We start from the raw sequence: 70,875 nt of genomic DNA, 5'->3' as shown, positions 1-70,875 counted from the left end.
GCAGGCAACACTATGAGTCATGTTCTTTGACTTTTCCAGTGCTGTCAACACCATTCAACGTGACTTGTGCAGGAGTAAGCTACTGGACATGCGTGTGGATGCTCCACTAGTGGCCTGGACTACAGGCTACCCCCCAGTACGTAAGGCTTCAGAAGATCATGTCTGACACGATCATAAGCAGCATGGGGGCACCACAGGGGACTGTCCTGGCTCCCTTACTACTCACACTCTGCGCCTCCGACTTCAGCTTCTACTCATAGGCAACGCTCTCACCCCTTGTATGGTGTACTGAAGTCCCACCAAAGCACCTTCGGCCGTAGACTGACACCTCCGAGAAGCACCACAGAATGCAACAGGTCTTTCTTACCTGTGGCCATCAAACTTTATGACTCCTCCCCTTTCTGCAAGAAGGAAACCTGACAGCAATAAAATAATATCATGTTTCAAGTGAATGGATTTAATGTTGGAGCCTTCCAGCAAAGAATTTCCTTTGGGATTAATACACTTCTATTCTATTCTATTCTATTCTACTTGATCATACCAATGTCTTAGTTGGTATGATCTTCTGCATGATCTTATGCATGATCTCACGAAAAGTTACGCAGAAATGAACAAGGACGGAAAGAAGGCTTTTCTATTGTCTTTAAAACTACTTAGCTACTTGATCGTGTAACATTTTAGCAGCATATTTTTTTCTGTTAGTATAGACAACCAAGGAGACTAAGGGCTAACTTATGCTTTAGCTACATAAACAGGTACATCCCGTTTAGATGTTGTCAAGCGTCACATACTTCCCATGCATACATCATGCTAACCTGGCTGATGAGCAATACATCCAGTAAGGGGCAGGGTTGAGTTCCTTGTTTGCTTCCAAGTTCCAAATTCCGTTTCAGATAATAACAAACATGGCTACGGCGAAGGAGCTGAAGAAACAATCAGCGACGCCATGTTGTCTTCTTCTTCTCTTTTCCTTTCGCTGAACACACTTGAGCATAGGACGCATTACCGTCCCCCCACGACTTCTGGAGCTACTGAGCCGTATGCTGCGTTTGGCTACATTTGTACGCAAGCTCCCCAAAAACTTACAGGATTACACAGGAAATGAACGCAGAGGACAGGCAGACGGCTCAGTCCGTATGCAGATTTAACGTCGAGCATGAACGAGTCCTTCGGGAACGCGCTTGATTGACGGCTAATCAAACACTGGACAAATGAGGCAAACTCGCTTTTGTTTGCCGGGTGAGTAGAAATCTCCCCACCGTTCTCTTCCACCGCCGTTTGGTTTCTTTCTGACCTTGGGCTGCTCTGCCACCGCGCTCTCTCTCTCTCTCTCTGGGACGTACGAGCACGTTTAATCAATAGCGGTGCACAGATCCGGCCTTAGAACGCAGCAAAGTCACACATTTGCGGCTCACACCAAAAAGCCTCCACATCTGAGAGCAATTAAACGTCTGGTTTCCATGAGAGGCTGATTTGCCAGTTGACAGTTGCAGTGTGTGCGGGGTGGGGGGGGGGGGGGGGGGGGGTTGATGACGGGGGTAAAAGGAAAGGGGGGGGTGGGTCTAACCCTCATGAATTGCCCCACTGCCTGCACCAAATCACACCACCAGACAATGTGCGCTAACAGCGAGGCCTATGCAAGTTAAAACAAAATAATAAGCGCGCTGCCAAAGCAAACAGTGTCGAAATTGAAGGCAACAACACTGCAAATAGTCAGGTCCCCGAGGCGCGTTCGCACGCCGCCCGCGGCGTCGCCTCCACGCTCTTTGTTCCGGAGTCTTGACGTGGTGAGGGCTGGGATAAGTGCGCGCCGTTGCGTTTGATAAGGTCTGCTCTGCGCGGGAACCTTGCTAATGTACCCTGAAGTTTCAAATAGACGGCGGTTACTCGCAGACGCATGGGACGGAGGTTGTGAGAAAGAGTTCCCCAGGTCCGGGTAATAATGTTCACTTTTTCACACGTCAGCACTGCAGATTTAATCTCGCGTTCTTTTTGTTTGTGCAATTGTGTAATGCGACATGTCGACCTGCAGTACCACAACATTGCAAGATGGCTGCCGGTTGTTTAGGGTGAGGAGAGTTGGTCCCAACAACTACTTGGTTAAGGCTGCTTGGCTAAATAAAGGGTAAATAGGACTCGAATACGCATCTCCCGCCAGCGGTATGCTTGGTGACCCCCAGCCACCCGACACCCCTGCTTGTTTAAGGCTCAGCAAACACTTTGGCAGAAAATGGGAATCGCTGTCTCTTCTTGTTCAGCGGAAACTGGGGTTTGTTAGTAACCACCTGCCCGACCGGATGTGTTTCACACTGCTGCCTTCAGGGTGTGGACAGAGATTTGAGTGTCCGTCAGGACAAGGAATCCTTGATGCCACTTTACTGGCAGTTTGTCCAGCAAAATAAACAATTAAACAAACGAATGTGGTTCTTTTGTCCCCAGGGAAGGCAAGTGATTGGGTCCTGGCTCAAGAGGCCAGTGATATTTACAAATTGAAAGAGTCTTCTTTTTGGGGGTCACCACAACCCCAATCATTGGATTCTTCTCACTAAAGCCATCTCACTTCATGTCCTCTTCCCCTCCATCCATAAACCTCTTCTCTGGTCTTCCTCTGGACCTCCTGCTCGGCAGTTCCAACATCCTTCTACCCAAATTGTCACTGTACATTTCCAAACCATCTCAGCTTGACTTTCTAAAAGCTCCATCCTTGTCACTCCCAAAAAGAACTTCCAAAGTCAAAGTCGGTCTTTTGCTTTTTAGTATCCTGCTGCTATTTGCTTATGATTTTGAGTCATTGACCCGAACCAATTCTGGAAAATATTCTGAACAATAGATAGAGAATGTTACTTAGAACAAAAATCTTTGCTCCTCCATTGGTATTATATATTTTCTTACCATTTCTTCTATTCTCACTTTCCAATCTTCAGTTCTTGGCTATTCCCTTCAGGGGTCGCCACCATGATTGGAAAGCCTCCATCAAGCCCTATCCACTTCTCTTACACAAACTGCCTTCATGCCCTTTTTCAGTCAATCTAGAAATGTCCTCTTTGGCTTTTCTCTAAGCCCCATGCTTGGCAATCCCAACATCAGGCATCTTTATCAATATATCATCAATGTATTCAATATTCCTCCCCTGAAACATCCAAACAATCTCAGTCTGGCCTCTCTGATCTTATCTCCAATACAACGATTAACATTAAATTTGTTAATTATTTCCTCAAAATATAGCTTTATGTGGCACCATTGCATTTGATGGAAATGCAAAGAAATTAATACATGTTTGCAAGGGAGAAAGTCATCTCAATGAATGATCAGCAAAATTAGAGCAGATTATATACTTTTACTGTAAGGAATTGTTAAAACAGTTTTTTAATTGGAGTTCAGATTCAAAAGTCAAAATCAGCTTTAATGTTAATTTCTCCGCATGTATTGGACATACAGGGTAATAGGGAAGAGGTTTCTCAATCTCACAGTGACGTGAAATGAACAAAATAATAATAATAATAATAATACTAGAGTGCCAATTTGCAGTTGAGTGCACTGTTACATTAAACTACGAGGTGTAAAGTATAAAATGCCGGTAGGAAAAATGACAGACATCTTCATCTCTGCTTTCTAAACATGCAGCATCGCCGGTCTCATTGCTGTCTTGTACAACTTACCTCTCATTCTGGCTAATACACAACATTTTTATGACCTACAAGAGCAACCGGCAGTGTCCAAATTGTGCATGATACTCCAAAGTGGGGCAAAGCAAGCCAAACCAGCTAGCCAAAGGTAGTTGATCATTGGCCTCCCCCCCGGTTTTATTTGAGCGTTGTTGAGATCGACGCCACGTAGTACCTTGAGGAAAATTTGTCTGACGTGAATGAAGGCATCACCCTCACACACCCTTTCTGAATTTCTGAACCGACTCCTCAGAGAAGAACAGGAAGTCTCCCGAAGAAGTCTCGCGACGATTAGTCCTGTTTTTGTTTTGCAGCCCGAATGAAGGGCAATTAGAAGTAATTTTAATTACATGATTAATGAGCTCATCGCACAAGTGTTACAAAATAAACACACGCACGCACTGTGATGGACACGTGGATTGGATAGGATAGAAAGGCTCGGGTTAGTAGGTGTTGCCATTTTCTAGCCGGCGGAACTGGTGCCAAGGACTAACCTCCCCCGCTGCTCTTCATCCTTGAGTAGGACTAATCTTGGAACATTTCGTGTCGACAATCACGCGCTAAATAGCGAGTGGTGGGGCACAGGAGAGGAGAAAATAAAGACCGGAAAACTGAGAGATTATAAGAAACAGATTGTTAAACATAAACACCAATCAGTTGACAGGAGCAGAAACAGGAAATTAGATTCCCAGGAGCTGGAAAATGCATCCGCGAGAGAAAACGAAGATCAATGATTCATTGTGTTTCGACATTTGGAAGTGGTCGGAGGGGGGCGGAGGAGGGGAGGGCGCGACAAACAGAATAAGAATACAGAGGGAGTTCGGGTAAAAGTGTGAAAAATTGTCCACGACTCTCCCCTGGTCTGTCAAATAAAAGGACGAGCGCATCTCTTGTTTACTCTCCCCTGATTGTGGTGGCTGCTCCGCCCAGATGTGACTCGCACCTGCGCCGTCAGGGGTTAGTCCGGGTCGGGACCCACGGAGAGTTCCGGATCGGAAACCGATGCTCTACGTCGTGAAGACGCCACGAGATATTTAGCTCGATCCCACACGGGATACGCGGCCGGGCGTCGTCGTTACAAGTCAGCGCTAGCTAGGGGATACTGGGCGTAGCTAGCTGGGGACAGCGGGCTAGCATGGGGGCAAGAAGACTACTACACCAACAAGAGTGACAGCCACCGGTTTGTCGACCATATTTGTTTACTCTCTGAACTGTGGTTCTCCTAGGACATGCTCGCTCTGGGCAGAGTGTGTTGCCCGATGTCCACTAGCCAAAACAAGTTTGTATTCTGGCTTGCTGTCACCCGACTAGCTCTGTCTGGAGCTGACTCGTCCAATGCCGAAATCTGCCGATAACTTGGGAGTCCAATTCCAGATTGAGTAATGTCCTGGCTTTAGCATGTTAGCTTGACCGGCGTTAAACTAGTTTTCTTTGCTTTAAGGTTCCCAGGAGCGTTTGGAACAACATCTCCCTATAGAAGAGTTCTAATAGAATTTGGAATCGTCCAATCACTTCCTTTGTCGCTCCTGACCTTCTGTACCGGGGTGGAGCCCCTACTCGTGGCTATTCATGGAAACTAACCAAACTTTTTTCGGATTACGTCACCAAAAAATGTGATCAAAGGAGTCAGTGGATTTCCTGCTGAGTCACCTGAGACGACGGCGCCACCCAACCGACTTGATGAGTCACAGCATTCTGGCGGGGAAAGAAAAGTCACGACGGGACAGGAATATGACTGGATGCCGAAATGCGCCGGCTTGTCCGTCTGACATCTTACAGAACATTTTTCCACCGATCGTAAAAAAAAAAAGGAGCGGGAAAGTGTTGCCTAAGGTTGGAAAACGTCACCCGAAAGGAATCCGGGGCGACACCTTCAGGTGGCCGACGAGCGTCAACGGTGTCATCCTCAAAAAAAGTGCTTTTCATCCCCACTCCCTCCATCTCACCTCCTGACAGACCAGTGGTTGAACTTGCGCTCCCAGTTTGGCACTCCGAGTCACTTCCACGGTGTTAAAAGTGTAAATTCTCTCCGCGGTCACTGAAAATACCGGAGTCTTTGATCAGGATTTGGGGGAAATATTTGGAAGCGGATCCCGGCGTAATATCCAGCAGACGCGAGTGCGCTGTGGAAACTCGGAGCCTTCGGGGGTCATGAGCACGGAGAGGGAACTTCGCAGTGAGTCATCTTTGTTTCCAATGGTTACAGCGGGCAAAACACAGTTTCCATGAAAACACTGGTATCTCAAATGAATTTATCTAAACAGGAAAAGCAACTGAAGCACAAAGCAAAACTGTCAAGGAGGATGAGAGACTGGAGCTCCTTCCACACTGTAGAAACTTTCTGCAGTTCCTAGAACCTTTTCAGGGCCTCCACCGTTTCTTTGAATTCAGACGGCAGGAACCAGGGACCATTGACCTTCATGGAACCACTCTGGCTCCTGCTCCGAGGCAGGGTCTTCTTACGGTTCCATAGGAACTCACGTGACTTGGAATTCAAGATGCCACATACCTCTTGTGGACTGTGGAGGGACATTTTTAAAAGCTATGTGGCCATTCGCTAGCTGCAAAAAGAACGGAAGCAGCAAGAAATTGACCAACAAAGAGATTCGAGCTCTTCTGGCCAGGGGTTTTACTGGACGTGCAGACAAACATCAACATTTTGGACGGCGAAGCAGCGCAGGGAGAAAAAAAAACACACTTCAAACCATCCGATTGTCCAAGGTTATTATTGTTTGCAGAACACCGGTGGATTTCGCTGTCCATGTTGTCTTTGTCGTCTTCCATTTCTTCTACGCGGTGGTTTGTTTCTGAGTTTGGCGCTTAAGGTGTACATCGAAGACACTACCGTGGTCCCTTACTGCCTGCGGGAGCGCTAAGCTAAAAGGGTCCCCTGGACGGGGATGGTTCCTTGGTACCAGATTGGAGCTGGACACCACTCAGAATGTCCCAAAGCGGCTACTGCATCAACTTAAAGTGCTTTCAGCAGCTCCCAAGAGCATTACACTAGATTGCATTCACGCATGTACTAACACAGATGGCGCTAACCAGGCTATTGGAATGGACTTGGGGGTTCAGTGTCTTGTCCAAGGACACTTCAGCACACAGAGTGTAGCAACTGCCTACCTTGCGGTTAGTGGATTAACCTGCTCTACCAAATGACCTGCATCTGGCCCAAACGTCTAGAGCAGGGGTGAGCAAACTTTTTGGCTCAGGGGCCGCATTGACTTTTAAAATTTGACAGACGGGCCGGGTCAGCACAAGATACGGTACATATAAAAAAAATGCATTTAACGGTATATATAAGACTCGTCTGACATTTGCTTTGAAAATAAAACCAGCTTGGTTTTGAAGGCTCTGACGTTAAAGGCTAAATCACAAAGCTAATCTGTGTCATTCAGCTCAGGGAAATTCTCAAGTAGCTCCAAAAAAAAAAATAGTCTCTTGTTTGAGCTTCCACATTCATTGATCCAATCATTCACATCAAGTATGAATTCTGTACCTGTCTTCAGCGGGCCAGATTAAAAAAACCAATGGGCCGGATGTGGTCCGCCGGCCGTAGTTTGCCCACCCCTGGTCTAGAGCACGGTCCGGATCTGCTCTACATGGAAAATGTCAGACGACATGGTTGGGATTTGGCGTACACATGAAACCAGACTTGACTCTAGGGGGCGCAAAGGCTCAGGTTAGCACCCAACCTGCTGTTGTTTGGGGCCTGACCTCAAAGATCCCTCCTCAGACGCAAGAGGAGAAGCAGGGACCTCGAGCCCGGAGACGAGCGGGACGGTGGGAGGGGGTCAAACTGGCAGGAGTCGCCGTGTTTTGGTGGCAATGAAAAATAATTTCCTCCCGAGATGGGCCCCCGGGGAGCCGGCCCGGCCCAGAACGGAGGAGAGAAAACCGCGCCGGAGGAATCTGGAAGGGGCGGCGACTGATAACATCAGAGGGAAATGTCAAAGACAGACGGCAACGCCGGGGCGGCCGTCCTCCAGCCTCCAAATCCCGATTAGGGAGCGAATGAAACACCCGGCGTGAGTCAAACAACAGCCATTAGGTCAGTGATGTGTGGCGAAGAAATGTCCAGAAGAGGGGGGTGCAGGGGGATTAATACGAAAACCACCACTCCGGAGTGTGTGACGGAGATCGCATAGTTTTCTGCATTCCAAAATACGCCCGATAAAAGGACTCTTTCCTCGGCAGCCAATTAAATCCCAGGTTCTGGACGATGAAGTGCACTCTTTGGTGCGGGGCTAATAGCTCGTCGGCGTGGCGACACTCCTCGGATCACCCGAGGCGGGACTTCACCACAGCTTCAGGTGTTGGTCACATGACCCACACCGGCCCTAAAAGTCTTTCCAACGGGCCGATGAAAGAGGCGGTTGTTGGAATTTAGACCCTGCCCCTCGCTGTGTTTTTGAGTTTTCTTTTAACCCTCACAATGTGACTCATCGGCCTATCTTAATTTGATCAGCTAAGTCTGCTAACGTTCTGAAGAGCCACAAGATTCTGATCGTTGCTGTCAATGTCCAAGTGAACTCAGGGGTGAACCAGATGTTTAAAAACTCAGTGGAGATTTAATCAAGCCTGAAGACTCGGGAGCCACAAAGCCGAAGGTCCCGGGTGGAATTCTGCCCGGCTCAAAACCGCGATCCGGAAACTGCTCTTCTTCTTTGGGCACATCATCTTCCCCCATCGAACCCCTTTTTTTCTGTATCATCTTCTCTCACAACAACTTTCTTCATTCCCTCCATCCACAAATCTCCTCTCTGGTCTTCCTCTAGAACCTCCTGCACGGCAATTCCAACCTCAGCATCCTTCTATTCAGATCTTCACCACCTCTCCTCTGCACACGTCCAAACCATCTCAGTCTGACTTAATGTCCAGAACATCTAACATGTGCTGTCTCTGATGGACTCGTTCCATATCCTCTCCATCCCTATCACTCCCAAAGAGAACCTCAATATCTTCACCTCTACCTTCTATCATTTCCTCACTAAACCATTGCTGATAACGGCCCAGTAGCTGAATAGGATTCCTTCTATCCTCTAGCTAACGTTAGCCCTTTTCACACGGTAGGAACCTTTCTGGGAACAAGGCTGTTTTTTGGTGCACTGAGACATAAAGGTGCCAGGGACCATGGACCTCTTAGAACCAATGTCACTCCCTGGCAAGGTTTGTTTATGGATCGATAGGAACTTGATACTCTGTACTAAGTATCCCGGTCAGCTGTTTTCTTGCGACAAAATGAAAAGAACCGTTGAGAAACGGTGCACCGAAGAGGCCCGATTGAGGAACATCGACATTCCTGCTTAGCTTAGCCTGCACTTGGGGTCATGGGTCTGCTGGAGTTGCTGTAGCCTACCTGGGCAAGAGCTGGGGTTCACACTGGACCAGTCACCAGGCGAGGCCACATGTCGAGACATACATCTACTCATCCTCTCATTCACAGGTCTGGACAATTTAGGGTCTCCAGTGAACCTCCTGCATATTTTTGGACTTTGGGAGGAAAATTGAGAACCTAGAGGAACATGGAGACCCTACAGAGAATGACCTCCCTGTGAGGAGGACCTTCTTGCAAAGAGGCTGAAGTGCTAACCGCTGTCCACAAGTCCACGAGGTAAAGCTGGACCTCCAGCGCTGACAGTGGAAGGATCCCATCTGGGAGGTTTGCGTCACGAGCACCTCTCAAAGAAAAGAAGTGTCACCGGGGGAAATACTTCTTGTTTCTGAGTGGAGAAGACGCGCTGAGCGCCACCTGCTGGTCCGGAGGGGGCATCGCCGCCGAACGCCGATTCCGTGCGGAGGGATACACCGGACATCTGTCTGACTTTCCTGGAATCGCCGTCGACGTTGCGCTCGCCCCTCTGCCAACCGACCGCGTCGACGTCGTTAGAACAAAAGAAAATATCCAAATCGCAGATGTGTGTGTGTTTTTTTTTCCTTTTGTTACATTTTTTTCCTTTTGTTAAACGAACTATTTTAGACCGGGTGACTGCGGTGGACCCTCCCACACCCTCCCGGAAAAAGAGACGGTTTCGGAAAAAAAAAAAAAAAAAAAATTCCATACCCTTTCTTTTGGATGGGACGAAGACGAGCGGCATCCCGAAGTGTCGGGAAGAGCGCCTTGCGTTATATTCGCCATATCATTTTTCTGAGGGGGATGACGACGTGCACAGAAGCTCCTTGCTATGGTTTGGAGGCTTGGACTTCAAAGTGCACTTGAAAAGGTGGAGATCTGGTGAGGCAGCGAGGGGGGGGGCAAGTCTGGTTCACATCATTTGATAAGAATCCAGTTGTTTTTTTCCTCTGAGGTATTTTAATGGCATCGCCGTGGAGTTTTGCCGCAGCGGCGGGGGTCCCAAGATCCCTCACAGAGCGGCGACACCCCTCCTCCCCCAAGCAGAGGATGGGTTTTCCTCTGTCTCAGCTCGCTGGTATTCATTATGTCTTCTTTTGTCCGTTTATTTTTCACTGTCTGGAGATGTCGGCCTCCTCCTCCTCCTCCTCCGTGACTGTACGAGTGTGTGCTGATGGCCGTCGGAGGGGACAGGCTGTGTATTATTTTAGGCGCCGCTGCCTGCCAGCTGTCACGGTCGGCCTTCACCCCAGAGCCCCCTGGGGGCTCCTTGTGGAAACCCAGTGTTAAAGTTTTCTCTCTCTGTCTCAAATCAGCATCAATATCTGTCCATCCCTGATTGTCGGCCACCCAAGAGCCGCCGCCATTAAAGAAGGTCGGGTGATCGGGTGTTTATCAATTAAAATGATCATTCAGCCAAGTCAGCGCAGGGTGTTTGGGGTACCGATGAAAAGAACTACAAAAACGAAGGGATCATTTCGCAAATTCTCGGTGAAATCTTCTCGTCGTGGCAACCGGGCTCGAATTTCTTCACCCGAAGACGTTTCGCCGTCGTCCGAGAGGTCTCGCGATTTGGCGTGACCGCGCTTCGATCTTGAACCGAAGAAGCCTCCGGGAAGAAATACAAGTCCGGTTGCCACGAAGAGAAGATTTCTACAAGAATTCACCACGACCCGGATGGCCGAGAACCTCCGCAGACGAGATCGTTTAGCCAGTTTGACTCCTCTGTGTCGGTGAGGCGGCGGCGCGGGTGGCGGCGGCGGCGGCGCTGGTGGGTGTTCGGGATCATTTCCAGCCATCCCCGGTTCGTCTGCGCCGATGAGTTATGGTGCGCCACCACTGGTTTGCTCCTCCGCAGTGCCCGGGAGGCCTCCCCCGCCTCCCCCGCCCCCCCGACGCACAGCAACTTCTATTGTTCAGGCGCGGCGGTGGTTCTCTGCACCCCGCCGACTCCGACCGACGCCTCCGACCGCGAACCTGCTGATCCCTGCGAATCCCCAAACACCGCCTGGATCCGGCATACGTGTTTTGCTGATTTCGGAGACGCTTGTTCATTGTCTTGACGAGGGGGGGGGGGGGGGGGGGGGGGGTTGTCTCCGTGTTGTGGGTTTCCAACGCAAAACCCTGGTATTTTTTAAATTCTGGAAGCGGGCGAGAACGAAGCGGACGGTAGCGCCCGGCCCTGGCGGCCATCTTTGCCCGGCGCGCCTGGCTATAATTCTACTTTCTTCTTCTTTTGTCAGATAAAATAAAATGAAAAAAAAGGCGAATTCCCAAGCTACAACACGTTGCACGTCCAGGAACACGTGAATTATGAGGATCGACGCGAGGCGATCCAAATGTGCAGTTCGTGCGGAGTGCAGATCCACTCTTTCTTTTCTTTCTTTTTTTTTTTTTTTATTGGAGAGATCTACGTTCCAGCTTTTCGGAGATGAAACACCAGAGGAAGAAGAAGAAGAGGAGGAAGAAGAAAACAGGGTTGAGCTGTTTACCGCAGAGCCCGAACCCCGTGGTGAGAGCGAGTCGGCGATCGGGGAATATTAAAACCCGCTCTGCGGCGGAGACATTCTGAATGAGGGTTGTTCATGAATGAATGTCTCCACTCTTATAGCGCTTTCAAAGAACTTTACGCCCGATATCATTCTCCCGTTCACACACAGATGGCGGCGGAGCGGCCATGCAAGGCGCTGGGGAGCAACTTTGGGGAGGGACAGTACCTTGCCCAAGGGCATACTGGCTTGCGGCTTGGAGAAATGAACCACCAACCTTCCTCCAATTTAGGGGGTGCACGCTTGACCAACCGGCTAAATATGTATATCGTATGTTTGTTTTTCTCCAATGCGAACGACAGCAGGGTTTTGTGCATGTGTGTGCGTGTACACGCATGCGTGCATGTATGTGTTGTTTTTTTTTTTTCCCCAAACCATCAAATGCTACGAGAAAGAAATATCTTATAAGTTTGGGGAGCAGATGATTACAGATGAATGTAAAGATTTGAAAGTGCGTGTGTGTGTGTGTGTTGGGCTCTGAGACCCCTACCCAGCTACGCAGTGATGCTGGAACATGGAAAAACAACACACTTCGTTAAATGCCGATGATTTGGGGCGGCCGTTTCCTTTCAAGCACGGCCAGCAGTTTGTTTTGTGTGGTCTCGTTTGGAAGAGGAAACAGACCCGGCGTTCCTTTGACGGAAGGGGGGGGCAAATGAAGGGCGGGGGGGGTCGGGCATGATCCCCGAGCCGGGGGGACAATCACAGGAATCATAACACCGGGCCGAGCCATCAATCAAACTGTTGCGCGTGCTGCTGACGACCCTCCCCGTGAGATACTGAGCTCCTCCACCTCCACACCCTGTTTCTCCCTTTCTTTCATCCCCCCCCCCCACCCACCCACCCCTTCCACGCGTTGCCCCGTCTGTCTTGACTTTCTTTTGTTTCATGCGAGCGCCGGGTCCAGACGGAACAGATTTGCGGGAATCGCTTTGATCCCGTTGTTATGATTCTTTTATTTGCCTCAGCCACATCCTTCTCCTCGCAGCCGTCGCCCCGAAAGATGCTTTGAATTAAGACGGTTGGGGCTGGGAGGTGCTCAATCCTGTGCTGGAGGGGAACAGTAGGTTCTTGTTTTCTTTTTTTTTTTTTTTTTTTTTACAGGTGAGTGATTCGGCTCATCCAGGCTTCCCCCACCTTCCTTCTGGAAATACTGCCCCTTCACCCCGTTGGGCACTACCAAGTTGTAGGGGCAGGGGGCCGTTTCGGTTAAAACGTGCAACTTGATGTTGACAAAAACTTGTGAATCCAGATCCCAGGATGTTTTCAGACCAGAGAACGCAACGGATTTTGACCCCTTTCGGTGTCCATCAATTGGGAAACGTGTCGCTGCCTTGCTGGCACGAAGGTGACCCAGGGTCACTTTTGGGACATTTGTTAGCCTGGCATCACAAAGTGTCAAAAGCAGCTCCTGTAACATCCAGGGAAGAGGCCTGGACAACGGAAAACTTCCATCTCACACGCCGCAATCTTTACAACACGGCCAACGGGGGCCTGACAACGGGTGGGATGAATACACAACCTCGATTCGGTACATCTACGACACTTTGAATATCAAGACTACACCCTGACAGAAGGGCAGTCAACAAGAAAAGGGTCAACATTTACTGTTTTCAAAGTTCCAAGAACTGTCTAGCTTGAATTCCGTTAGGGGAACTAGCCTCCTCCAGGGTGAGCTTTTAGTATTACGCTACCAAAAGCAGTGACGGACCAAGGTAGGGAACTGTGTGACGAAATTTCTAGGACAGGCACCTTTAGCACCGCACTCTACGAAGAAGAAGAAGAACACAACATGGACAACAGGAAGAGCGAAGCTGCCACAGCGTTTACGTTCTGCATGGCTTGGATAATAACAACAGAACATCAGAGGGGTTGAAGTGTTTTAATCTTCTCCCTGTGCTGCTTCGCCATGTGAGGACCCTACCGTTAGCTAACTCCATATGTATTTGAAAAAGGCGACTGGAGCCCGACATGCATGAGATAACATCAGAACCTCGACACGGTACCTCCGCGTAACTTAAAGTACCAGGACTACACCCTGCTGGAAGGGCTGGAAAGGTTCCAGGAACAGCAGAAGGGTTCCTACAGTGCCAAAGGGGCTACAGGGGTACGGAAGTGCTCAAAGCAGAACGTACCAAAAGCTGTTAGTGAACTTTGACCCCGTTGTAACCATCACTCACCGCTGGGTCGACTTGTTGTACCGACTTCTGTATCACGTCTGCCTCCCGAATCGAGGTTGCGTCTCCAGGTCGGGCATCAGAAGGTGCCTGAAACCTCCACAGGACACGTAGTCTTTCACCTGTCTGCACAGGAAAAATGAAAACAAGGAACGACCATGATGCTAGTCTGTTTCCCTGCTGCTCATACTTAAATCGCTCACGCCCGTAACCTCAAACCGCTGCGGTTGGAAAATTGGTTCGGGATAATTCAGTAAGACGGAACATTTAAAGCGCGACGTGTCCTCTTTAAGCGAAAAAAAAAAAAAAAAAAAATCACCTGCTGAGCCCTGGGTTTCATGAGGGCTTTACGACCCCGTCATGAGCACCGGACCATCCAGCATGTGGGTTCAAGAAGAATTCAGACGGATCAAGAGCGGTTCGGGCTAACGGCTGAAATAGCCCCGGTAAAGGTCACAAATGCATCAGGCAGTCGCCATTTATTTGACGCTAATGCTAGCTGGCGTGAAACGGCTAAATGCTAACTCCACGGCGAGCCGCTCTGAATAAATCCCCTCTGAAAACAAAATAAATACACCTCCCAAGACCCGAAGGTCCCAGAAGACAAAGCAAATCAGATTTTGTGTAAATATAGAGAAACAAAGGAACCATGCGGGGTGGTGCTGCTCAAAGAAAGAAAAGGAAGAAAACTTGAAGACTTAAACGACTGGTCCGTATTAAATAGTGTTTTCTGTTTTTTGTTGTTTTCTTTTTAGGATCTGCACAATAATATAAATAACCACAGAGCAAATTCATGGAATGCAAGATTTGTGAAAAAAAACATCGACTAATAAAAAGCGAATGTCTCGGTATGTGGGAACCGCAGGGGGAGGAAATTAAACACGTTAATATACGATGTGCAACACAGGGCTTACATCTGAAGACTTAAGAATTTAAAAACATTAAAACTCACATCTTAAGCTGATTTTTGCGATATTGCTGAGTCTTTCTATGCTGAGACTGAGATTTGCCCAAGACTTACATCTAAAGACTTTGCAAAGATTTGGAAAAGACTAATGGAAAACTACAATTGCATTCTTTCAGCAATTTTTTGCCACAATGCAATGTTTTCACCAGGTATAGTTTATTGAGTATATTATTATTATTAGTTGAGATTATTATTATTATTATCATTAATACTCTTATTAATTGTAAAGTGAAGTAAGTACAACATCAATAGGGCACCTAAATACAATGAAGTATTATTATTATCGTTATTGTTATTATTATTATCATCATCACTATTATTATTAAAGTGAAATAACACCATACCGCCAACAATTACTGTCTCTGCTGCCAAATCCCGACATGTCGTCAGTCTTTACGATAATGTAGCGCTAAGACTTGCGATAATACCAAATATGTTTGATTTCATCATAAAACCCCAAGAAAAAGGAAAAGACTCGAGTTACAACTGCGTTCATGATACCGTTCAAGATTCCCTGACTGAAATCTGAACACACCGGGACAAATAAAGTCCGGTCCCGTGGCGGGAGACACAAAAACGGACAGCCTGTCATTGGATGAGAGCCGGGAGTCGCCCTGGACCAATCACAGAGCCACTTATAGAGACATACAACCATTCACTCACTCAATAGCATGAGTGAGCGCAATAAATGTCACGTTTAATTCCCGGGTTTCCAACGTTATCTCACATTATTATAAAATGATCTCAAAATAACCACCGGCTTAGATCGGAGGCCACCAACCTTTTTGGAACTGAGGGCTACTTCTTGCAAAGGGCTACCAGTTTGATACACACTTCTGAAATAACAAAAATGCTAAATTTACCTTTAATTATATGTAATTATTAATAATCATTAATAATTAATGATATTCATCTATGTGAAGACACTGATCACAGATTTAACAAGGAAACAGATAAATATCAATATGCAACACTTTATTTCTATACATTTCAAGTATTTATATTTTCAAGTGATCACTTCTACAACACTTTCACTAGCCACTAACAATTTTTAACAAATCACCCATTACGTTGCACCATGTTTGTACAGATAGTCAAGTATTTTACATACAAAACTCAATTTTCATATTTTAGTGAGCAAAACACCAAATCTACAGCATTTTTAACAAAATTATCATAGCTTATATGTAACAAACACATTTGTCATGATTTTTCAATGACTGAATTCAACATTTTGGGAGTTTTTCACCAGCCTCATGAAAAAAGACCGCTGTATGTACAAACCTGCCTTTAACTCGCTAGCTTTTTCCGCTCGTAGTGTGGTGCCCGGCGGACAGTTAGCATGGTAGCTTGCGTGACATGTTTGGAAATGCCTCTCCACATTGCGCCGATTTACCGTCGCCACAATTGCCACGCAAATGTTATACACGCAGGAATCTTTCACAGTGGTAAAAAGGATCTCGTCCTTCCTTTCACTGTAAAAAAATATGTTTTCCGTGTTTTTTCTGCCTTGTCTTCGGGGATTAATCATCTCCTCACCTTCACTGCGCCTGCTAACTAGTCTCTACGGCAACTCTTGCTGTAAAGACCAGCTAGCTCTCATTTAATATGAAAACATTTAAATTAATTTAAACATTCAAATTCACACCAATCAAAGGGTGGTTTAAAAAAGAACAGCTACAAAAAAATTAAGCTCACTGGTAAATAGCGCTATGGTGAGCACTTTATAGCCTTGACTTTGACACTTTATAGTTTTATTTGTATTTCTTATCCTCCCCCTTTTTTTACTGTTTATACAATTTCCTACTATTATTTATTATTGTTATGTTTTACTTGAAACTCTGGCACAACAATTTACTTCGGGATAAATAAAGTTGTTCTTCTTATTCTTATGTTAGAACCGGTTCAATGTTGGTGACCTCTGGCTTAGATATTGCCTTCACAGATTATATAGATTGATCGAACAATCATCAATTCATCAAAGGGAGTGTACAATTGGTATACAATTTCTTCGGTATTCACGCTTATTAGCATGTTTGCTAATTTCTGGAAAATCTGGAAGTCAACATCCATTAGCATGATTAGCAGCCATTAGCCATAAGCTAATGGCTATTACTGGTTATTTTATTTAATATTATGAATGAACTCCTGCGGTCCTGGCATTTACTTGAATAAATTATGAAGAAATGATCATAAATAAATTGCATCTTGCAGGTTCTACGGTAAAACGAGGAAGTCCTGGCTGTCAATCACAGCTGTTACTTGGCGCCAGGAGGCGGGGTTTAACGTCAAAACGTTCATCCTCTCATTCACACCTACAGTCTTAGCTGAACCCGCTGCTCGATGTCGGGCTGCGGGAGGAAGACGGAGAACCCAGAGAACCTTTACAAATCCCTCGTTACAAACGTCTCCACGTGATTGGCTGGGATTTTTAATGAAGTCTGTCGGGGGGGTGACAGGCATCACCAAGAGGAGGGGAAATGTGCCTTGGCTTGAACCAGCGTCCACATGTGGGATGAATTTGAAAGAGCAAGTGCATGCACGCGCACCCACACACACACATATAGGCACACATATATTTATATATGTATATACACACAAACACACACATACACTTGGCAGGACTACTGTCAATCAAACACTGGTAGAAGAAAAAAAGCTTGCCACTTTGTATTTTACACACACACACACACACACACACACACACATACACACACACACACACACACACACGCAAAAGTGCTGGGGGAGTTGTAGTAATACCTTTCTGGGGGAGGAGGTATTACCCCACTTGACCCACCTTGACCCCTGGCTCTTGCACCAACCCTAAGCCATGTCGGACTGTATTACGAGTACACACACACACACACACACACACACACACACACACACACACACACACACACACACACACACAGGATTGCGATTAGAATAAAGGACAAAAAAAGTGATAACAATTAGCCGCAACACAACAGGTAGTATGGCAGGCTGACGATGAAAAGGCCTGTGTGTGTGTGTGTGTGTGTGTGTGTGTGTGTGTGTGTGTTAGTTTTCAAGTCACTTTTTCACTTCATTGCTTTTTTACTTTTTTCTCTCTACATTTATCTACTTATTCTTCTCAAGGTTATTTTATAATTTTTGTCTTATATTTTTTTCTGTCTTATATCTCCAACCCAGAGACGCTGCTATTGTTGTGTGGCGTTTTAAGCTCAGTTTGTGTCTGTTATTGATTACACTGAACCTGAGAGCCGCTATCTCATTTACATGACATTACATCACATTACAGTTATTTGGCAGACACTTTTATCCAAAGTGACTTACAAAAAATCTCTAAATTTCATCGCACTCTGTGTAATGACAATAAAAGATTTAAATCCTTGATCCTTAAATTCGGTCGCGCTTGTGACATCGACCCCCGGTGTTTATTCGGTGAATCTGAGGGAACCGAGGTGAGGAAATGAAGACAGGTTCTCCTGGTGGGATGATAAAAAAGGCACGTGGTGCTAAACGGCTACCTGGTTCTCAGACAGCGGGAGGGGAGGCGGCGATGAGATGGCTCCAGAGGGTGAGGCTGAAGGTGGGGTTGTGGGTGCAGGTGTGACTGCAGTCCCGGCTCCTGGATCCCCCTCGGCCTCTCGGGGCTCCTCGGGGGGGCAGTTTGATTCTGAAAATGAGAAGATGAACTTCAGTCAGCGGGAGTTTGGAAATGATCTGACAATCAGTCTGACTATTGTGGGATTTGTTGTGTGTGTGTGTGTGTGTGTGTGTGTGTGTCTACGAGAGTGACCAGTTCCTGCCACTGTTCCTGCAAAACAAAAGGGAATGTGTGTGTATATGTGAGTGTGTGTGTGTGTGTGTGTGTCTGTGTGTGTGTGTGGGCGTGCGTGCGCGTGAATGCAAGAGTGCAAGAGGGAAACAGACTAATTTCTTCTATCCTTGCATTAGATGTGAGTGTGTGTGTTTTTGTGTGTGTGTGTGTGTGTGTGTGTGTCAGAGCGCAAGAGAGTGAGAGAGGGAGTGACTAGTTTCTTCGACTATCCTTACACAAGTTTGTGTGTATGTGTGTGTGTGTGCATGTATGTGTGTTTGTGTGTGTGTGTGTGTCTGCCAGAGTGACCAGTTCCTTCCACTGTCACTACAAAATGAGTGTGTGTGTGTGTGTGTGTGTGTGTGTGTGTGTGTGAATTCAAGAGAGAAATAGACTAGTTTCTTCTATTCTTGCATAAGATGAGTGTATGTGTATGTTTGTGTGTTTGTGTGTGTGTGTGCAAAAGGTGACCAGTTCCTTCAAGTATCCCTGCAAAAGAAGAATGTGTGAGTGTGTGTGTTGGGGTGGGTTTGTGTGTGTGTGTGACAGAGAGAAAGTGACTAGTGTCTTCTGCCGTCCCTGCAGAAGAAGTGTGTGTGTGTGTGTGTGTGTGTGTGTGTGTGTGAGAGAGAGAGAAAGAAAGAGAGAGAGAGAGAGACAAAAAACTGTCTGAGGCTGCAAATGAAGTCAAACGAAGTCTCTTCAAACAGCTGCTCACTTCCTGCCTCCACTCGCTCAGATTTACTGTCTGAAAAACTGTGTGAAAGACACACACACACACACACCAGACACACACACACACACACGCCTCCATCGTCACACCTTTATCACTTTGCCACCTGCCACCAGCAGCACATCCTGTTCTGTGATTGGCTGGCAGAGACTGCCTGTTTTGGTTTTCCATTTGCACGGATGATTAAAATCAACATGTCACCTGTAACAGTAACATGTGTCGGTGTGTGTGTGTGTGTGTGTGCGCGCTTACCCCAGACGAATGAAGCCGGACATCCCACCCTTCACTCACTCAAACCACTGCCACGTTTGCCCAGTTCAGGGTCCCCATGAACCTCCTGCACGTCTTCGGACAGTGAAAGGAACCCAGAGAACCCGGAGAAACCAAACCAGACACAGTGAGAACACGGAGACTCCACACAGAAAGAGCATCCTGTCGGGAATCGAACCAGGGAATTTCTGTCCGAAGTGCCAACCCCGGCGCCATTGTGATGCTTTTCCTTCATCTGACCAAACTTCATTTCTGCTTCCTCCCCCAGCGCCTCCTCAGCCCCACTCTTCCGCGCCCGCAGGTTGGGGTCTCTGCTGTGGGATTCCCAAGCCCTCAGGAAAGCGCAGTTTAAAACGTTCCCACAGTGGCGGGCCGCTGATCGACTCTTCCTCTTCCCTCCTCGCCGCTGTTAAACTGGGATTTCTCCCTGGCCGTGTTGTTGTCAGTCGGCGGTTTGGGACGCGGCCCAAATCTTCCCAGCTTCTTTTTTTTTTGTGACTGAGGATGAGGAGCGGTCCCGCTAAGCCCCCCTATCCTAAACCCACAGTGCCCTCCTCCCCCTTCTCCCACCCACCGCTAACCCTACCATCCATGACAGCTCGGCAGCTTTGTTCGCCGTCCAAGTTTCCCCTCCTCTCTCCCGCCGCTGCAAACCGCGGGATCTTTGGGCGGTGGAAAAATTCTTCCCATGAGTGGCCCCAGCTCTACGGAAGTCATTTAGTATGGCTAGTTTGGCGTAATGGACGCTGTCGTGCGGCCATTTACTGAACCTGGGGCCCGGTGACCCCGAACACGACCCACAGAGTACCTCGTGTTCCGAAAATCTCGGGTGGCTCTGGACGGGCTCGTCTGATGATGGTGAAAACGCCCGCAGGAAGGATGGGCAAGCACTTAGCATCCCCTTATTAGCGTGACTATGAGTGTCAGTCTAAGCAACTTTATCCCAAGACATGTCGTCGAGATGATTCTGCGGCTCTTTGAGGGTCTCAGACCAGGTTATTTTTTAATATCATCACTTTAGTCGGGTCTCTTAATTCCCAATATGGAGCTGCTTGTTGTGCCTTTGGGAACTTTTTGCAATTTCTAGACCCTTTCCAGGAACTAGTTAGATTCTTCATGCACTGGGACAGCAGAGGAACCAGGGACAATGGACCTCAGTTCCTGCAACCATCTTAGCTCCTACTCAGTTCCCAAGTTCTATGGGAACTTATATGAAGTAGGTGCTTGGTGGAACTCATAGCTCACGCCCATTAGCAGATACTTCTTGTCAACGATGAAGTGTCACTTTTAAAACCATAGTGAGCATGGTCAGCATTTTTTTTTTTTTGCATCAAGTTTGACAGAAGCAGCGAGGAATGGAGCAACCAAGACGTCCAAGCTCTTCAGACCTGAGAACAGGGCTTTCCAGAGCTCGCAGAGAAACAAAGAAGCCTGGAGTTCTGGTACACTCTGCTTTGAGTACTTCGGTACTTCTCTTGCCCCTTTGGCACTGTACAAACCTTTTTGCTGTTCCTGGAGCCTTTCCAGGAACTAGTCAGAAGAGGGGCAGAAGAGGAACCAGGGACTATGGACCTCAGGTCCTAGAACACTTTTAGCTCCTACTTCGAGGCAGGGTCTTTTACGGCTCCGGACGAACTCATGTTCATGGCGTGCTTGGTGATTGATGGAACTCATAAGCCATGGCCATCAGCAGATACTTCTTGCAGACTGCGCAGCACCATTATCAAAAAGGGCTTGCAGGGGTACGTCGACATTTTAGTCCAAAAATAAGTCCCGAGCTAGCAAGGCAGTGCAGGTAGAAAACAAAATACATCAAACTATCCCATAGTCTGTGGTTACCATTCCTGCCATGCTGATCATGAACGCTGTGGCAGCTTCACTCTCCATGTTGTCCATGTCGTCTCACTCTTCTTCTTGGGTGGTTTGCATTGAGTGCAGGGCTTAAGCTACACCTCACTCCGGTCCATGCCGTAGTCCCTCACTGCCTGTGGGAATGTAAAAAAAAGCTCCCCTGGTGGAGGCTCCTTCCTGCAATAGAACTCAAGCTGGTCCCTTCTCAGAACTTTGAAAGGGGCTAAAGTTGACTCCTTACTTGTTGACTGCCCTTGGAGTTAAATGTAGACCTGATACTTTAAGTGTGCGGGGAGGTACTGTGTCAAGGTTGTGATATCATTTTTCTTGTGACAACAGAGGGGTTTCCAGGCCTAAATAAGTACGGCGTTAGCTAAGGACAGGGTTCTTCACACGGCGAAGCAGCGCAGGGAGAAGATAAAACACTTCGACCCATCCGATAGTCCATGGTTATTATTCCTGACATGCAGAAAATGAATGAATTTCGCTCTCCGTGTTCTTTGTGTGGTCTTCCTTTTCTTTTTCTCAGTGGTTTGTGTTTTGTTACAGCGCTTAAGCTAATCCTGGCACCGGTCCCTACCGTGGTCCCTTACTGCTTGTGAGAATGCAAAACTAAAAAGTTCCCCCCGGAGGAGGCTAGTTCCTGGAACGGAATTCCTGTGGAATACCTCTTAGAACCGAATTCTTGGAACTTTTCAGCCCAGAAGAAGCCATGAACAGAACCCAGGCAGGAGATCCATGGGAGACGCCTCGGACCCCGGTTTGATGGTTTCTCCCTTGATTCTGCCGGGGCGGAAGTTCTGGACTGGCTTCTCCTGATTGGCGACAATCAATGAATCAACCAACCAACAAATGAATCAACCAATCAATCTTTTTCTTGTGGATTAATGACATCATCAGCCAATCGCCTGCTGTCGCCGGTGTTGGTATAGAAGCTAATCCGGCCTTTTGTTCCCTCGCCAAGCAGCAGCTTCCTCGCCTACCGCCGCCTTGCTCACCGGCCCGCACTGATGGCCCGACGCTCTGCAGCTCTTTTCCCGACACCCCCCACCATTGCCCTACCTCCGCCCTCCGTGTTTATACCGCAGGCCACGCTAGACGGGTTTTTGTTTTTACGACGGCGTTCACATGAGCGGGCCGGCCCACAGCTGATTAAGTATAAGAGGAGGTAACAGACTGCCGAGGTAATTACAGAAGCGATCGCTCCGACATCCTTCCTGCCGCCGCCGCAGCGGCAGCGGCTGCTCGCCACCGCTGGCATCTCTGGAAAACAGTCAAATTAAGACTCATTAAGCTTCTCTGAGGTTTTTAATTAAAACACACTTTTATAAGTGAGACTCCTGCAAAATTTCCGACCGTTTCTTTTTAATTATATCAATAAAGCCCAAGGAATTCCCTATGAGTGTGTGTGTGTGTGTGTGTGTGTGTGACAGGAGTTTAACAGGCTGGGACATTAAAGAGACCCCTGGTTTCTATCCAACGGTGGGGCGTTGTAGTGACACACACACATATGTAAACACATACACACAAACACACATGTTAGGGGCTCTCAGTCTCATCATACGCACCTTAAACTGAACAACTCAACACCTCAACACACACACACACACACACACACACAGGCGCTCTTGGTCTCATTCATGTGCATCTTAACCTGCTCCTCCACACACACACACACACACACACACACACACACACACACACACACACACACACACACAGGCGCTCTTGGTCTCATTCATGTGCATCTTAACCTGCTCCTCCACACACACACACACACACACACACACACACACACACACACACACACACACACACACACACACACACACACACACACACACACACACACACACACACAAGACAAACATCTGTGTTCTCAGTCCTGTTCATCCCCATAAACACACACACACACCGTTGAACTGATCTGACACCGGCTACGATGGAAAAGAGGCTTGTTTTTCTTGGACCATTGAAACTATGTCACCCACCCCCACCAACACGCACACACACACACACGTGAGTCATGTTATGCTGCTTTATGTTTACACTGAGTCCACTGGCCTGCATGGGAGGAGGAGGAACTTCAAGCTCTAATTGCAGCGGGTCAGATGGTGAATACCTGCTTGTGAGTGTGTGTGTGTGTGTGTGTGCGTGCGTGGTAGAGATGTTGTAATTGAAGGAAATTGAGAGTTCCGGAACGCCGGCGGAGTGAGATCATTCGAAATTTAAAAGTGCGAGCTGACCACCGGGCGGCGAGAAGCTCCTCGCCTGCTGCAAGCTCAGGTGGCTCCGCCAGCTTTCCTGGAGAGTTTTGAACTTTCCCGGGTTCTTAAGGTCCCAGATTTGACTCCTGGCGGAAACAACAGCAGTATCCTGTAGCAACAATAGTGATTAGGTGAAAAAGATTGCTATTTTATTGTATTTCCTTGAAAAAGAAGCTGATTAACACACACGCTCTTGGTTCGTGGTATGTCAGGCTTGTACACAAACATCTCAAAACAGGAAAAATCCAACACCTGGTCTGTGTAACCAAAGGGTATATGGAGTAAATACGTAAACAAAAAGATTTAAATAAATCCGAGCTGCTGAGGCATCTCCAACATCTCCTGCTCTCCAACTCAAACACTGCTGTCCTGTATATACGTCATACGTATATTTCAAAAAGATCAGTTTATTCCAAGTAACTTAGTCATCATTTTTCTTATATATGTATCATATCCAGTCTATTCTTTATATATACATACATACATATATACATACATATACATATATATATATATATATACACACACGCACATACATACATACACACACATATATACATGCATAGGTACATATATTTACAGAAGTATGCAGGTGTGTGTATATATATATATATATATATACACACACACATTACACCCTTCCCATTCTGTATTGTAAATATGTATTATTCACATTCTAATCTACAGTGTGTATATATATATATATATATATATATATATATATATATATATATATACACACACATATCTCATTCTGTAAATGTGTATCATATGCATCCCATTCTGTGTATCTAATATCTGTCTCACTCTGTATATGTGTACGATATCCATCTAACCCTGTGTATATATATATCTATTTATAGATACATATATAGACACATCTTGTATACGTATATTTATTTCCTAATTCTGTATATAGAATGTCCATCTTATTGTGGATACATATATTAATTCCTGTGCTGAAACCACAGTTTATTTTAGCTTATGCGATCATTTGTGAATGCACCTGGTTGCAAGCACAAGCTAGTTCATATTCATATTATCATTATCATTCATATTTAATCTATCAATCCACCTATCCATGATAATAACCACGGCATTAAAAGTAAAACACGTGACAAGAAAAAGGAATCTCCCGAGAATAGTTGATTACCCAGGAAATATTGTGAAATCTGAATAACAGACACATTTTCAGGGGATACTCTGAAGTGCTGCTTCATCTCTCCATTAATTCATCACGGCATTTATTTGCGCTGGCAACCTGACGTGTGATTTTTCCAAACCTCGCCGGACACTCCGATAACAATCGATGTGGAAAAAAAAACGCTTCTGGAAATCCTCATTTAGAAAAATAAATGTTAAAAAAAAAATCACATGGTGTCACCCCTCTGTAATGAACATATCTGTGGACGGGCACCCCCTGCCTGCCAGGGAAGCTCCCAGCAGGAAGACGGTTTGGCTCAATGTCCAGTCCTGATTGGCTCTCCACCGACGCGAACGTTGTGGGCGGAGTGGGCGATGAGAGGCCGAAGGCCCCCCTCCCCCTCCCTGAGACGGAGGGAGGAAGTCACGGATATATGGCTGTGAGACAGACGGCTATCTGACACGCTTGGAAGGAAGACAGTGCCATCTAGAGACATCCTCGCCACAGGGAAGGAGTCTCTCACACGCTCTCCCTCTAGCCTCCGCTGAAGAGGAGGGAGAGATGAAGACCAGCGCATGCTAAATCTAGATAAGTTGCATTATGCACACCGCTTGTCAGGACACCCAGGATCATCCCAGCCGTTGTCTGGGGGGGAGGCGGGCTTCACCCTGGTCCCCCCGTCGCTGGTTGATCACAAAGAGGAATATGGAGACAAGCGATCATTCAGAATCTCTTTCACATTTGATATACTATAGCGCTGGCATGTCCAAAGTCCGGCCTGCGGGCCAAATGCAGCCCAATTTTGAATTTACGCCGGCCGGCGGCTTCTGTCATACAATCAATAATAAAATCAAATTTGGTCCAGCAGCCCGTTTTATTTTTTCTATTTTGAATTTTGATCTAAGTCTTAAATTGAAAAAATGAAAATCACTGCATTTCTCCTTTTTGATAACGAGTAATGCAAGGATTCATATGGCCCCTAATGTTTTGTACATCTGAACAACATCATTGTTAGTGTTATTTTCCTGTTCACATGCTTTGAATTTAGAAGTTTATAGTGAGTATTTAGTCGTGAATGATATGTAATGTTTCAAATGACTGGGTTAATTGCAGGGAACCAACTTCCCCATGGGGATTAATAAAGGATAAATTATTATTAAATTATTATCATATTTTTAATCTTTATGAAAGTTTTTTTTCCCTCATGCTATGTGGTATTCCAAAATGAAACACTGAGTGATTTTGGTAAAAACTTTAGATTTTTGTTCCGCAGTAAGACATGAAAAGTATGCCATTTGCAATAAAAATATATAATGAAATAGTTAATTTTGCATTTCATGTTTATGGTTCAAAGAGAGTCGGGCTGAATGGTTGGCCCTCACATATTTTCGCCTCACCCACTCTAAAAAGTTTGGACACCCATTCTATTGAGACATACAACCATTCACTCTCATTCACTCTTATTTACACATACTAAAGAGACACATCACCATTCACCCTCTCATTCACACATCATATAACACAATGTCTGTGGAGGTTCTCAGTCATCCAGGTCATTGTGAATTCTTGTCAAAATCTTGGCAACTGGACTTCAAGAAATTCAATATATATATATAGATATAGATATACCTATATCTATATATCTAAATGGAGAATAAGAGACGGAGGAGCATCAAAGTTGAGGAAAATCTGCCAATAAACGCCTGGAAATCAGCAAAATCATTGCTCCTGAAGGAAAAGTCTGGTGCAGATTTTCAGATTATTTCGTGTGTATGTGTATGTGTGTGTGTGTGTATTTTTCCCAGGCAGTTTCTGTTGATTTACAGATAATTTTTAAGGGTTTTATTGAAGGATCTGTTTTCTCAAATCACCTCATCACGGTCCAGCTGATTTATGTGAGGGCTCAGGGGAGGGTTTAACCGCTCCTGCCCTCTTTCTCCCCCCTGTTTGCTCCTGCGCAGTCATCTGTATTCTCACCACATCTAAATTTTGGTTATAAAAACAAGCTTGGGTCGCACAGCAGCACCTCTGCCCGCGGGGCGTATGGACATTTGGACAACGGATCTGCTCCCTGCCAGGACGTTTTGTACCGATGGCCCGAGATTCCCCCTCCTCTCCCCCCGTCGTACTTCCTGCCGCTTCCGCCCGGTGTTCCCAGGCTCTGCCTTTTTCCACGGGGCTCCAGCTGGGCTCCGACCAAGTGCGGTTTTCTCAAACATCCCCCCGCGTCCGATTCAAGAGACGTCTTCCTCGGACATTATTCAATTGCGTCCTCCCGAGGAACAATGTCAGTTTCGTGACCCCGTGTTTGTAAAAGGCTGCTCGCCGAAACGAAAAGCTCTTATCTTTTTGCACGTTCGCAAGTAGGATGGCGTCTACGAAAGCACGCTGTCCCTCGTGGTCCCTTTATAAAGGTACGCTTTAAACTTTTCCTACCGAGCAACCTCAACAATTCATAAGGAGATTTCATTTTCACAGGAGGTACTGGAGGACTCACCACCCCGGCGTCCATGTCACGCTTGTGTTAAAGGCAAATATTTGACCAGACGTGGCCCCGGTTGACCCCGGGGTGACCCTCGGCTTAGGTGAAAGGCCCCCCTTCCCGGTCACAAAAGCCAAAGAGAAGTTACAACCGTGGATAAACACCGGCTCAAATCTGGACCCCTGGCATGAACCAGCCTGAAAACACAAACACAAGCCTCAGATTATACTTCATCCTGCAGAGTAAATACAACTACAAATAACTATTATATTATATTGCATCAACTCTACATCACCTCTTTAGGGAACGTTTAAATTAACAAATAAAATAAATAAACAAATGTTAAAAAAAAAAAAAGCTTGATTCTTTGCGGTGGGAAAGTTCAGGAAAGAGAAACGTCTCAGATTTGAGGCAATGATTTTCTCAGATAGATAATAAAAACAGGACAGGAAACGAACAATAGAGGGAGAACAATTACTCATTCACACACACATAAAAACACACAGATAAAAAAAAACAACCACAAGAGGCTAAAAAGAAAAAAACTGAACCCACGCATGACAACACAGAGCGTAAACAAGGTTTGGTTTCTACAATAAACAGCCGCACGGAACACAAACCGGAAATACGTCATTCCATTCATGACACAGTCCAGGCGGTTAGCAGCCCGCCACCGCTAATAAAGAGCTTTCCTTACCAGAGACGTTTCCATCCTTCCGGAAGAGAGAGTTTTTTTATTTGTTTAATCCGGTAACATGACACAGAGCCGCTGCGACGTCCCCTGTCACCTCCATCCTCCTCTTCCTCGTCGGTTTTCGCCGAGCTGCTAGCTAGTCCCTATGAGAGTCCACTCTTAGCTTCGGCTAGCAGTTGCAACTCATTGAATATGGCGGCGGTGGAACGGCGGGATCGTAGTTAGCTGTGATGCTAGCCAGCGGACACATCCGGGACACGCAGTGTTTAGTTTGTGGTCGCGAGTCTCTGCTTGATTTGACCTCTGACCCCCGATCAGGTAACATCCGCCCGCTGGCCACAGCTGTGAACCAATCAACACCTTTCATTTCTTAATAATATTTATTTCCTTAATAAAATCAACACGTAAACTAAAATTTTATGATTTTTTAAAAAGGGCACCCGCCCTCTCGATTTAGATTTTATAAATGTGTAATATTTAAAGACATGTATGTTCACAGTTAGCTACATCCTTAGCCACATCCTTGCTCTCTCTTTATCTTGGCACTTCTTTGTGAATTATACACAAAATACATGTTATGTTGAAATGTAACATGTAATAAACGTGAATACAAAAAAAAAAAACACTCATAGGTAATTAGGAATTATTGATACCTGTAAGTATCAATAATTCCTAATTACCTATGAGTGATTCATACCAAACACATACCTGTATTATTTTCACTTGTTTACTGTGTAAACTGTGTGTATACATATATATATATATATGTGTTAAGTTTCTAGTTCCATAGTAGTTGTAATGCAATGCCCTTCGGTTACAACACTATCTTGTATTTTAATAAAATATCAGGAAATCCTACCTCTCTCGTGCAATGTGCTACACTCAATATTTGTAATCATTAAATAATAATTCACTTTATTAGCCTGTGTCTGAAAAGTCTTCCTCGTCATTCTGAAGTGTGAGGAAGAGCTGATTAAAGAGTTTTGTAAGGAGCGTCTCTCCCCACAGCCGCTGTCGCTGCTGCACCTGCACAGGGGCTTTCAGCACACCAGAGTTTTGTGTTAAAGTAAATGTTTTGTCTGGGCCAAATGGAAAAACCGGCGCAACCGCGGTCATGAGATGTAATTGAAAAAAAGAGAACAATGGTCAGATCCACCTGAAGGGAAAAGGAAAAAACGTCGGCCCTGAAGACACTGAACGGTGTGGAAAAGGCTTGGTTCTACAGCCACCCTGTCCAGGCCTGCTTCCAGACCTGCGGTTGTTTATTCACGCTGTTATTATTTATATGACCGTACCCTCTTTTTTAAAAATCTAATTTTATTCTATCTTGGCCTGATAAAACATTTTTTATATTCAATATACAAAATATAAACCCAGACCCGTCTCTGCTTCGCTTCACGGAGCGCGAGACACAGTTTTGGAGGGGGCGAAGAGAAATCCGTGGCATTTCACATGTGGCTTGAGCGGCAGGAAACTCAAACCACATCAAGCATCCCGAGAACGAACCTGCCGACAGAGGGTTCCGCGTTGCGCGGACACGGACTCCAGCGGTCATTTTCCTTTTCTGCCCACCCCCACTCTCTCTCCCTCTCTTGCAGGATTTTCAGCATTGGGGATGTTGGCTGCGATGCCGGGCAGGACGTGTCGGGCTGTAACCGCTCTTGGATGTGGTTGTAAGGGAAAACAGGAGGGATAACACTCAAGGAGACGGCTTACAGAACAGGAAACAAGGATAGTGATCTTACTTGTGGAGGATCCCCACATTCTGCGGCGGTGTGGTCGCCCACCCAGGTGATTTTAAGACGATAAATAACATACAGGAGAGAAGGGAAGGCGTTTGTTATACATTTACTGTGTGCAAACAGTAGAGACATACAAAGTTTAACACACTGAGAAGCATGAACCGACGAGACGTCAAGTGGAACAGACTGGGCAAAGGCATTTTTCTGGGTAATAAATACAAACAAGCATGATTATATATGTGCGTGTGTGTGGGTGCGCGTCTCAAATGGTTCACTCCGTTTTTCCCGATGAGCAATCACAAAATACACGTAGACAAAACGGTACTGTGTTAAGACTGAGAGTTAGGGACGCATCCAGGGGGGGGAAGAAGAAAAAATGGCACCTTTAAAGCTTCAATATTCTAAGAATAAAGTGTAATGTTATGAGAAGATATTTAGAATTCAGGACATAAAAACAGGACCAGAATAAATACGAGTAATGATGTTATATAAAAAAAAAGAATGATATTGAAATAGTTATTTTATCAGTGTTTCGAATGTATGACAGTCTTTTTATCGATGCTGATGATGATGGTGTGATGTTTATTAACAAACACATTAATTTCCTTATTTATCAAATAAAAAAAATCAATAGGCCATTTTCCAGCAGTTGGACTAATAATCAGATTATTTTATCATAATTCAAGTAAAAAGGGTCTAAAACAACAGCATTCACCAAATCGCAAATCAACCGAGTAGGTTCATTCTTCTATTGTTTTTTTACGCTTGTAATATTTGCTTAAATTACATGATGTAACTTTGCTGTCATTTTAATAGTTCTTTTCCTGAATGTTGCCTTAACACTCCATGGTAACACATATTCTACAGACAAAAAAAAAGTTACTCCACTTGTCGTCCTTCCAAGCAATCATTAGGTCACACAAGATTTTGGAACATGTGCTTTAAAGTGCTACATTTCTGCAAAACGCCAACATAATCCTTCCAGCAGGTTCACTAGACTGGGGATTCCCTGAAGTCCAGGTCAATACCTTTAGGGGGTAACTAATTTGGGCCTGTACATCTTGAAATGGAAACACTTATCAACTTGAAATGATAACAGCTGTCTTCCTAGGAGCCGGGGTCACCGCTCGATGCCATCCCTCACTTTGGGGTCACCGTTGCAACGTTTCTTCTTCGGGACAACTAATAGTGCTGGACCATAAGCTCAGTTTGGCTCGAAGGGCTCGCCAAATCTACACATAGGGCGTATTAAGGCTCATTTATGCTCGACGTCGCATACGAGCAGGGGGCCTTCGTCCGTCCTCCACGTCCACGTCCACGTTAATGCTGTACGTTTTTTGGGGAGCTAGGGGATGTGTGGCCAAACGGAGCAGTACTGCCAGGGGTCACGGGGGGCAGTGTTGCGCAGTATACAGACGTGAAACCTGCAAAGGTAAACAGATGATGAAGATAACGTGGCATCGGGACAACCATAAGCAGAATTCTCTATCCACATACTGCCACGCATTTATTTACCAGCATCAACTTAGAATGTAAGTTATCGCCAGCTCATCCACCATGTTTGTGATTGTCTGAAACGGCAAGTTGGGGGTTAAACTCTGCACTGCCCTCTAGTGGATGATTTACTGACATTGTAAAGTACACATTGGAAATATCTGGGCCGACGATGTTTGAGAGGGGTGGACCTGTTTATATCCCTTATGTGAATATAAATGAGCCTTTAATCCATTTGGTTATCAATCCAAACAGAAAAAAATGCTCATAAAATGTCACATGATTGGGCAGTATAGCAGTTTTAAAGACAATACAAAATGCGATAAATCATTGTGATATTAGCACCCCGTCCCATAAATATCCCACCAAAGAAGAGCAATAAATCACAAATTTGGTTAGAATACTTAGACCTGGCTGAATAGCAAAAGCTAAAGCTAAAAATACCAAGAAAATTATCCGACACTCATTATTTAAAAAAGGATTTTTATAAAGAATCATAAAAATGACCCACAAAAATTTTGATTACTACTATGAATATTACATTTTCGGCTCCGTTTTAAATTTCTGCAGACACTATTTGGAGAAGCCTATTTCTCAGACGTGACAGAGTGAATAATACCCGGTTATTTTTGGAAACCTCTAAAAATGTAGTCCTGAGTCGCCAAACCGAAAACTCAGGCACTTTCTTTTCCACGGCCCCCAAAAGACGCATGTGACGCCTTACCAACAGGAGCTCGCGCTGATGAACATGGAATTGTTTGAAAAATAACGCTACTTTATTTCCGTTAATGAGTGATGGCGTAAACGGGGTCCACACCGAAGCCCAGATCTGGCGGCTCCTCTTCCAGACTCCCATGTCCTCAAAGGAAGGCGGGTGGCTGTCGGGTTCGATGAAGCAGGAAGTTCTTGATGGGCTCTGGCAGCGGCAGCGACGGTATGTGGCTGAGGCGCTTTTTCCCCATCGCCCTGCGGATCCTGATCCGACACAAGTGTGTCAACCTATGAGGGCACCCTGTGGGGAAACAGCAGGGAGAGCTTTTCTTAAAAAAACACATTCACACCTGATTGCGTCGCCTGATATTTGCGTGTTTTGGTTTCTCTTCATTGGGTATCACATCATCTCAAGCTAGAATGAAAAGTTTTTTTGCCGATCAGCTTTGAGGCGGACTGTCGTTTTGTTGATGGATATTCCAGGCTGCGGTTGCCTGGGTAACCCTTTTGTATATTTCCAGTAAATGTCCAAAAAGCTGCCGTGTGTGGGGATGAGCTACCAGCGGGATAATAGAGGAGGGTCGTGGATGTTCTGCAAATATTTCCAATGAGCATTTCCCACAAATAAACCAAAAACGGTAGCACTTTGGCAGGAAGTAGGTTGTGTTTTCAAGTATTTGCCTGTTTCATCACTTACCTGCTAACATACAGCTAATGCTAACAACCAATCTCTCAGCTGTCTAGAGTAGCTTGATAGGAAATCACTAAACCTGGAAAGCCAACTGACTGAGATTAACATGGTGACATGCTAATATACAGCTAATATTTAGCAAAGTCACACATTTGCTAATTATAGTAGCATGCTAACAAGCAGCAAGAGACTAAATGTAAGTGACTCAGTTTAATATTGTGACATGCTAACATGTATTTAACATTTACAGAGCATATAATTAGCCATAATTACAGTAGCATGCTAACAAATGGCTAAAAACTAAAGCCAAGTGACTCAACTTGACATGCGAAGACATGCATTTGCTATTTAGTGTAGCATGCTAACAAGCTGTCATAGACTGCAGCAGAGTGACTTATGGGATAACACAGCTAACATGAACAGAAGCCAAGCTTTCTTAGCCATTTAAAGTAGCATACTGACAACAAGCAAACATTTAGTTGATGGCACGCCTACTGGATAATTACGGTAGCTTTCTAATACACAACTAACATTAAGGAGAGTCGAGCGGCTCAGCTGATTACAATGGTGTGCTAGTAGCCAGCAGGGAGGCCAAGGGTTTTGCCTAAATATAGCTGCATGCTGATTTAGAGCTAACATTAACCGAAGCCAGTTGTCTTGGCTAGTTATAGTAGCAGGCTAACACGCAGCTAAAATCCACCAAGGCCAAGCTAGCCATCCAAGCACCTGGCGCAGCCTGGATCTGAGTCCGAGTATGAATGAAAGGGTTGTTGTAAAGCTCTGGAGAAACATTAATGCGGGAAAGCGACGTGCGATGTTTTCCACTTGCCGCAGGTTCTTTTAGCTTGAATCATCCGCCCCCCCCTTCCCATCCCCTCACAGGGTTGCGCAGTTTGGCGTCGATTTATCCCACCGCCATCCCAGTTTCCTGGTTTTCAGTCTGAGACAATTTTAACCGTGAACCACCCACATGGAGCTGCGTGCACGGTTGGCCGCCGCTGCTCCGAGTCACCAGATTTAACTATTATTTCATGCGCTACGATCACAACAGCCTCGACCTGCATGACCGACCCTCCCATGGCCCCCCAACCCCGACACCCGCCTTCATTCTTACATATCTGCACGTTAAATCCCCTGAAACAAAACACCGCTCTTATTCTCTGAGCAATTACCGCAAGAGAGCGGTGACATTTTGACTTGTCGGGCTGCCAAAACAAAACAACGAAAAAAACTCTGAGGGTAACTTGCTCGCTTGGCTGCGTCTCAGACGGCTTCACGGAACGACAATGGGGGAAACAGCGTCCCGAGTCCCAGCCCTCACGTCGCCTTCAGCTCAGACGTTGGCCGGCGCCCGCAGGCAGGGACCAACCTGTCGCGTAAGGGAACTCTGTATCCCGAGTTCGCTTGCCAAGGCCAACGTCTTAGTCGTAATGTCTGACTCATAATGTTTAAAAACTAAGAAGAATCTGGCCTTGGAGTTTAATGCGCGGTAATATACTCTGAACGCGGCCGTGCAGCTTTGTGAGATTATTTACCGTGCTCTGTCATCTTAGCGGCTATTCATTTTTAAAGTGATGCTCGTCAAATCCAATCATACGGAGGGGTGGGAGTGATGCCTTGGCCACTTTATTTTTCCTTCACGATGATATAGAAGCGGCTCTGTGGCGCGGCGGTTAGCGCTTCCGCCTCGCAGCAAGGAGGTCCCCGGTTGGATTCCGACAGAGATGCCTTTCTGCACAGAGTCTCCATGTTCTCCCCCGTGACTGCAAGGGGTTCTTCCCACAGTCCAGACACATGTAGGAGGTTGACTGGAGACCCTTCATTGCTCAGACGTGCAATTGAGCGAGTGGTTGCATGTCTCTATAAGCGTCCCCATGATGGATCCAGGGTGAACCCCGCCTCTGGTCCAATCACAGCTGGGATAGACATAGCCCCGCCATCCTGACTGCAGGGTAAGCGGTGTATATAATGAACGAATTAATGTATGAACCGATATATCAGTGATATATGGATGAGCTGGAGTGCATAAATCAGGTCTCTCCGTCAGCTCACAGTGACTGAGAGCCTGATGGTGGGGTTGTGATGTGACCGCCGTGGAGATAAATCTCTGCAACCCGAAGCCGTTTAGAAAACAATTCTGGTCAGTGGGAGAAGAAACCGCACACCATCTCCGCTCTCCGGATGGTCTCAGAAATATGTTATATAAAAAAAAAGAAAAAAAAAGCTCTTCGCTATGGAAATAGAAGACACCGAGTCGCACGGGGATGTCGGGTCGGTTCTGCACTCCCATAAGAGCCTCTTCCCCGGCCCGCGCTACCTTCCGTCACCGCCGCCGCCAAACCAGCGAGTTTCGTTGCTGTGAGGCCCCGAGAGGCAGGCGAAGACCAAACTGAAGTACAACACATCTCCCCAAAAAGTAGCAGAGGAATTAAGTAGTATCAGATGAAAGTACACCAAGTAGTCGACGTACTGAATTACTTGCCAAAAGTGTGCATGGGAAAGTTCAACGCACCAGCGTTTCAGAGAGACGATAAACACACGGTGCGCCGGTGCCCCCCGGTGGCCGAGGGGAGTATAACAACAACAATCACAAATTAGCATATCTTTCCCATAATTCTCTCGACAGGGACTTTCCACAAAAGAATAAAATAGTCCAAAAATCTCAAGGATCAATGAGCGGTAATTAGCTTAAATCACTTGGGACTCTTTTGATCAAACTTCGATAACAGCCAATAAAATGAGTCTGAAAGCCGATTTTTGTTTTTTTTCCCCATAGTTGAACTTTCTAGAAACTTCCCTTAGAAACTGGCAACTGTTAATTTAAAAAAATTGTAAAACTACTTATTAGGACCCTGAAAATCTTGTTCCCCTTGTGGCTGAAACAAGTATTACAACAGGCGATTGTTTGTTAAATCGGCCTTGTATATTTTTTTCCCACTTGGCTTTTCTGGGATTTCGACAAATATGTCTCACATGCCTTTCTAACATTTTTTAAGATAAGACATAAAACCAAGGAAACAGCATTAATGGGCCTGGAGATAATCTGCGGGAAAAATGCGTTCTTTCTCTCGAGAAGAACAACGTTAGCTCTGACCATGATGCTTTGTACCTCATGACACACTCTGAACGGCACACATCACGCGCAGCTAGCATCATAGGAATCCGACAGAAACAACAACAATGCAGCAAAGGCATGGCGATGACAGCAGTGAAACATTCGTGTTGGTGGCTCCCAGATGGCGTGATTTGATGTTTATTTCCTATATAAATATCAAAGCTATGATAGTAGCTATTAGCATGTAGCAGTTAGTGGTACAGCTATTAGTAGTATCCAACCCAAGTTCCCCCTCTGTCTCTATCACACTCTAACTTTCTGTCATCCTATCAGTATCGTTCTCTTGCAACCCTAGCTGGTTGAGGCAGAAGGCCGCCCACATTGAGCTGTGTTTCGGCAGCGGTGAACAGACTTCCTCCTGATGATCTTCTTTAACGGTACATGCCTTTGGCCTTTGCCTATTGGTTGCGAAGTTGTCGCCATCTTTTATGACTGAGGTTCTCCTTTGCGTGCCAGGCTCAGGCACCTCCCTCCGAGAATAACTAGCCACCCGCATGTCTTTATACACCTTTATTAGATGTTACATAGGTTTTCACCCCGTCGACCTCAAAACAAACCATCAGGGTACAACTCCAGCACTGGCAGGGAAGCCGGAATGATGATACGTCTGCTTTTCCTGCATTAACCACGTCCACACCCACTTTCTGACCAATCGCACAATAGTTGCCGATTATCCCGCAATAAAAGCAGGTCCTGTAGAGGCCTTCGCGCTCCTGTAGCCAACGTTGATACTAACACGGGCTAGAACGAGCTTGTCTACATGATTCTGGACACAAAAAGTGAACATCTGGACCCAAACTGACGTTGGGACTTACGCTTGGCCTCCAGGAAAACACTGAGCGCCTCCGGATCCACCTTCCTCCGGTGGGTCACCTCCAGCTCCGACTCGTCCCAGGGCACCAGCGCCGGGTTGGCCCCGTGGTCCAGCAGCAGGTGCACGAATGTCGCCTCGCAACCGTGTCGCAGCACGGCGTCCAGCAGGCAGGAGGCCAGGCCGCGGGCGAGCGCCTCGTGGCAGACGGGCCCGGTGTAGTTGAAGTCGGGCTGGGCGCCGGCGTGGAGAAGCTCCCGGAAGCAGTGCAGGTGGTGGTAGGCGGCGCTGATGTAGAGCGGACACACCACCAAGGTGTTTAGGGTGCGGGCGCTCAGGAGGAGGCGGGGACCCAGCTGGTGGTCCATGTCAACGTCGGCATTGAACCTGAAGAGTGACAAGGCAACAAAATGCAAATTACGTCTTACTAGAGGTGCTTAAGTAGTGATTAAATAACTATGTTACAGTATGTCTGCAGTCTATTATACATGGTATATATCGTAATTTCTGGACTATAACCTGCTACTTTTCTCACACACTTTGAACACTGCAGCTTAAACAATAATGCACAAGCTTCATGCTGCCAAAACATTTAGCCTCGTCACAGACTGAGAAATTCTGAGGCTCTTCACTGAAGAAGTCGACTTCAGTGGTTTTAGTGCAGATGGAAGATGAAGAAAACGATCAGCGGGAGAAGGACAAAGCAGGGACAGAAAATGGATGGACTTTTCCTCGTGTCATTTATTATTAATCTTTTTCATCAGCCGTGTTACAGGCGCTGTTTGGAAAAAAGCATTTCCAGTACGTATTTGTGAATGTTACCGTTATGTATTTAATTGATGGTAGCATCTTTCTATGTAAATTTCTCATGTTAAACGTGGACACCTGTGCCTTATAGACAAGTGTGACCTATATATGTACACATATTTATTGAGTTATTTTTAGCTGGTGCAGCTTATATTCAGGTGCGCTCAATAGTCCAGAAATTGCGGTATATACGGTAGTATGCATAGTGCAATGAATGAAGGTATATAATTTATTGCAATAGTTATGTGCATGCTATAAACAGGTTATGATTATGATATACAGCATGAGTGACTATATCGTATGTACAGATATATGATGATTATATGATTACAATGATTGTGCAGTATAAGTTAACAAAATGTACCAGGTTCCAGTGTCTTCACCAGGTAGTTTTTGAAGACTTTTGTTTACGCTCTTAGAACTCCACATCCTTCCTGACTAACTTCCCTCTTAAATTTCAGGTAATAGTCTGCACCCATTCCATTCTTTAGCTCTTTACAGTCATTCATCATTATTATTATTATTATCATCATACGACTATCATCATCTTTCAGAGACCTCTAGGTGGACTTCCAGGTGATCAATCAAAAGGTCTGCACAGGGTTCCTCCAGGTTCTCCTGGTTCCTCCCACAGCTTAAACGCATGCAGAGGGTTCATTGGAGACCCTAAATGTCCAATGGACATGTGAATGAATGAGTGGATGGTTGTAGGTCTCTATATGTGAACCCCATTTCCCGCTCAATGACCATTGGGATAGGCTCCGCCCCCCTGGTTGTATAGATAATGCATGAATGAATGAATGAATGAATGAATGAATGAATGAATGAATGAAGCTCCGATCACCAACATCCAAGCTATTTAGTAGACACAGAACTGAATGACTAGATTAGCCTGAAACGTAGCTTTGGTGATGAGCAAGAAAACTGCTGAAACTAGAAATAAAAAATTCACATATCTATATGAAATATGCGGAAGAAGTACATGGAGAAATCATACGAGGGTGTGGAAAGAAGAATTAAATGGTTTTTAGTCCCCTCCATCTGCCAGAATCCTCACCGGATGAGCTCCTGCAGGACATCCAGCCGGCCCACCCTCGCGGCGTGATACAGCGGCGTGCTGCGGTGGTGGCGGCTGCCGTTGGGGTCCGCCCCGGCCTCCAGCAGGATCCGGACGCAGTCCAGGTGGCCGTTGACGACCGCCACGTACAACGCCGTCTGACCTTTGACGTCCACCAGATCCACCTCGGCGCCCTGGCCGATCAGGTAGGCCACGCAGGCCGAGTGTCCGGCCGTGGCGGCGATGCGGAGCGGCGTGCACGGAAGGCAGCCGCAGCACCACACCGACTTCTCATTGATCCGCCTGCCGGCACAAGAGAAAAGTGGCGGAGTCAGAGGTGTTTTGCTCCGCCCCCAGAGCGAGCTTAATGACCGACGCGTCATCCATTGTCATATCTGGTCTTCTCAGCACGATGAACTACAGCACAAGCGTCAAACTCAAGGCCAGCAGGCCAAATGTGGCCCGCCACATCATTTTATGTGGCACGTGACAACTTCTTAAAATGTCTGATTGTCTTAAAATGACACAAGTCAAACGCATGCACAGACCATAAACTACATTTCCCACAATTCATGCCAATCACGTCATTAGATCGCAGTGTATCCACATCAATGCGATTTTCAACAAGTGGAATTGAGAAATATATGATCCCTAAATGTCCAGGAAGAGAAAAGCTGATGCAGATGGAAGTTTCAAGAAGGATGGGAAGGCCAATACATGTTTGTGCTTCAATGAGAAAAACTGCAACTGCAACTGTCTGTTGTCAAAGAGTTCAATCTATGTCAGCATTTTGACACCAAACACGTAACTAAGTATGCCAAAGTTACCGTTCCAGAAAAACAACACATTGTTTAAGAATTAAAAGCAAAGCTACAACTGCAGAAGAATGTGTTCATGAAAGCTGCATCCAAAAACGCTACAGCAGGAAAAGCTAGCTTTGTACGAGACCACTTTTTTTTTTTTACATCTATGCAGTGCATATGTAACATTTTTGATCTGAATGAGTAGTAAAATCAGACATATTTCGAATTAAGGAGTGGTTACATTTATTTTACATTACATTTGGTTACATTTAGTTAAATTTATACTGTCACCGTTACATGTGGCCCTTTGAGGGCGACTGATGAGGCCCTCTGTGAAAATAAGTTTGACACCCCTGAACTACAGGATTTCAGCTCCAGCAGTTCGTCCTGCAGCTCAACCATCTGCCATTGTTTGGATTAACGACACAATGCCGCCGCCAGCTAACATTGCCAAGATATATCCCATAATGCACCTCTCTAATGTCCATTCATTGTTGCAGGACATTAAAGGGGGCGTGGCTTGATCAACCGCAGAGTCTTGCCAGGCGTCTGCCATGGTCCGTTTTAACGAGAACGGTTGAGAAAGAAGGCCGCCCATCGTCTCATAGAGTGGTGGTGCAGAAAGCAGCGGCATGCGGTGAGGCACTGACTTCCTTCAGAACGATATTTACAATTGTAAGAATTTGAAAGTTTCTTGTTCCTTCTGGTCTCATCTCACTTTCTTTATACAACTGAAAACAATTTGTGGGCTTAATTTCTGTATGAAGTCCACACACACATTCTTCTCCATGAAAAACTCTGTTGCTATGTTGTAAACTCCCTGTTTTCTATTAATCATCATATTTCTTTTAACCTACATTGCTTTTAGAGGGACACAGTCAATAGCACCTGCCAACTCGCATGCACCCCCTGCAGGTGAGGCACAGTATTGTCTGCCTCACCTCATTACTTTTCTCTAATGTTCATTTCCAATCAGCTAGAATGACTGTATCACACACTTACGCTAGAGACATTACACAGCTTGTAGAAGGTCATTTTGTATATAATCCCATAATAAATCTTCCTGCAAACAGTTTGTGAAGGACTGCTCATGCAGAGGTGAGCTCGGCTGCTGCACCTTGGCTTATATTTGATCAGGAAATGCACAGATTCAGTGACTCGTTCTTGAGGACATTTAAAACACGATTGGAATCATACAGAAAATACATTTATAAATCAGATCAGTGGAAAAATGAACCCCTAACTGCTCCCCTGCTGCTGATGCACGGCAGCCTACTGCTCATGGTTCATCCATGACGGGTTCATTGCAGAGAACGAATTTCCCCTCAAGAGATTAATAAAAGATAAACTATTATTATCATTATCAAAATGTTAATAACCGACACTGTTTTCATAATGACCTGCCGCCCCTGACTACACGTCACTGGTGGAAAGTGTCATCGGACAATATGGTTGTGATTTGGCGCCATAAAAATAGCGTCTGATTTGACTCTGAGGAGCTCTTTTAGTGAAGACGACAGATTTCAGATGGTACTATTAGGAGGAGACAGACCTCTGCCGCGATGGCCGCCGCCTGATGGCTCTGGGCGCCAAGGCATGTGGCCAGCGTTAACATTGAGACCGTAATGGTTTTCAAATGATGGGAACACATAGTGACGGCGAGAAGGCGGGTCTCCCGAGCCGTCACTCAGCGGGAGGTCGGAGAGCTCAGAAACCACACACCACTTAGTGCCGCGCTAGCTCACCGCGGTTTCACCGGTCGCTCTAGCAGGAAGTGACCGGCGTAGTGATTGACAGGCGGCAAATGGGAGAGGTTGCGCCGTCAACCAGCTTCGCCCTTATTTTGTGAAAACACCCGGATCCGCCGACCCCCATTGACAACACACAAGCTCCCCAGCTTCTGGAGTGTAAATAGAGAATTGGCTTCTAAGCCTCTTGGATTTCTTTTGCCCTCCTTACTGTCTGAAGGCGTCGTCCTGAAGCAGGTTCCTGAGCGTGTCCAGGTCCCCCACGTAGGCAGCATTGTGGAGACGCATGTCATCCTGCTCCAGAGGCTTGTCGCAGAACTGCTCCTGGAGCCACTCCTTCAAATTTCGGCCTGGTGACCACAACAGACACACACATACACACACACATCATGTAAAATGGTTTTCATTCAGAGGACGACGTAAGGACAGAAACAATCAACAGGCTGCTCCTGGCATGGTTGTTTCATCAAAAATATGTCTTGTTAACTGGTATCCAGTCATTGATTTTAATAACGCAAAAAAAAAAAAAAATTACATAAAAAAATAGATGGTCGAAAGAGAGAACTGAAAATGTATTTAAAGAAAATGCTTAAAAAGATACAAATCACATCAATGTTAATAACCGTAACAACAACAGTAAGAATAACATAACAGTTATAATGATAATACTACAAAGATCAATAAATGTATATGAAGATAGTGACAACAATGACAATATAAATACTAATCTTCTGTCGTCAACTTGTAAAGCGTCTTTGTGTACCTTGAAAAGCGCTATACAAATCTTATGTATTATTATTATTATTATTATTAATCATAATGAACAACGATAATCATGAGTCCAAAAAATAATGATAATAATAGTGACAACAATAATAACAATGACTATAGCGATGATAATCAAAGCAACAACAATAATAGTAATACTAATACAGATAATAGATATTTTGTTGCCAGATAATAGTGGCTACAAAAATAATAGCATTGACTGTAAGGATAATGGTTATAATTACCAGAACACCAAAAACAACAGCAACATGAGGATGACAATGATGGTGATAATAATAATAGTAATTATTGTAGTAGGAGTGGCCACAACAACAAAAGTAAGGATAATAGCATTAATGAAAAAAAAATTGATGGCCAAAATAATGCTTATAACGATAATATAGTTCCTGTTCAGAACTGAACGGCACACAACTCTTGTGTTTTCTTTTATCCTTGTTGGTGTGACTCCACTCGCATCATGTTTATTTTTGTCATTGTTATTGTCACTCTGTTGTCTATTCTTATCCTTGTTGTTGTTAACTCTGCTATCTATTCATTTGTGAATGTCTTTTGCTATCTTTTAATTGTCTCTTTTATTTATATTTACACTCACATTTATTGATATTGTAGCAAGTCACGAATGTTGGGATTTATGTTGATGCTTGTTTTCTGTGTGATTTTGGGGTTGCTGGGAATTTTGTGGGTGTGGTTTGGGGTGCGATGAATTCTGGGATTTTTTTTTTATCTTGAACATTGCAGATACAGTTAGCTGTATTGCAGGCTTCTGTGGCATGGCTGTGGCCAACAATAGCTATTGCTTATTAAACGGACGTTTTACCGTCAACCGATTGTTTTCCCCGACTATAACGTGAGAATATTGTCATTTATGCGCTGCTGTGACAAAATTAATTTCCCCTATGGGGATCAATAACGTCCTTATCCTTAATTAACAGAATAACAACAACAACAACATGATGATAATGATGATAATAATAATAGTAACAGTAATGATTGTAGAAGTAGCAGTAGACGCAACACTAATGATCGTAACATTAATGAGATGAAAAAAGATAATAGTTAATAAAAATAACAATAATAATAATAATACATACCAGAATAACAATAAAGATAATATTGCCAATAATGATGATGATAACAGTCTGAAAAAAATAATAGAAATAATAATAATAACACAAACAACAATAATGATAATGACTTTGTATTGACAATGCTAATACAATAATAAAAACCTTTAAAACATATTTTAAGACGCTGCCTCAAATAATCTGTTATCGAATGTTTGTGCAAAACACACACACGCACACGCACACGCACACACACACACACACACACACACACACACACACACACACACACACACATCCGGGTCCTTCGCCTCTCTGGCTCGCTGCGTCACCGATCTCAATCGCAGATGTCACTCACGGGAAGAGCCCGGATGTTCCCGCCAGCGCACGCGCATGTTTACCTGCGGTGGCGCTCGCGCTTGGCAGGTCAGACACGGTGATGAGCGGCGGCACGCGTGGGACCGGCGGCTCGTCGGTGTCCGGTGGCGGACCGGCGGCCATGGCTGCTCCCCGGGACACCGGCCGGTACGTCGGCAGACGTCGGCGGTAGAGGCTTGTTTGCGCGTGTCCGTGCGGGAACGGAGGCGGAGGCGGACGCGCACGCGGCGTGAACGAATCGCAGCAAAACAAGGAAGTTGGGCGTGTGTGCGGTGGTGGAGCGCGCGCGGCAGCTCCTGTCACCGCAGGCACTTCCGGGTTGAATCAGCTGACGCTCTTAAAGGGGACGCGCAACTTTTATTAAGCTAAGCTAAGCTAATAATTTCCCCCCATTATTGAGGAAATTCTTTGTCACAGCACCACAACAATAACCATATCAATAATATGAATATAAATATAAAATAGAAGAGTCATGAATATATTATAGAAGAGCCCAAAGTGACAGCAACAACAGCAAGGATATGAAAATAGATGACAATGAAAAAAATGAGGGAAAAATTGATAAGCAGAAAATAGATGATGCAATTACGAAATGACTTGTGAATAAGATAAGCAATACTTAATTCATCCGCATAAGGGAAATTCTTTTGTCACAGCTGCGCAACAATGACAGTATTTATAAATATAAATAGAGACAATTAAAAGATAGCAGAAGACATCCACAAATAAATAGACAGCAGAATGAGCAACATCAAGGATGAAATAGACAGAGTTTGGACATGACACGTGTGAATGAGTTAGTTAGTGAGATTGTGGAAGCAGCACAGATGCACCTCCGGTCGGTCAGAGTTGTGTGCTGTTGTGCAGTCTGATGGCCGTGGGCACAATAGAGCGTCTGAAGCCTTGGGTTCTGCACCGTGGTGGGATGAGCCTGAATGAGCTGCTCATCGGCCACAGCTCGTCATGTAGGTGGTGGGAAGGATTGTCCAGGATAGCTCCCAGTTTGTCCTTCACCCTCCCCACTGCCACCGATTCAAGATGGTCCGGATTCAGTCCCACCACCGAGCGGACTTTCCTCACCATCTTGTTGAGCCTGTTGACCTCACCAGTGCTGGCACCGCCCCACCAGCACACTATAGTGTGGAAATGCACGCTGGCTACCATATACTGGTAGAGGGTCTTGAGGAGCTATAGACAAAAAAAAAAAAACGGCCTTAGTATCCTCAGAAAGAACATCCTGCTCTGACCCTTCCTGTAGAGTGTATCAGTGTTGGTACATGTTTCCTCTGATTCTTCCGGAAGTCCACAACCACCACCTTGGTCTTGGAGATGTTGAGTAGGAGGTAGTTCCAGCTGCTCCACTGAACAAAACTCGCAATCAGATCTCTGTACTCCTCATTGTTGATGCATCCAATGATGGAAGAGTCATTTGAGAACATTTTGGGGTGGCAGGAAACGCAGGTTTGCTGGAAGTCAGAGGTGAAGAGGGTGAAGAGGAAGTCATACATGTTAGGATTTATTGAAACTTGTTGCAAGTGCATCAACGGCCATAAATAGGAGTGGAGATAAAATGTCTTCTGACTATATATATATAAATATATACATATATATATTACATAACATTATTACATATTTAAAATCCTCATCAAACTATTTATTTCTATATTGTGTCCATATAAGGTCATTTGAAATTATTTATCGTTAAAATATATGAGTGCAGTTTATTAAAATCAATGGATTAGATGCTTCTGCCTCACAAGCTCCCCCAGTTGGATTCAACAGGGAGGCCTTTCGGTGGAGTCTCCATGTTCTTCCCGTGTCTGCATGGGGCTCCTCAAGGTTCCTCCCACACTCTGAAAACATGCAGGGGTTAGTGGAAAACCTAAATTGCCAATATTTGTGGATGAAAGGGTGAATGTCTGCATGTCTGGAGATCAAGGGTGAATGAGGGGATGAATAGTTGTGACGTTTGAACGAGAGGGTGAATGGGGACGAGTCCTACCAGCAACTCAAGAAGGATATTGGCTATGGATTTTGCACTAAAAATGTTCTATCTAATAATAATAATACATTTAAAATAAAAAAAAATGCAAAATCAAAAAAAAAAAAAGAAAATTAATGGAAAATTAGCATAGTGCTAAAGCTACACACATTAGTATTGCAATCACTAACAGATACGCTAAATGTGTGTGTGTGTGTGTGTGTGACGGTCAGAATAGTGTACTATGTCTCCTGATTAGACGGTTATTAGAGATCCAGTTATGAACATTTCAAAGTTAATTTTAACCACATTTCAGTTGACCTTGAGCTCAGAACAAAGCGGAGCTTTGGACACACACGACCTCTGAGAGACGGCGAGTTCACCACGCGCCCCAAAACGCCACAGATGTTTCTCCCACAGAGCTCAAAACTCTCCCCTCTATTCTCTCTCCTGACAGAGTGCCGCTCAATTCCAAGATTTAAAGTCCAGGTCAGGATAAAAGATGGAGGGATTAGTGGGTGGTGGAGGTGGAGGTGAACAGGGGGGATAAAAGGTGAAGTCGCTCATTAGCGACCATTGTGAGCCTTGACGGACAAAGTCAGTGCGTCTTTGAGTCACGACTCGCACAATGGGGGTCCCTGTCCGAGCGCCACTCCCGACCCACCTGTTGGGTTCACTGGATTTGCCCAAGAGCAGGTGCGCGGCGGGGGTGGAGATGGGGACGGGGGCTAAACGTCCCAACGCGCGACATAAACGTGGCTTAAATGGCAGCTAAATGGGCTTCTCACCGTGTTTTGTGCGTGTCGCAGGTGTTCAGACTCGTGAGAAGAAAAGCCCTGAGCCTGCAGACGTACTCAGCTTTATTTCACCCCAATAGAAAATTAAATATGAATACATGAACTTTTATACAGCCTCCATTTACATTATATACATTTTAAAGAGAACCTAAGTTGTGTCAAAAGGCCCTAATCCGCTACTTTACTTCAACGTCACTCTTGGCGGCCCTTGTTCCTCGGCTCGCGCTCCTGCGAGAAGCCGATGCCGGCGAGCATGTTCTGGATCTTCTCCTCGTTCCTCAGGATGTTGGCCTTTACCGCGCAGTTCCTGTCCTGCTCGTCCCTGATCAGCTGGTCCAAATCGGCCAGCTCCTTCCTGAGGGGATCCAGCACCCGCTCCGTCTCCCTGCGGGTAGACGGCATGACGAATCTGATGGCGGTGCCAGACGGCGGCTGCTCGCGAGGCGCCTGAAAAACTCACCTCCGCTCCGCATCCAAGGCCGTCGCCAGCTCCCTGTTCTCCCGCCGCCACGCCTGCAGCTCGGCCTGGATGGCGTCCACGTCCTCCTGCAGGTAGTCCATGATCTTGCCCAGGGGCAGGCTGTTGCGGCACACCGCCTGGATGGAGGAGCGCAGGCGCTCCACCTCGCGGGAGACCAGGTCCCGGTCCCTCCTCTGGTTCTCCTCGGACAGCAGGTCCTGGAGGGGGGGGGGGGGTGTCAAATCGCACAAGGTCAACGGCGTCGAAGACTCGGGAGTTAGTGAAACAGCCGTGGCCTCCCACTCACAACAGCAATTTCGCAGCTTTACAGCTAACGTGATGCTAATTTAGCATATTAGCATCCTCTTTCAGGTGCGATCAGCAGCAATAACCAAGCAGGAGGGTCATTTAAAGAGCTGAAGGTCCGATTCCCGTAAGCAGGTCCGTCAGGCTAAAGAAAACAAGCTAACGTGGCGTAGCGCATCAATCAGCCGCTGGACCACACAGGTGTCACCTGTCTTTCCCCAGACTTTAGCATAATAAACCCGACACAGGAGGGGAGGGGGGTCTACCTTTGCCAGCCTTGGGTCTCAAGTGGCGACCTGGGGTAAGGGGGGGGGGTCAAAAAAAGGGGGGCGTTGCAGGTTTTGGGTTCCGAAGCTTGAAAAAAAAAAAGGTCGGGAGGGAATAGTACCGACCTCGGTGTGTTTATAAAGATCAAACGCATGGCTAGCTGACAGTTATGAAGTTGTGGGTTTGAGGGGAAGCTGTCTGTGTGTGTGTGTGTGTGTGTGTGGGTGTGTGTGTAAGGGGGAGGGTTTTGTGTGTGTGTGTGTGTGTGTCTCTATACACCCCAATTACACCCCGTCCCCTGATGGCGGAGACCCGGGGAAAGGTACGAGGAGAGGACCTCCCTCGGCAGGCGGCGAACCCGAAGGATGTTTGCTCAGCTGGACCGCGCAAGGCCTCGAGACCGCATGTGTGTGTGTGTGAGTGTGTGTATGGGCGTGTGATGAGAAAACACTCAGCACCGTGAAACCTCTGAAGCCACACACACGTTTTTCGCGCAGACATAAACACAGCACTGAGCTTGAGGGGAAACACGCAGTGGACACACACACACACACACACACACACACACACACACACACACACACACACGCACGCACGCACGCACGCACACACACACACACACACACACACACACCTGCGCTCCTCATCCCGAGCCCTGTTTATTTTAGTAACAGGCTGTGGCAGTGAGGTTATTTTACTACAGTATTGAGTAACAACCAGCACACTTAGACCCCCTTTCAAGTTCAACTCGCAGACTAATTTGTGACATTTTCGGGGTGCCACTGATGGCGGGGAGAGAGAGAGAGACACACACACACACACACACACACACACACCTGCCTCTGCGGCAGAAATCAGATGTGGCGACAATGGCGGCGTGGAGACCGTGTCAAGAACACACAGCTAGTCGGGACAACTGTGTGTGTGTGTGTGTGTGTGTGTGTGTGTGTGTGTGTGTGTTGCTGTGGCCTCAGACGGGCCGCCCAGGGAGGCCCAGGTGACTCCGGCGTGGGTTGACGCTCCCTCCACCCCCACCCCTCCGTCGTGGTGGGTGGCTGCCCCTGCCAGGGCGCTGCGAGCCCTGCAGCTAGACAAACACGGCGGGTTGGTTGTGCAGTTTGGTTGGTGCAGCTTGTTCTGTTTGCTAATGCAGCCCCCGCTCACCCTCTCACCCTCTCACCCTCTCACCCTCCTCTGTAGGGGACAAAAGGAAAGACTGGGAGCGCACTCAGGTGTAAATCTTCTTTCCGTGGCAAATGGACTTCACTTGAAAATATTTCACCTCTCACCCAAGAGGCTTCTTGGAGGCTGAGCCTCGGCCCGAGGGATCCGCTCCAGCTACCAGGCGGTGCCGTGTTGAGGAGAAGCTCTTTGAATGCATGAGAGAACTCCATTATCTGTATTTCACGAGACGAGTGTAGAACTAAAGGACCCCCATTTTGAAAATCTAGGAGCTAATTTGACGGCAGCCGATCAGATTCATTCGGACCAATTCGACGAAAACTCCTCAAGGCATCCGCCATGTTCTGCATTAACCGCTGGCCGTCTGACCGACATGCGGCGAACACCCCGCTGAAGGTAACCGAGAACGCACAAGCTCCACCTGAAGCCCTGAGAAGCTACAAATCATCTTCTAGACCTGGAATTGGAGACGCGACACTTAACCAGAGGAGGTTCTGGTGGCGTCTGGCGGTAAACGTCGTCTGAAGGGAGAAACTAATCAAGCTGATTCATCTGTAAACTTACTGCAGAACAGGACGGGGGGGATAGATGATGAGCCTTTGTGGCGCTGGTTGGAATATCAGCGGGACAAAAACTGAACCCTTTGGCGTACCTCCTTGAAGACCTTGTGGAACTCAGGAGGCCTGATAAAGAGGAGGCATGTTGGACGCAAAAGAAAGACCTCCAGAGAATTGAAAAAAACAATTCGGACTTCCGCTAGACCTCCTGCCCTCCAGCTCAAATTCTAGAATCTGTCTACCAATATATTATCCCTCCTCTGTACATGACCCAACCATCTCAGTCTGGCTTCTCTGACCCTCTCTCCAAAACATCTAACATGTCTCTGATGGATTCGTTCCTGATCCTATCCACCCTCGTCACTCCCAAAGAAAATCTTAACATCATCATCTCTGCGACGTCCGTCTCTGCGTCCTGTCTTCTCTTCAACTCCATTGTCTCCCAACCATTCAACATCTCTGGTCTCACTGTTGTCTCACACACCTTTCCTTTCATTCTGGCTGATAGTCTTGTCAAACATCACCCCTAATACTTTATTCCAGCTGTTCCAACATGCTAGAACCCATTTTTTCACCACTTTTCCATACTCTCCATTGGACTGTTGACTCTAAGTACTTAAAATCCTCCACCTGACCCCTGATGGAGTCCCACCCCCACCTTGAACTTCTCTGTCACACCTCAAAAACAGTCTCACAGCTGGCATACATGTCCTGCGCCAGTCTAACATACTTCTCTGCCACTCCAGACTTCCTCATGCAGTACCGTAGTTCCTCTCTCCGCACCCTGTCGTAAGCTTTTTCTCGATCTACAGAGGCACCCAGCAGCTCCCTCTGACCTTTTCTGTCCTTCTCCACCAGCATTCTTGAAGCGAATACAGCATCTGTAATAGTTCTTTGTCTAGGCATGAAACCAGAATGCTGCTCACAAATGCTGACTTCTGCCCCGAGTCAAGTTGCTCCTGATGGCCTTGTTAGCGCCTCCCATGGCAGCTTTGCTACCATTGGTGCAGGTGATGCTACCTAGCTTAAAGCACTTTATTAGCTCTAGACCGGAAGAGACCCTTTGCATTTGGATTGGTCAGTGACTTCACCTGTAACTTTCAGGTCTTTGCCCCGGCGGAGCAACCCTGCGGTTACCGCAAGCGACAGTCGGGTGGTTGCCGGGGGGACGTGCTCCCCCATTTTAAAACGGATTGTGAAATTAGGCCTGGGGCGGCGGGGGATGTTCAGGATGTTGTTGCAAGGTTGTTGAGGGACTGGGACCACCGCTCTGAGTGAAGGTGGGTGGGGGCAACCTCTCTGCCCTGTAGTAACCGAGAAAGGAAAACAGTCCTAGAACGCATCTCTGGGTGGAGGAGGGACACCATCAGACGAAGTATTAGCTTGTGGTTTGGGCACAGCACCGCCGCAGCCGCCCACTCAGCACGCCATCCCGTAGCAGTCGCGCGAACCGAGTGCGCTCCAGTCGATTCCCCCCGATAACTTCTTTTTTCCCTTCCTTTCTCCCTTCCTCCTGCCAGAAGATGCTTATGAAGAGGCGGGGAACCTTCGCTGCCGAGGATTTGTTTTCCCGGCAACTGCTCTCACTCAGCGGCCGTCCATTTGCCGGCCGCGGGGGTTTATTTGTCTGCCGCGAACCTTCATCAGGGGCTTAATTCGACGGGGCTGAGGACAAGGAGGGGGCGTGTACACAAAAAAATTCTTATGAAAATGCAGCTGCTGCAAAAGGGCACATCTTGTGTAAATAAAAAGGAGAAGTATCTTGGAATAATATACAACCCCGCCAAGGGGTCAGGAAAGAGGCCATCCCGACAAATATACAGCGAATTCTTCACACACTCACGGAGAGAGAGAGGGAGCGGTACACGGGGCAAAACACAATCATTTGACTGTTTAAAAAAGAAAAGTGAGGCGGCAGCGGCGCTGACGAAGACCAGGCGTCGGAACAGGCAGAACTGAACTTCCGTCAAAAGTTATTTGAAAAGGGTGAGGAAATAAAAAGGCGGAGGAGGCAGGCATCGGCGTTTAGGGAAAAACGCAAATGAGTTGTGGCGGCTGAAATTTCAAACCCGCCGTACGGCAGCGAGTGGGGAAGCTCGGTATTTACATTTTTGACCTGCCGTGTTTTTACCGTGATTACAGGGGCGGAGAGAGGGAGAGGGAGAGGGAGAAGAAAAAAAATGAGTCCATTAAATGGACCTCTCCGCACTTTCATGTCAGGAAGGAAGTCATTACAGTTCTTTTTACAGCTGACGAGGCAAGGCCGGCCAGGAGGAGGAGGAGGGGGAGGAGGTAGGGCTCCTACGGGCGCATACCTGCAGCAACAGGGGCCCCGGAGGGAAAAAGCCAGGGCCCCGATTTAGAAGATGGAGCTGGAGGTGTCGGGAAATACACAGTAGAAGCGTGTGAGAAGAAGCTGCCAGAGGTTGAGACCTCTAGACAAAAACATACTGGAGGTTCACCGGAAGCCCTGAATTGCCCAGACAGGGATGAAACAATGAATGGTTGTATATCTTTCTATGTGGCTCTGTGATGGAGACGACGAGTCTAGGATGAAGGCCTCTCGGCCAATCACAGCGCAGGATAGGCGGTAAAGAAAATGACTGAATGGATGGACTTCAAACCGTCACAACACTGGCAGTGAGACTCTGGGAGTTTGTCAGCATCTAAATCAGGTGGCTGGTAGCTGTGCTCCTGCTAGCTAGCTTAGCACAGAGATCAAGAGTCATCGGATTCCCTGACGACTGGAACTACTTTCCGCCTGGGCGGCCGCGGTGGTTCCCCTGCTGGATCGGGAGTGCGTATGTGGATCGTGTCGCAAACGACCTTTCGAGCGTTTGCCTTCAGAACCCGAATCCTGACAGGAGGGGCGGCCGGTCCCACCGGAGGAATCACGGCTAATTTACCGAACAGTTCCTTTAAATACCTGTGTTGATGGATTGTGATTTATGAGAGGTGGTGTCTGTGTGTGTGTACATGTGTGCGTGTGAGAGAGAGAGCGTGTGTGCGTGTCAGGGTCCTGGATCATGGGGGCCTTTCTGCATGAGTGACGGGCTAAAACAGTGGAGCCGTCAGAGTCCGGGTGGTCAGCGAGGAGGGGATGCCTCGGTGGCGGAGACCACCCAATGCAGCCGGCGGACGGCGAGCGCGCCGGTTAGACCGGGAGAGCAGCTGTTACCATGATGACCGGCTGCTGTGATGAACGACTTGAAACAAACCAAGCAGAACACAAATAAATCGTAAGTAATCCCAGTTTTACCAGATTGAACGGACTGGACTTTTAAAAGGATCATTCATTCATTCAAGCTCAACACTACTACTGCTGCCGCTGCGGTCGGCTGGAGCCAATCCCAGTCGCGGCTCGGCCGAGGGGCGGAGTTCAACCCGGACGTGTCACCTGTCAATCAAAGGCCCACGTGTAGCGACAACCAATCAAAAACCAGCTGAATGTTTTGGGACCGTGGGAGAAAAACCTAGAGAGGACCCAGGCAGGAGAACACGGAGAGAAGTTGATGTCAAGAGCAAAACGTCAAATCGAAATCCTCCCGTGCGCCGTCATTGGGGGAGAGGCGGCGTCCTCCCTGGACCAATCACAGGCTATCAGGGGGCCGCAAATAAAGACAAACTTTCACCCTTCCCTTCACATGCTATTAAGAGACATGCAACAATTCACCCTCTCACACCTTTCTAGGACTAGATATCTTTGCGCTCCATGTTTCTACAAGTTGTGGAGTCTTATTGTCCGTTTGAAACTGCGAGGCGAGGCGGCCGAGAGCCTTCGCTTTTACAAAAGCAACAACAAGAACAACAACAAGAGCGGCTGCGAGACATATTGAGAAATACCAGAAATCCAGCTCATTTAACTCCAGACATCTTGATGTGTGTCGGTGGTGTGTGTGGTCCACGAGGAGCTCGTCTGGCTATTGGACAATCAGTCTAGCTGGCGGGCGGCGGAGGCTGTGCGGCGGGGGGGGGGGCATTTTTGTAGTCCCAAGGCAGTGCAATTACAACTCCCCGCTCCGTTTGTTTACGTCTTTCCTTTGATAATAACCAGCGTCGCTCGGATCACCGCGGGCTCCGAGCCTTCACCGCGGGGAAGGAGGTCCACTAGGAGCGCGTCCGCTGCGACGAGTCCTCCCGGCACACACACCGCCTCTGTACGACACCGCCCTCTAGTGGTGGCTGGACAGAAGGCGCCTACCTGCTCTGCGGACTTCTGGCCCGGCGGTGGCGTAGACTCATACTCCTTCTTGGTCTCCAGGATCTTCTCCACAAGTCCGCCTTGGGAGGAAAGGAGGTCGTGTTTGTTGTTTTTTTTTTTTTTTTAAAAAAAACTAACTTCTCAGGAAGAACGGATCGTACCATGTTTCTCATCGCTGGTGAGCTCTTGAGCAACTTCCTGTGTGGGTAGAGACAAGATGAGTGGCGAGCGGAGAGTCCGCGTTTCTGGTGCTTACACTTTCGCCGTGAAGGTCTCGTACCTTCTCGGGCGTGTCTGATGGCAGGGGTTCTGCCTCCTTCACGAGGAACTGCTCGTCCTCATCCTCGGGCAGCTTCTTCCAGTCACCAATGATGGCCGCTGGTGCCACGGCAACGCTGTGCTGCCTGGCAGGAGGAGAACAAGACGGGTGGGTCGCCGGCTGGTTTCAGAGGGTCTAATGTAGTCTGATCCTGGTCCTTGTCTGCTCTAGATCTTTTCCACTCTTGGTCTAATCCTGGCCCTGGTACTTGTCTATTTATGGCCTTGGACTAGTTCTCATCCTGGCCTTGGTTTACTCCTGATGTAATCTGGTCGTGGGTCAGGTCCAAATCTTGGTCTTGGTCTGGCACTTATTTGGTCAGGCCTTTGTCTTAGGCTAGTCCTGGTCCCAGTCTAATCGTGGCCCTGGTATTGGTCTTTTTATGGCCCCAGTCCTGGTCTAGTCCTGACCATGGTTGTGTTCTAATCCTGGCCTTGGTTTACTCCTGGTATAATCCTGACCCTGGGTCAGGTCCTAATCTTGGTCTTGGTCTAATCCTGGTACTTGCTCTGGTCTGGCCCCCGAGTCTCCATCTTCTCCTTGAGTGGATCCATGCAGTCATGGGCTCGCGATCGGCCTATCAGTGCAGCCGGTCCGTACGGAAGCCGGTCCCTCACCTCTCGGCCGGGTTCCCGTCGTGGTGGCTCTCCAACGTCTTGATCCGAGGCGGGGGCGGCCGAGCGCTGCCATGCCGCGGCCTGCTACTGCAAGGAGGGCAAGATGTCAAAGGACTGTCAAAAAGGGAAAAAAAAATCTACGGCACAAGTTCAGAACAGCGGGCGGAACGCACCTGGGGGTCGAGGCAGTCAGGACGGCGGCACCCGGGGCCTCCACGGGCTCCGGTGGAACCCGCTGCTGGGGCGACTGAGCGTCTCCACTTGCGACAGGGGCTTCAACAGTGTTAAAACTCAGTCAGAAGCAGCAGATCATCAAGATTTACCGCGAATGTGCATAAAATGTACGATAATTTTCATATGCTTTTATGTTACTTTTACTTAAACAGGCTTAATTTGAACTGAATAATTACTTTGCGTGGACATAGCTGTTAGCTCTAGCTTTAAGTCAACACTTGGATCCCATGGCACTCTGCTGGGCTGTGGCCGTGACCCCTTGTCACAAACCTCCAAACGGCCTATTGAGTTTTTAAATCAAGAATAAAAGAGTTGGCGCACTCACCTCCGTTGCCGTCGGGATCCCCTGTGGGTGGAAAATGGGACAAGGCCGGTGAGGGATTTGAGACGCTATGTGCCTCTAGAGAACTTTTCAGAACCGATGAATCACTGCATCACCTTGGTTTTCGGACCTTGAGCTCCTCCTTTGGCTTCTGGCAGATGAAGACGAGGGTCTCCTGAGAGGCGCGTCAGTTGGTGAAGGGGGAAGCTAAGAGGGGAATCAGAGGAGACCCGCCGGTGGTTAATGATGCGGACTTTTAGTCTGCTGTTGTGTGCAGCTTTCGGTTAATCCTGGTGTAATACCAGGCTATGACTGAAGGGAGTGATGAAGCTTTCATGGAGCCTGGCGTGGAAAGCTCCTATTCACAATAGACAGCTGCAGTCACCCCTGGCCCGATGCTAGGGAAGTTAGCAAATATGTGAGCTAATCAGACGCTAGTCATCGTATATTCAGGAAGCACTCAGATATTCCATGAACACATAGAATGCAATATTGTAAAAATAAATGGATTGCGGGAAACTGGAGCAATTTTTGGTAATATGCTGCCCCCTGTTGGTTAGGAGTGTGAAATACAACGCGCTGGCGCATTCATCTCAGCTCGCTGTTAAATCCACAGACGGGCGGAGCCTTCCGTTCATCCTCTGCATTCGTTTTGTGCGAAAGTGTTGTTTCGAAGAGCTTGGGGATAGCTAACCAGCCGCCAGAGGTCATGGGGAACAATGTTGCACAGTATGCTCAAGTCCAACCATGAAAGGAACAGAAAAGAAGAACAACGCGATGTCGGTATTAGCAGGGAGAGGTGTTTAAAAAAAAACATATGTGGCCGACAGCCAATGAGAAAAAGGAGGCGGGGCGCGGGAAACTGCACCAGAAGACAGAGAAGAATGGAATGTTGAAACAGCACTGACGGACAGCAAAGGAGGGGTAGTTGAAGCCTAATTGGACAACAAAAAAGGAAGAAAGAGGCGATAGCTGCGCTAACAGCCTTGACGGTTTCCTTTGTATGTCCTCTTAACTGGCCGCTCTCATGATGCGTTCAGGTGTATTCAGTATGCCGCGTGATGAGTCCTAGTCTTTTCTACATCTGTAGCCACCATTGAAGCTGCATTTAACATCCCCACAAGCTCTATTGATTCAATGTAAAATGAGGGGAACCCCGAGAAGTAGCAGAATGTATCATAGGAGACACATAGCGATAGAAGTAAAAAAAAATAAAAATAATAAGAGGCAGAAACATTTAAAGCATTGGTTGTTAAGATATCTGAATCCGAAGTGACAAGTGTACCAGAGCGACAAACCCCGTCGGACACGCGGCCAGAAATATTCTCAGCGGCGTGAAAGCGGAGCTGCCGGGGACGACCGAGAAACCATGGAGCCGAAAGCATGGCAGTTCGACGCTCCGCTGGAACATTCAGCCCGCGGCAGAGTCCTGCCAAACCGACGCTTCCTCTGCGCCATCCAACGTCTGAACGGGAACATTAGCGGAGCTTAATTATTTACGGCCCCACTTGCGGGGCTAAAAAAAAAGTCCTTCGCCGTCAATAACCCAGCAGGCTGACTTGGACTGCCCGGTGCAGGGGGAAAATACACTGCGGTGTCAGTGGGAGGCGTTAATAGCTCGGTGAAGGGGTGAGGCTGTAAAGAATAGCAGTGCTGTTTTTTTTTTTTTTTTAAAAAAAGGGGGGCAACTGCTTTTTCTGCAAACTCATGTTTTGCATGGCAGCGGATTAAGGGTGGTGTTTTCCCACCACTGGAAATGTGCAGGTGCTGTGCACAAAGGGACAAGACCTCACATGATTAAACCATGGCTTTGACGTGGGCTGGACTAATCCCAGCTGCCACTGGGCACAAGGGTGGGGTTCAACCTGTCCATTGACCCTTTCTCACTGTCGGAACTTTTCTGCGGTTCCTAAAACCTTTTCGGGTACCAGGCTGTTTCTTGGTGCGTTCGGACAGCAGAGGAACCAGGGACCGTGGACCTTCATGGAGCTACTTAGGCTCCAACTCTGAGGCAGGGGTCTTTTTACAGTTTCATAGGAACTCAAGCGATGTAGGTGCTTGGTGATTGGTGGAACTATAAGCCAAGGCCATTACCAGATACTTCTTGCAGCGACTTGCAACAGTGGCTGCTTTTGGGCAACTCGAATTCCATCCCAGAAACTAGCCTCCTCCAGGGGAACCTTTTAGTTTTGCATTCCAACTGGGAGTAAGGGACCACAGTAGAGACCGGTGTAACACAAGTGTCAGAGACGTGCACCTGAAGCGCCACACTCGAAAACAAATCACTCCGAAGAAGGGGAAGATGACACGGACAACACGGAGAGCGAAGTCGGCATAGCGTTCATGTTCTGCATGGCAGGAATAATAACCACAGACTATCAGATGCGTTGAAGTGTTTTTATCATCTCTCTGTGCTGCTTCGCTGTGTGAAGAACCCAATTAGCCATTAGCTAACCCTGGACTTATCAAGAAAACAGCTGAACAGTGACCATGATAAGTTTGAAATAGTGGTGCCCCAAAGGCAGGATCTTGTAATGCAGTGGTCCCCAACCGACCCGTGGATCAATTGGTGCCGGGCCACCCAAGAAGTAATTAATTATTTCCGTTAGTTATTATCTGAGTCTGAATAATCTTATTTTGAAAAATCTTTTATTTTGAAAAATGACTGGGTTCTCTCGGTTACATCTCAGTCACTTGAGCTCCAAATATTTAACCCACAAGCTAGCAAAAGGAGTCTTTGGAAAGTTTCTCTTCAAAGGGGAAAAGGCCCAGTGAAGAGAAAGGAGAAGAGCCTCCAACTTCCACGAACAAGAAAGCTCTTTAACGGACAATACCAGGAGTTGTACTTGAAATATGGATTTATTGCAACAGGTGATTCCCGCAGAGCAGACCCCTTTGCATAAAATGCGGCGCCCGGAAGCCTTCTGTATACTCATAGTTTGTTGCCGCAATGTTACGAGGAAACTGCTAATAAAGTTGCATACGAGTACACAGTGGATTCATGTTTATTATTATATTCACAATATAAATAATCTATGTGTACCCCCCAGTCCACGGTAAAATTGCCAAGTGTTGACCGGTCCGCGGTGATAAAAAGTTTGGGGACCACTGTTGTAATGGATGTGGCTTATGAGTTCCACCAAGCATCTATGTCACATGAGTCCCCATGGAACCCGGTTTGTCTGCTGTCTGGATGCACCAAGAAATGAACTAGTTCCTGGAACAGTTCTAGGTACAGCAAAAAGTTCCTCCATTGGGAACATGGGCTAATAATTGACAGAAACAGGGAGAAATGGGGCACTGAAGAGGTCCAAGCTCTTCTGGCCTGTGTCATCGAAAAAGGGGTTTCCAGGGCTCGCAGCAGAATATAAACAAAATGTTTCCCTGGAGTAGGGTATTTCCTGGAACCGAATTCAAACCAGACAGTTCTTAGAACTGCGCTTTTGGAGCAGCTCCGCCCAAGAGCGGCTAATCGCACACCAGAGACATCTAATCATTCACCCTTTCACACCGACGGACAATTTAGAGTTCTCAATGAATCAACCGACTGTTCTTTGGACTGCGGGAGGAAGACGGAGAACCTGGAGAGAACCCAGGAAGGAGAACATGTAGAACACGCCCGGTGGACCACCGGAATCGAACCAGCTTTCATCCAAATCAGCACGAAACCAGGAAAACACACACCGAGCCTAAAGTGTACTGAGTGTATTTTTATGATTTGGTCAGCGGGGCTGAATTCCTCCCCGCCTCCCGCTGGCTCCTTTCTAAGGATCACAAAAATAAATCAAATATTTTCCTCCCAAACAAAATACCTCGCGTGTCAAGTTGTTCTGAACCAGAACTGACAGGAGGGACACAAAGAGGTAAAAGTTTAATTTTATTTTAATTTTCAAAGCGATAAAAGTCACCACCGACGTAGGCTGCTCTGATCTGACGGGCTCCTCGGGTTTGACTTTCTTCTGCGTTTCCTTAGATGCTTTGGGCTGGATATGGACACACACAGTCAATCAAAGCTGAAAAACGTGTAAACGACACACAAGACGGTATTCTTAATGGACCGGAAAATTGAACGCCATCCCGAGTGCGAGTTGAAACCCGAGTCCGGGTCGATCGCAGATCAGGATCGGGACCAGACAGATTGGGCCGGGAGCCCAACCCGGTTTGGTTGGGCTCCCGGGGTTTTTCTTCCAGTATGTTTTACTTCATCGGAAAATGTTGGGAGTTCTTATTCTTCTCCTTTGTAGACCTGCGGCAGCGGCGCACCGCCGTTTTCTGCCGTGCACTTTTGACGGATCCCACTGGCGGCAGTGGTGAGGAGATCAAGCGATACTGGAGTTGGAACTCCGCCTTGCATTGCCTCTAAGACAAATCTGGGATAATTTCAAAATCATGCATGCTCCTTTTACCACATAAACTTCTATTTATATCATGACTTATACGCTCAGAGAGGGTGGAATAATGTGAGTCGGGGGTCCTCGAGTTACTTGGGAGATCTGTTAGATGTAGCGTGATTTCGAAACCACCATAGCCTCAATCACTTACCTAACCCAAAGCACCCTCAAGTCATACATGTACATTTTCTTTCGTAATCTCAGTCAATTTCATTGGCGTCAATCCTTTCACACAATCAAACTTTATTCTTAACAACATTCCTGACTGTGGTATGGAAAATGTACGATAGCGCCTCTCCCTTTTTTTCCCCTTTGAATAATGTCCGATTTCAATCCCAATTCCCTATCCTTATTGCACTGCCATCAGAAGATTCTGATTCATTTTTCTGCACAATGATTGTGTTCTCCCTTTCATTTTCTGATGGCCTAGTTCTGTTTAAAGGTACCTACATATGACTTGAGGGTGTTTTAAGTGCACTTTTTTCCAGCTTGTGGAACAGTTTACATTTCTATTAGCAGACCCACTACTGCCCTCTCATGCTTTTTATTCATTGTTTTGTCTCTAATGACTTTACCATTTCTCTTCTATCAACACTTCTACTCTCGAACTATAGTGGAACCTTGTCTTACGAATGAAACAACTTACTAGTTTTCCGAGATACAAGGCGTCTCTCATTCAATCTGATTTCAGCGAGTGCCAAAGACCTCAGAGGGTCAGCAGAACCCTACAGAGCATCTGCCACCGGTAGAGTCCATCGTCAAGGACCACACCCAACTCTCAACATGGACTGTTCACACGCCTACCCTCTGGCCGGAGGTACAGGAGTATGAAAAGTTGAACAACATGACTCAAGAACTTGTTCTACCAGACTGCCATCAGAGTCCTTAACAGCTGACACTCATTCTTCAATTTCTGCACTTTACATGCAGCACTGCACATGTAACTACTGCTATTTAAATTGCACTCATCACTGCGACTGCATTTTGTGAGTTGCACACCAAGCTGCACTCGATGGTTTACTTGCACTGCCAACACTGTTCATGTTTATAACAATGTTTGCACTAACTATTTATTGTCAATACATATCCAAATGCACTACGGACAGTAAGAATTTCATTGTACAGGGAAACATGTTTCCACATTGTACATATGACGATGAACACTTTGAATCTTTGAATCTTCGAGATTTGAGTTAGGAGGGGGCGGGATGAGCGTTCGACATTGATGCGGCCGCTGCTGTCTGTGAGGAGGCATTTAAAAACAGTCATACCGCCACCCGCCACGAGGTAGCCCAGAGAAAATCACAGAAAAACAAGCGAGGTATGCATGTTATCCATGAAGAAATGGAGAGGCTGCCATCTGTGAGAAAGTATGAATCATTTACGGGGATTTGGTGCGGCAGACGGTGGGAACGCCAATGGCCAAGGCATTGGAAGAGCCATTTAGAGCTTAGATTTGATTGAAAGTTTGATTGTTTTAAGGAGAGGAGCCGCATTCGTCGCTAAATTAAGTTTAGCGAGAAAGTGTAGCAAGTGTGCAGGAAAACTTCCACCCATCTCCTCTGCCATCGCCGCACCTTTGTCTGATCTTCAAAATAAATACACTTAATAATATCACTTTATTTCTCTACAGTTTCTTTTATGAGAAATATTTTTTATACATCACTTGTTATTTATAAAGTACGTTTTTGTTATTTAAAAACATTGATTAACAGTGTTTCAGTTCATTTTATAGGGGAAATCAAATTTGATATACCAGCTAACTGAATTACGAGCGCAGTCATGGAAGTAACTGTTCTAAAAGGGCCAAGTCAAAGTCCATGTGTTACTGCATCTTCAAACATATGAAACATATTTTTCTAACCTGATTTGTTTAACTAGATTTTCTTTATCTACTTACCTATCAGGCAAAGCTTCATGTCACAGTTTTGTGAATGTACATTTTTTAGGTGGCTCACATATTTTCAATCCCCACTGCACATGAGGTTTGTTATTTTCCTCCAAAATCGAGACGTACTTACCACGGGCAGAGGCTGGTCTGCTTTGCCAGGCTCTTCAGGTTTGGCCTTTTTCTGTGACTCCTTCGATACTTTGTTCTGAACACACAAACACACAAGTAAACAAGTGCACAAACACTCACACAAACACACAAGCAAGTGCACACACACTTAGTGCCAATTAAAGGGGAGAGAGTCTGGAGGTCCAGACTTGACACTGTGCATCAACACCACATAATAAGGGATTGTGTTTTTCTCAAAAAGATACAGCTCATTCTCCTCGTGGCCCCTGAAAAGATCACTGTCAGGCAAAGCCAAGGTTCCTGACCTCTCTGTCTGGGTGTCGATCGCGTGTTTCGCTGTTCTCCTTGTCCCGCGGGCTGACCGACCTGGGCTTGGACTTCCTCTCCGACTTCTCCCCGCTGGCTGGCACCTTCGCCTGCAAATGAACATAGCAACAATGCCGTCACTGTTACCGCCAGAGAAGGGTGACACTATTGTTGCTTACGCCGCCGTATCATCTGTCGGTCGCCGTCGGTCTGAGCGTGGGTTTTCGGGGTACCTTGCCACTGCCACTCTCCTTACGTCTGCTCTTGTCCTCCCCCCTTCTGGGCTGCTTTGCCGGCATCGTCCTCTCTTTCTCTACGCCTTTCGCCTTGTCCTTGTCCCTGTCCCGCTCTCTGGGAGATTTCGGCCGTCTGGGTTTCATTCTGTCTGGCTCACCCTCTCTCTCTTGAGCTCTCTCTCTATCCTCCTCCCCTTGCTGGCCTCCTCCTTTCTCCCTGGCGCGGCCCTTGGCGTCTTTGCCACGGCCCTGCTCCCCGGGGTTAAGCGCTCGAGGCGGCTGATGCTCGTGGCTCTCCGTATTGACCTTTTCCCGGGAGCCGGTGGAGACAGGCTTCACGTCGGGTTTCTCTCCGGCCAGCACTCGCTTCACTGCCTCCCTGCTGGACATCTGTGACAACACACGGCAACAAATCTGCTGAGTAACTTACAGGCCTAAAATGTGGCGTCCACAAATAGAAATGTGTGTCGCGCATATTGTTCCCTTGAGGGCACTGACCTTGTTAAGGCAGCACTTAGCGATGGTCTGGAGCAGCTCATTGGTTTTCTCGGGCTCGAGACCGGCGACGATGCGGGCCGGGTTCGCAGCAAGCGGCTCCCCAGTCACCAACATCACAACATCTATGGCTTTCTGAAGGAAGGCCATCTTGGTTTCCTTGTCCTGGATGGGGATGCAATGTGAAGAACAACAGGACAGAGGAGGATGTGGTGGACATGAACAAGCAGCGACTATGCGGACCCCAAGGATAATTCTCAGGGTGCAGCAATGGCTTTCCAAACAACTGGCATGGTCAAGTCCAGGCCATGACTCTTAAGGGGACAAATTTGAGCACAGCAGACACTCACCTTAAAATGTTCAGCCTTCAGCTCCTGCTCTGTATACAGACCTTTCATGAATCCTGTGGTCTTGATGACCTGAAGAACAATGAGAAAAAAGGGAATCCTTTGCTTTCACTGGCTCTCAGACAGCCTGAGTATGTTGATGAACAGCTGCATCAGTGACACGTGATCATGACTGTTGGGTATATAGTTATAGTTAGTGCTAGTCTAGCCCCTGGTGATTCTGCCACAGGCTTACTCTGCTGAGGCATAGACCGTGATGCACTTCTCTCATTCCTCCCATTCTTCCTATCCTGTCTGCATTCATGTCCCACCATCAATGCACGGTAGAAGCTCATATCTTCTCCCGAGTCCATGGGATCCCTCGTTTCACAGATTTCCCCCTTGATCTACCATAGCTATCCTGACAGGCGTCAACCATTTTTATTTGTTTCATGAATATTAAAGCTAATCTGTGTCAATTCAACTCTACTGTCATTAGAGTGTGACCATTGGTGCCTTTCCCTCGCAACTCTCTTTTCTCCTGTCTGTTTCTATCACACTCTTGCTCTCCAGACATTATTCTTCTCTGTCTTTCTAACCAATCGGTCGAGGCAGAAGGGCGTCCAAAGGGAGCTCTGATCAGTCCAAGGATTCTGTACCAGTAAATATAGGGCAGTTTTTCCTCGTCTCTAGCTCATATGGGAATGCTAGGTCTCTGTAGATCATTTTTGAGAGTGTGGTCTAGACCTGCTCCACATGGAGTGTTATCAGACAACTGTGTTGTGATTTGGCTACATTTAAATAAAATCTGGCGTGATTCGTTAACTCTCCTTTACCTGTTAAAGCAAAGCAACAATACGGTGTCGATTTAGTTGTCACTCTTAGCACCTTCGAACACTTGTAAACCCGGGAAAAGAAAAAAATCGATGGCCTTTCAATAAAACATACTGACAGCCACAGCGACGTTAGCATAGCCGCCGTACCTCGGTGAAGATGTCGTGAAGATAGCGCAGCGGCGGCTTGCTAAGCAGCTTCTCCGTGAGGGCCGGCTTCTTTATCACTTTGCCGAGCGTGTCCTGAGTCTTCTTCATTACGGCTGCATTCATGATGGTGGCGACCAAAAATGTCGAAAACAGACCGAAAGCAACCGCAGAGGCTCCCTGAATGTGTCTCCTTCAAGGAGGTCTCACGGCATCCGGGGAGCGACTTTAAAACTGCACCGGTTGCTATGCAATACCGCGGCGCGTTACAAGACTTGTGTCCATAGCAACAACAGCTAACGTTAACTGACACCAAGTTCTTTTCTAATGATAGCAACGCGCTAGCGCACAGCTAGGACGTCCGAAATCCCAGACCATAATATACGGAAGACAATAGTATGCAAAAGTGCATACTATTATGTACATGTAAGACGGTACGCTAATCTTCGGTCCCTCAGAATAGTTACCGGAAGTGTAAGTCACTTCCTTTTACGTCACATCCGGACAGAATCTCGACTCGTTACCCTGACAACCTCGGCTATTTCCAACGAATCGCTTTCGCAAACGTTTTTTTTTCAAAGTGAGAACAAATAAAAATAAAATAAAAACAATAAAGCGAACACCCGAAAAAGTACGTAAAGTATTTGTATTCAAACTACTTGTTGTCATGTCGGGAAAGTAAATTTCATCACATTTGTGTTTTCTTTGATCGAACAGTTATTTTTATTTTCCATTTTGGAGGATTCAAGGAACAATATCCATCTGTCTTTGTGCAGAGAACCAAAATTCATCTGACTCCAAACTTGACAACTCAAACTTATTAATATTTTGCAGGGAAGGCTGATTTATTTTGGTTGGTCATCGTTGTGTTTACATGAACAATACACTTGTTATATTGTGTTAGTGTAATATCCTAACATATGCATATCCTAACGCACAAAGCAACATTTAATTTGTGATTAAATACATTATACAGGTTAATCTGACACATACAGTAATTAATCAGGTCTTCTGATAGGTGTTGTGTTGGCTTTGTATGATGACAGACACAGTGAAAAGTGATTTAATTTGTAAGACACACTGAAACAATTTAAGTTTTGTGTTTTTTAATATTGATCAGATCGGGGGGAAGGAGGAACCCTGCTGCTCGACCCCAATCCCCCCCATGCATCAGGAAGAGCTCCCAGGAGTTGAGGTCCGTTAATGAAAAGCACCTGGTAGGAAGCCTCTAACGCTACCTACAAAGCAAGTGGTACAGTGTCGGCTAAAACTAGCTCCATAGCAAGAGGTACACTGATGGCTAACGCTAGCTATGTAGCAAGCCAGCATAATGACGGCTAGGGCTAACTACATAGCAAGCAGTAGAATGACGGCTAACGCTAGCGACAAAGGAAGAGGTACACTGACGTCTAACGCTAGCTTTCTAAATTCCTGGTTAATCAGCATCTGTGTGATGTTAATGCACCACATTTTAACTTCAGGTGATTTGAATTAGACATAAACATTTAAAGAGATGAAAATGTATAAGTTCTACAGTGTATTTACACTTGAACTAGACCGTGAAGACCATTGTACTAGCATAGCTGCTTCCAGCAAAGTTATTACTGCTTAGCATTGTGGGACAGTGGCGGTAGTGTCAGGCGCTGCCACTCCACCGGAAATAGCCTGAATGTCGCTGGCTGCTTACTACAAATTCAGATTTTTGACACTGTTAAATTTTCACCCTTCTGGAAAGTTTTGTAGTTCCACAAACCAGATGGCAGAAATGATTGAACTTCCTCGATTTCAAATGCCATAAAAATCTTGGGGAGGAAGATTTCACCGACATTTGACATCAAGGAAAGCGTGACATCAGCAGATAGCGACAGCCTCCAGCTGTGTGTTTTAATGTTGCAAACTCACATAAAAATATATCAAATTACCCATACGTTTTCTTTAGAAAGACTTTGCATTAACTCTTGGTATTTTCATTTCTTTGGGCAGGCAAACAAAAATGTAAAGGACCTACTGTACTGTATGTGCAAAACTGTATGTGCAGAAGTGAGTCACTACGCCCGCTACTGGCATAACCGCAGAATCACATGATGATTAATCGATCTCTTGCAAGCACTCTCTCCTCCCAGATGTTTGATGGCTTTTGACACATCAAATCTTGAGTCAGCACTGTCAGTCACGTCCAATTTTAAATAACGGCAGAGATTGAGTGCTTGTCTGTCCGTATCACTTTCCCCCGGTGTCTCAGCTCAGCTGCACCAGCGGGGTTCGCGTCTTGGTAATTGCCACGTTTTTAACATAACTTGCATATTGATATTCCTGTTTGGTGAGTTGACGTACATGTAAAACGAAAAAGGTGTAGGTGAAGGTGTTTGGGGGTTTAGAAGGGTGAGCTAGTTCGTTGCTGCACGGCGTCGAGGTAAGATCTCTGCTTCGGTTTGCCACATCTGATTATGGATTTTGACTGAAAAGGATGTTTCTTTATCAGAAAGCTTGACTTTGATTGACACAACTTGAGGTGTTGAAGGTTATTGTTTATCCAAGTGTGTGAAACAAAACTTTAGATGGGGACTTCAGCAGCAAAATCAAAGACTTTATTTTGTTCTGTTTGTCCATTAAGTCTGCAATACAGAGAAGACGTATTGTAGGGAGAAACAGGTCTGTAGGCAAGAAAAGGGAAGGAAACAAGAAGTGACCTGCACTGTGACAAGTGAAGTAATGTTGACAATCAAGTAAAATTCCGGTATGCTAGCTGACCAGGTGAACATAAGCCATCACTGAAACCTGTCCTTTAAATAAGCCTCTTCTCCGACGTGAAGACGCGACATTACCTTTGCTCAAAACCCGACCTAGCTAAGCTTGTTTGATGAGTTTGGAGAGGGAAGACGTGGACTAATTGTGATGCTAACCATCTTGCAGCTTTTCTTTGAATACGTTTCATTCCCAACAGTCCTCTGAACGAGACGACGGAGAGATGCTTCACTTGGCCTTGTTGGCGTTGCTCCTCGGGCTATGTGTCGGCGAGGAGCAGGAAACCAACGCCACGGCACCTGACTATTCAAGAGGTAGGGGGATCCGATGCCTTTCAAGCAGAACCCCCAGGGGAAAAGGCGACACCCACGTTCCACTTTGGATGGTTCTGCATTCCCTTGTGATGAGTCATTTCAACAGCGGCGCCCCAGGGTTGGGTGATGTTACAGCTACTTGTCTTAACTTTACTGGCTATCCGCGCTTAAAAATGTTGGATGGTTAGGGTTGGATGGACAGCTCGAAAGCTGCCGCAGATTCTCATTCACATGGTTCTATAGCTCAGTCCTCCAGGCAGGCAGGTTCTTGTGTTCAGATGGAGAATGAACGCCGAGGGGCTGGAGGCTGATGGAAGAGCCTCTGCTCTTCAATGGTTTCCTGAGGTCCCAGTCCCTGCGTGCACCTGTGCACAGTGCTATTGCCACAAACACATACAGGCCACATTTTGAGCTTGGGGTGACCGGAGGCTGTTTTGTTCATGCCCTGAAATATTGCCTTAATTGTTTGTTGAATATCCCAGGCTGGTGCCACTGTTTAGTTTCTTGAAGGGTTTATTCCTTGGTTTGACTGTTACCTTTACCTTCCAATTTTTTTTTCTTCGAAAATATTCAAAGACCAACAAGAGGGTATTTGTTGTGATGAACTCTTTATCGGGCTCTGCCAAATTAGCCATTTCTCTGACCTGGAAGAAGAACGCCCATGAGCAAGGGAACGAGAAACCAGTGACAGTCATAAAAGCACTGATTAAGACTTGCCCAAAAGTGTATTTTGATTTACTCTCTTTAACCTGCAACTTTGGGGACTTTATTTCTCATTGGGTGATAGGAAGTGTTTTGTGTTCCGTAAACAACCATAGCGAGTTGATGTTCTCATTTTGATGCTCTCCATTCTGGGTATCTTTCATTGTTCTCGTTGAATGTATACTTGTTAGATCCCAGCGTTTGAAGAAAGGGAGTTTTTAAGCATCCTTCTACCCAGATCTTCACCAATCCATCTCAGTCACATGGAACTTAAAGTCCTCCAATTTTTCATCTCCACTCCCAAAAAAGCTTCTTGGAACTGCAAGAAGTTCCAAATACCACTGTCTCCATACAGCCATCCCTACTTCAAATGGGGACAGAGAAAAAGAAAGACCGCCTAGAAGTTGATGTCACCACTACATATCGGAAGAGTTGCGAAGTCTGATGCAGTCTCAAAAAATATGACGCAAAATCCGCAAATGAATACTTCTGAAATCACACAAGTCGGCATTGTTTTTTTGTTTGTTTTTTTGATCCGGGGTTTTAAAACACTGTTGGGCCCAAAAAGAGTTGGCGTAGACGAAGGACGCAAGAAGTTGAACCTCAAAATGTGACGTCCTTGTATGAGGACTGACTGTGCAGTCGCATTCGACGTTTTAAAGCCTCTGCGTCCCATGTTTGCAGGGTGGGGTGATGGCATCGACTGGTTTGTGACGTTTGACAAGGCCCTGCTGGACATGATGAAGAGGTAACATCTCCGACACCCAAGTCACCTGTACTTCACGAGATGTTTAGCTACCTTAACCTCCTAAACCCCTTCTAGAACTGAAATGAACACACTAGCTTCAATTAATCTCAGTTAGCCAAAGTTTGTTTTTGCTAGTTGCCAGTTTTCATTTGCATGAGGAGTGTTTTCCCTGAGTTTGTGATGCCATTCTTTCTTGTCTTGCACAGCAAGAGGCCGCTGATGGCTATTTATCACAGAGAGGACGACCAGAGCTGCCAAGGTAACGCTCGCCGAGGCGGTTGCTGGGGGCAGGGCTTCGCGGGGGCGGCAGGGGAAACAGCGGCGAGAGGAGAACCAGGTGAAATGAGGGGGCTCTGCTCATTTATCACCCAGCCGGTGTTCCTCCGGAGAACCCCCGCGAGCCCGGAGTCCGAATCTTCCTCCAGTCGCAGGCATCGCTTCCAACAGGCCATGCTCCATTTCACCGCATTTACTTTTCACTTCTCTCTGGCGAGCGAGACTTCGTTTATGTTTTTTTCTTTTCTTCCGGCTGGTGGCCGTGGGAGGGGGAAGCCCGAAGGAACATGCCTACCTCTTGGAGAAACCGCCTCCATGCTAGTAACTAAGGAGCTAATTAGCATAGCACAATGAATGTCAGCTCGAGGATTACGTAGCCTGTCCCTGCCAAAGGTCATCAAAGCCAACTTCCACGAACCGTGTCATCGTTTTCGATTCTGGGAGTAGATTACAAAACTCAATCCCATCAGATTATGACCTTAATCCAATCAGATTACAGCCATAATCCAATGAGATTATGACCTTAATCCCATCAGACTATGAATTTTATCCTATCATACTGTGACCTTAATCCCATGAGATTATAATCTTAATCCCATTATATTGTGACCTTACTTTAAATTGTACTATCATGGTACTGACAGGAAGAGAAGTGGAGTAGGAGTTATCTTGATGGAGGAGTTTGTTAGGAATGTTCTGGAGGTGAAAAGAATATCAGAGTCTGAAAGTCATTTAACGGCAATGAAAGGTGATGATCATTTGTGATCAGTCAGGTGGTCGAGCAGGTGTCTCTCCTATTGGTTGACAGTTTCCTTCCTAGGTCTGAATTCAGCCGTGTCCTCGGGCGACGCGCTGAACCCTGGATTGCTCCTAGTAGCCTGGTTAGCGGGCTCTCCGGGTTTCTCCCTCGATTTAAAAACATGCAGGAGGTTCATTGGAGACCTAAAATGCTTGGACTTGTGAATTAGTGAGTGAATTGTTGCGTGTCTCCATATGCAACCCTGTGATTGGTCCAGGCTGAATCCTGCCCCCGGCCCAATGACAGCTGGAATAGCCTCCAGACAATGATCGTACCAATGACTGATTTTTAACAGAACTAAAGGCAGCATTTGCCGTCGACAAGTCAATCCAGAACCTCGCGAAGAGCTTCATCATGGTCAACGTGCCGGTAGGTGAGACATGAGAACCAAACATTTGGCGTTGCGGACATTGAAAGATCATCAACCGCTTTCACCTTCTGTTGCTCAGGAGGAGACCTCAGCCTTGGGCATGGCCCCGGACGGCTTCTATGTCCCCAGGATCATCTTCCTGGGTAAATATGAGTTCTATGAGTCCACCTTCCGCCGCTTGGCTGATGACACTCAACGTTAACCCATGTGTCATCACCGTCCCGCAGATCCAAGTATGAGTGTGCGTCGGGACCTGAAAAGCAAGAAGGGGGAGAAGGTCTACAGCTACGGACCCGGTGACCTGAACAAACGTGAGTGAAAGCATCCCTGAGAGCATTCCACACACACACACACACACACACACACACACATACACTTTTGCCAACACCTTCTTGTTTGTGTATCGCAGTGTATAAAAACATGAAAAAGGCCAAAAGCGGCCTGCGACTGGAACTGTAGCCTGACAGACCCAAGCGGGGCAGGGGCACGTGACCAGACTCCGCCCACTGCCGGCGCCCCGGCCAATAGGAAGCCGTTCCGCTCCTCATCATGCAAATAAAATATGTGAAAATATTTTGGTGTGGTTTTCTTTTCATTTTTTATATTTTCGTTTGACCTCAGGAGTTTACGGGAAGGAGTACACACACGCATGCACGCAAACGCACACGTTTTCCAGAACACCATCATGTCGGTAACTGGGTGCAGTAGCACACCGTGGCCAGAAGAGGGCGCTGTGACACAGTCTTTCATTGGCTTCCGTTCAGGGCCTGGGTTCTCGCCATGTTCTCCTGCTAAGTTCCCATCAAGTTCTCCGGCCTGGAGGTTCTCATATCTGGGTTCTCTGTCTTCCTCGGTTCTCTTAGGCTCCATGTTTGTGGGTTCTTTTCACAGTTTTCTGCCTGGGTTCTCTATTCTGGGTTCTCCATCTTCACTGGAGACTCTTGACTGAGAAGGTGAACGATCGACCATCTGCGCATGCGGCCCCTGTGATTGAATTGAATCAATCGTCAATAACAGGAATCGGTTTATCTTTTTCTCTCTCGTGGGGAAACATTTCCATTCGATAAAAGTCCAGGTCTTCGTCTGCCGGTGTTCTGGCGGAGCACAGAGGGAGGATCTCCACGAGCCACTGAGTTTGTCTTAATTTCCCCTGAAAACAAACGATCGGCGAGGAACGCTGAAATTATTCACTCGTCTGTTCGTCGTCGTCCTCTTCCTCTCCTCCGCAGACTTCTCAGGCACTTCCTTTTTCTCTATTTTTACCCGATCAATCGAGGAGTGATGATTCATCGGCTCTCTGGAGGCTCCTCGCTCTTCTTCGAGGTTGCTGCTGAATCGGAACGATTAATGTTCTCACTTCCAGTGAAACTTCATTCATTCATGACTTCAAAATCAAGTTTTTCGGCAAAAAAACAAAAAATTGACTTTTATTATATATATATATATATTGATATATACTGCTCAAAAAAATAAAGGGAACACTTAAACGACACAGTGTAACTCCAAGTCAATCACACTTGAAATCAAACTGTCCACTCAGGAAGCAACACTAACTTGTTTTGAATCGTTTTGACATTACATCAATGTTGGATCAGCCTGTAGTGTGTTTTTCCACTTTCATTTGGAGTTTGACTCTAAATCCAGACCTCCATGAGTTAATACATTTGATTTTCATTTATAATTTTTGTGTGATTTTGTTGTCAGTACATTCAGTTATGTAAAGAACAAAGTATTTCATAAGAATATTTCACTTA

The 70,875-nt window shown here is 46.5% G+C and overlaps 3 protein-coding genes across 9 annotated transcripts; 1 reads left to right on the top strand and 2 right to left on the bottom strand.

Moving 5' to 3' along the window:
- Nucleotides 1-29,793: 29,793 nt before the first annotated feature.
- On the bottom strand, nt 29,794-43,473 carry asb1 (ankyrin repeat and SOCS box containing 1). Of its 2 annotated transcripts, XM_086145326.1 has the most exons (7): nt 43,194-43,473; nt 42,820-42,867; nt 41,151-41,289; nt 38,389-38,691; nt 36,529-36,911; nt 32,014-32,208; nt 29,794-31,126 (listed from the first exon to the last, which is right to left on the bottom strand). In XM_086145326.1, the coding sequence occupies exons 1-6, from the start codon at nt 43,291-43,293 to the stop codon at nt 32,057-32,059; spliced, it is 1,125 nt and encodes a 374-aa protein (XP_086001452.1). In that variant the 5' UTR covers nt 43,294-43,473; the 3' UTR covers nt 29,794-31,126; nt 32,014-32,056. The 2 variants fall into 2 exon arrangements, with proteins under 2 accessions (XP_086001452.1, XP_086001453.1); XM_086145327.1 differs by lacking the exon at nt 42,820-42,867 and having other exon boundaries at nt 43,194-43,471.
- A 2,519-nt stretch (nt 43,474-45,992) lies between these two features.
- ift54 (intraflagellar transport 54) lies at nt 45,993-63,761 on the bottom strand. 4 transcript variants are annotated; one of them, XM_086145322.1, is made up of 16 exons: nt 63,171-63,729; nt 62,212-62,280; nt 61,865-62,026; nt 61,364-61,756; nt 61,130-61,240; nt 60,826-60,900; nt 58,322-58,396; nt 54,530-54,620; nt 54,417-54,437; nt 54,031-54,130; nt 53,858-53,941; nt 53,202-53,325; nt 53,083-53,119; nt 52,922-53,001; nt 46,409-46,626; nt 45,993-46,333 (listed from the first exon to the last, which is right to left on the bottom strand). In XM_086145322.1, the coding sequence occupies exons 1-16, from the start codon at nt 63,291-63,293 to the stop codon at nt 46,141-46,143; spliced, it is 1,956 nt and encodes a 651-aa protein (XP_086001448.1). In that variant the 5' UTR covers nt 63,294-63,729; the 3' UTR covers nt 45,993-46,140. The 4 variants fall into 4 exon arrangements, with proteins under 4 accessions (XP_086001448.1, XP_086001447.1, XP_086001451.1 ...); XM_086145321.1 differs by having other exon boundaries at nt 53,858-53,944; nt 63,171-63,727; XM_086145325.1 differs by having other exon boundaries at nt 53,858-53,944; nt 61,673-61,756; nt 63,171-63,721.
- Nucleotides 63,762-65,327: 1,566 nt separating this feature from the next.
- agr1 (anterior gradient 1) lies at nt 65,328-69,662 on the top strand. 3 transcript variants are annotated; one of them, XM_086144585.1, is made up of 8 exons: nt 65,328-65,439; nt 66,112-66,226; nt 67,613-67,676; nt 67,883-67,935; nt 69,047-69,120; nt 69,201-69,264; nt 69,349-69,432; nt 69,531-69,662. In XM_086144585.1, the coding sequence occupies exons 2-8, from the start codon at nt 66,136-66,138 to the stop codon at nt 69,578-69,580; spliced, it is 480 nt and encodes a 159-aa protein (XP_086000711.1). In that variant the 5' UTR covers nt 65,328-65,439; nt 66,112-66,135; the 3' UTR covers nt 69,581-69,662. The 3 variants fall into 3 exon arrangements, with proteins under 3 accessions (XP_086000711.1, XP_086000712.1, XP_086000710.1); XM_086144586.1 differs by lacking the exon at nt 65,328-65,439 and adding an exon at nt 65,540-65,580; XM_086144584.1 differs by lacking the exon at nt 65,328-65,439 and adding an exon at nt 65,546-65,580 and having other exon boundaries at nt 66,081-66,226.
- Nucleotides 69,663-70,875: the final 1,213 nt, after the last annotated feature.

Source organism: Fistularia commersonii, chromosome 4 (genome assembly GCF_037954325.1).
Source record: "Fistularia commersonii isolate RoL2024-O1a breed Wild chromosome 4, RoL_Fcom_v1.0, whole genome shotgun sequence".
Lineage (NCBI taxonomy): Eukaryota > Metazoa > Chordata > Actinopteri > Syngnathiformes > Fistulariidae > Fistularia > Fistularia commersonii.
The sequence above is the reverse complement of the archived record's forward strand: the minus strand, read 5'-3'. Positions and strand labels throughout refer to the sequence as shown.

Excerpts from the sequence above, each read along its gene's own strand:
- ift54 (XM_086145321.1), bottom strand. The coding sequence starts at position 63,293 with ATGAATGCAGCCGTAATGAAGAAGACTCAGGACACGCTCGGCAAAGTG. Across the intron at positions 61,241-61,363 it reads AGGAGAGTGGCAGTGGCAAG|GCGAAGGTGCCAGCCAGCGG; the intron begins GTACCCCGAAAA and ends GTTCATTTGCAG. Across the intron at positions 54,131-54,416 it reads GGATCCCGACGGCAACGGAG|CCCCTGTCGCAAGTGGAGAC; the intron begins GTGAGTGCGCCA and ends ACACTGTTGAAG.
- agr1 (XM_086144585.1), top strand. The coding sequence starts at position 66,136 with ATGCTTCACTTGGCCTTGTTGGCGTTGCTCCTCGGGCTATGTGTCGGC. Across the intron at positions 67,936-69,046 it reads GGACGACCAGAGCTGCCAAG|AACTAAAGGCAGCATTTGCC; the intron begins GTAACGCTCGCC and ends GATTTTTAACAG. Across the intron at positions 69,265-69,348 it reads CCCCAGGATCATCTTCCTGG|ATCCAAGTATGAGTGTGCGT; the intron begins GTAAATATGAGT and ends ACCGTCCCGCAG.
- asb1 (XM_086145326.1), bottom strand. The coding sequence starts at position 43,293 with ATGGCCGCCGGTCCGCCACCGGACACCGACGAGCCGCCGGTCCCACGC. Across the intron at positions 41,290-42,819 it reads TTATCTTTATTGTTATTCTG|GCCGAAATTTGAAGGAGTGG; the intron begins GTATGTATTATT and ends TGTGGTCACCAG. Across the intron at positions 36,912-38,388 it reads GTCCTGCAGGAGCTCATCCG|GTTCAATGCCGACGTTGACA; the intron begins GTGAGGATTCTG and ends GTCACTCTTCAG.